Source organism: Oncorhynchus nerka, linkage group LG2, assembly GCF_034236695.1.
Source record: "Oncorhynchus nerka isolate Pitt River linkage group LG2, Oner_Uvic_2.0, whole genome shotgun sequence".
Classification (NCBI taxonomy): Eukaryota; Metazoa; Chordata; class Actinopteri; order Salmoniformes; family Salmonidae; genus Oncorhynchus; species Oncorhynchus nerka.
In genome coordinates, this window is record NC_088397.1 from 50,370,456 (window position 1) to 50,442,544 (window position 72,089).

Here is a 72,089-nt window from a genome sequence, read left to right on the forward strand (position 1 = left end):
AAAGAGCATGAACACGTACCACGCTGCGCATTGGTCCTCCGATCCCTACTACTCCTCCTCCTCGGAGGAGGAAGACAGCCATTCCACCATGGGTTACTGTGTCAGGGCTTGAACAAACATTTAACAGGATGATAAAGTATGTATTGATTGCTGGTTGGATGGTGCTCCGTCTGTCAATGCACTAATTTGCCAAATTGACAGTAGCTCTGCAGCGTTGTGTGTGACCAAACAGCTGGATTTAGTCTAAACACCATAAACACTATCCATACTTGGCTGCAACCTCTTCATAGGGCCACTGATTTATAATCCAGTGGATTGTGTGCATTTGTGGGAATTACTATATAAGAACATTGCAGAAAACCTTTCCAATCTCTCTCCCACTGCTTAGCCAGGGATGAGCTGACGCACATACAATGGAGATACATAGACAATATTTTAATGTTTTGACATTTGACTGTGGTTGACTATTCTGTCTAAAATATGTGTCCCTCTAGGCTCATGTCTCACATATTTGTAAGAATGCAATTGAATACTATAGTGAAAACTGGTTGGAATCTTTGTATTTTACACTGATGGTCAATTGCAGTTTGTGGGAGATATTACTTTAACTAAATAATGATGCAGTCTCAAATGATGTCTCAAATGATTTAATGGAATCAGATCGGGGATGTAACCTTGTCATAACTGTTATTACCGCTATGTTACCAATATGTGCCGTGACTCCTCATTACAAGTATTTCAATTGAATGTGTCACGTAAAATGCATGTTACTAATCTCAGTTTAAGATAATGAAGTAGATGTAATATTGAATCGCTCTGATATAAGGGAATTTGGGAAACACAAACTACACACAAATGAAATCACTATCTCATTCTTTATCATCAGGGAGGTAATTGACAAGTGATTTATCATTGTCTTATTCTTTATTCACAGTTGTGTTCCTGGGTTAACAAACCGGGAGATTGGGCCGTGCCTCTGCGCTGCACATTCTTAGCTTGCAGACCTGTTGTTCTTCTGCCTTTCGTGGAGTCTGCCCTGAATTCACTGAAACTCTCTACTGTTGAGTGTACTGAAGAAGCCTTTTTCTCACACACACACACACACACACACACACACACACTTAGTGTACACACACACTCGCAGATGCACAAAGACTGAACCGCTGCCAGCATGTCGTGGGATAATCTACCTTCCTGAAGGTTTGGCAAAGCCTCCCCTTGCTCCTCCTTATCGGCGTAGTGTAAGCAGCATGTGGTTTCCTGCCAACATCTTGGGCTGTGAGCTGCCTCTCCAAACAGGAACACGTATGGAGACATTCCTCTGCTGGAGAGGGAAACTGTCCTCAGCCACCACCCCCTAACCCCCTCCCTGGACACTTAAACACAACCCACACAATCCTCAACTCCTGAGGGTCCTGACCAGACTACAATTCCCCCACACCCACACAGTGAGGCCACTACCATTTAATGCTCAGTGCAGGAAGTGTGTGTGTGTGTGATGTAGGTTATCTATTCTACAGTATACCCTCTGCTCCATTTCCATTCCCATTTTGTGTGACAGCTACAGAGGTATTTTCTTGACAGTAATCAACACTGGAGTTAAACACACCATTGGGTGTAATCACAGGGTGGAAGGTGAAGTAGAGTAAATACCTACCAGTTGTCGAACAGTCAAAACAAAGAGGGTCTAATTGCCTGCATGGTAAACCTCAATTTTTATGACCAAATGCATCCTGTTTTGATGAGGATGAATAATTGTGTAATTAATTAGGCAAGTAAGATGAGGGACACGTACCATGATGGACTAATTGGGAGCAAGAGGATCTTGGGTGTATTGCAAGCAGTGGCAGAGAGGAAGTGTTGAGTTTCTTTCCTTCTTTTTTGTGAATCCTGGAATGTCACCAGGGAACTTTGTGAGAGACCTCGATTAATCATGAGCTTCTTTCCTCTCCTGTGTGATTTCAGTATCAGGAGTATGTGTCCTCGTCTGCTATCCTACCTGTCTCTTAACAGCCTATTTTCCCATGTCTGCTCCACGACCTCTCTTCTCCCTGGCTCATCCTTAACCTGCCCTTCTCTCTTCATCTCTTCCACTCCACTGTTTTTCAGTCCAATTAATGTTTTCCAAAAACAAGTGCGCAGGAAAGGAATTGTGTGAAGTGCAACACGTTTCCGCTACGCGATGCTGTCTTTTTCCATAAATAGATCAAAATAAACGGCTTTTTCCTTTAGATTACCATCTCTCTGGAACAAACAACCTGTCCACATGCTGAAACCTGATTTCACATTGTATTTAAAAAAATAAATTGGCCAATAATGATCTTAATTACCATATAAGACACAAAAGACACAGTTACTGAAGTGCTATATTCTCAGTTAATATAATTTAATATAAGTGAGTGCTTAAGGCAGAACACCTGCTTTATACAGTTGAAGTCGGAAGTTTACATACACTTGGAGTCATTAAAACTCATTTTTCAACCACTCCACAAGTTTCTTGTTAACAAACTATCATTTTGGCAAGTCGGTTAGGACATCTACCTTGTGCATGACACAAGTCATTTTTCCAACAATTGTTTACAGACAGATTATTTCACGTAGAATTCACTGTATCACAATTCTAGTGGGTCAGAAGTTTACATACATTAAGTTGACTGTGACAGCTTGGAACATTCCAGAAAATTATGTCATGGCTTTAGAAGCTTCTGATAGGCTAATTGACATAATTTGAGTCAATTGGAGGTGTACCTGTGGATGTATTTCAAGGCCTACCTTCAAGGCCTACCTTGATGTCAAGCATCTTTGCTTGACATCATGGGAAAATCAAAAGAAATCAGCCAAGACCTCAGAAAAAGAATTGTAGACCTCCACAAGTCTGGTTCATCCTTGGGAACAATTTTCAAACGCCTGAAGGTACCACGTTCATCTGTACAAACAATAGTACGCAAGTGGGACCATGGGACCACGCATCCGTCATACCGCTCAGGAAGGAGACGTGTTCTTTGGTGCGAAAAGTGCAAGTCAATCCCAGAACAACAGCAAAGGACCTTGTGACGATGCTGGAAGAAACAGGCACAAAAGTATCTATATCCATAGTAAATCGAGTCCTATATCAACATAACCTGAAAGGCCGCTCAGAAAGGAAGAAGCCACTGCTCCAAAACTGCCACAAAAATAGCCAGACTACGGTTTGCAACTGCACATGGGGACAAAGATCGTACTTTTTAAATGTAACAAAAATAGAACTGTTTGCCCATCATGACCATCATTATGTTTGGAGGAAAAAGGGGGATGCTTGCAAGCCGAAGAACACCATCCAAACCGTAAAGCACGGGGATGGCAGCATCATGTTGTGGGGGTGCTTTGCTGCAGGAGTGACTGATGCACTTCACAAAATAGATGGCATCATTATGAGGATATATTGAAGCAACATCTCAAGACATCAGCCAGGAAGTTAAAGCTTGGTCGCAAATGGGTCTTCCAAATGGACAATGACCCCAAGCATAGTTCCAAAGTTGTGGCAAAATGGCTTAAGGACAACAAAGTCAAGGTATTGGAGAGGCCATCACAATGCTCTGACTTCAATCCTATAGAAAATTTGTGGGCAGAACTGAAAAAGCATGTGCGAGCAAGGAGGCCTACAAACCTGACTCAGTTACACCTGCTCTGTGAGGAGGAATGGGCCAAAATTCACCCAACTTATTGTGGGAAGCTTGTGGAATGCTACCCGAAACATTTGACCCAAGTTAAACAATTTAAAGGCAATGCTACCAAATACTAATTGAGTGTATGTAAACTTCTGACCCACTGGGAATGTGATGAAATAAATAAAAGCTGAAATAAATAATTCTCTCTACTATTATTCTGACATTTCACATTCTTAAAATAAAGTGGTGATCCTAACTGACCTAAGAAAGGGAATTTTTACTAGGATTAAATGTCAGGAATTGTGAAAAACTGAGTTTAAATGTATTTGGCTAAGGTGTATGTAAACTTCAGGCTTCAACTGTATGTAATTGAGCCAACTGTAATCCCTACGTATAATCTCTCATCATACTACACTCAGAGTTAAACACATTTTACTGATCATACCAGAACTTCAGCACCATGTGTATTTTTCCAAAGAGATTCAGTCAGAGGAAATGTATGTCAGAGCTACCATGCACTTTTGGTTGTTGACATCTTGGCAACATGCCAATCACAGATTATTTTTCTGAGCAATAACAAGATTCAGTAAAGGAAGGAACTCTGATGTGGGTAGAGCTGTTTCAGTCACACTCTTGAATTGCCAAATGCATGGTATCATTTCTCGTCTCTGTCCCCTCCCCCAATTCTCTTTTCACTTGTTGCTTTTCTTATAATGTCTCCCTTATTACTGTAACATCAAAAAATGCCCAATTTTCCCTTGAATTAATTACAGAATGAGCCAGGCAATGCGTAATGCTGTTATGATTGAATTCAGTTTATTAATATCATGATGTGCAGATGAGCCTCTAGAGCAGCATGCTATGAGCTAAGCAGATACCTAGAACCTAAAATGGTTATTCGCCTGTACCCATATAGGACAACCTTTGAAGAACCTTTTTTGGTTCCAGGTAGAACCCTTTTTGAACCCTTTTTTCTAAGAGTGTATAATCACTGGGTAGAGCGCAGAGCCGGTGTGATAAGAATGACAGTGACACAGCAGAAGTGATCGTAACTTCTCCTCTCCACTTGGTGGATAGAAGAAGGGAGAGATTCACAATAATATATGCTATTTAGCAGACACTTTTATCCAAAGTGATTTAGTCATTCGTGCATACATATAGGACCAGGAGCCATGGCAAGTGGCTAATGAGGCTATACGATTCATGCTTCATCTCCTCCACAGAGAGTCTTGTCCTGTGCAGGAGGGAGGGAGGCCTTCATGGGGGTCCTCCAGGATGTCTGGAATTTTGGAAATGATGAGTAAGGTGAACATTTGTAATCTAAATACAAATGATCATTCAAGGTGAATGTTTAGTGTCTGAGGTAATCCTTTCTTTCTTCTACGTCTTATTTGAAACATAAGGCAATCCCCATTTCCTTGAGTCCTTTCAAATGTTAGGCAGTGTGGGCACACTACAACCACAGAAGATGAAACAACTGAAACATGTCCGTCTTAATGCAAAGACAGTAGGCTAATCTCACGGACAGGTATGATAGGGACAAAAGCCCTACAGGCTAAATTGACTGGAATGCTCTGATAGCACTCAACATGCATTTTTGCATTTGGTTTATTAGTAGTCCTAGACATTTTGACTCTTACACCTGTCAAGATTGAAAAGGGATGATGGGAAATAACTTTCTATGCACCTGTGTCCCAAGATGAACTCCACCAGCTACATCTTCAATGTGTGTAGGGATAAAATTCAATGACACCAGCTCATGCTGTGGTACTGCACAGTATGACACTCACGAAACCTGTGAATACATTGGGCTGGCACTCTTATTCCTAAATTCGACTATAAACCGCATCATCTCATTTCGATACAGAATATTTCGGGGAAATATATAGCGAGCTACCTATTTCTCTTATTTCCAACCAGACTTTTAAACTGAGGCATGCGGTGATTGGGCGTCTTGGAGTCACGCGGTGTGCAGTCGCCCTGCCGCTGAATGCGAGCTTAACTGCCAGCTTTAGCAGCGGTTCTATCTGGATCCTCCGCGCAGAACCTACAACAATTACTGATTATTACTGAAGACCTTTTCTTCTTTTGGAAGACAGTTCTTCACCATGGGCGACAAGAAAAGCCCTACCAGGTATTTAACCGTATACCCCAGTCGGTTTTGTGTCGATTTAGACTTGTTTTGCGATAATTCCATGGCGTTTGCGGTTGATATTCGGATGATTTCTCAAGGAGTGTTTCTCCCTTTTTTCAGTTTGTATGCCAGAGCTAGAATAGTGCACAGGCACTATGGCGGCTTCTCGCTCCCTACTCTCTACCAGTCACTCTCAGACAAAGGGAATTTTTCAGTGGATATGCCTGCCATTCTAGAAAATTATATTCAATGTCAACAGAAGTCGTTCGAAGATCAATGTCGAATGGACATTATTTGACATTCGTTTTGCTAGTTAACATGCTTAGCCCCAAACAGACATTAGGCTAAGCCGCGATACAATCGAATGTTGTAACGTTAGCTAGCTAGCTAACCGAAATTCGAGCTAGGTCGCTTGATTCTAGGGTTAGTGCTATCCATAATCCTTGGGTCATCCCTATCCTAATCTTAACTCCTACCCCAACCATAACAACCCTTACCATAACAATTTTAAACGTCAACTTCAATGGGATAGGGACGTCCCAAGGATCCAAGATAGCAAGGACCTTGATTTGAGCTAGTGACTGATCTAATCGAGAAACTCGCGCTGCGTAGGTTATTCGGGATTCGAATGGATAACCTGACAGCGATCTTTGTTTCTTCTGTATTGGTTTAAGTTAGCCGATTTTTAATTTAGGGGGTATTGCATGTCGTCAGCACCAACAACAGTCATTATCAAATTAATTATGTGTAATAAACTAACTTGACTTTACATTTTTATATTTCTAAGGCCAAAAAGACAAGCTAAACCAAGTGCTGACGACGGATATTGGGACTGTAGCGTCTGCACCTTCAAGAACAGTGCAGAGGCTTTTAAATGCAGCATATGCGATGTGAGGAAGGGCACATCCACAAGGTATGTCTGAACGGGTGTTGTTTTACTCCTGCAGTAAAACATCGCAATTGATTGAAATCAACATTAATCGTGTTCCAATTTCCGTAGTAATACTTTGATTTATTGATTGACGTAGGCATGTTGCATTGTGTGGCCATGCATTTCATTATTGTATGGATAGTGAGTGAATTGAGTCGTCTAGGTGTGCTGTTGGTAGCCAGAGAGGGGGATGGGGTGGGAGTGAGGGACCTTACTTCTTCATAATAGCTGTATGGAGCTGCTAGAATAAAGCAGCTCCCAAGTGAATCTCTGAATTTGACATTAGTATCACCAGATTGAAACAAGACATCTGTAGCTTGAAACATCTGTTAGAATATATCACTTAGGCTACCTGTAGGATTAAACCTCAGTAGTTGGCATAGCTGTGGGAAGTAGCTAGGCGTGCTGAGGTGCTGCAGCACCCCCTGAAAGAAAGAACATATATACAAATAAATGGGATTATTCCCCCTCCCCCACCAAATTAGTGCACTAGGCCTTTATTACTCCTGTATGAGTGGAGCATAAATACTTCTCAGCAGAGTGGGAGAAATGACCCCCCCACATTAGAAACCTATTTCTGGGCTGTCACTGCAATGGGAAACTAAGATGACATCATCACGATATGCATTCAGATTTTTTTTACGTGATTCCCTTTAAATTTCATGTTTATCACTCCAGCCTGAGTTCTTGGTACTGCTGATCAGTTGTCAGTGTGAGTTTACAGGCACTTATCATCAGCTGCCTGATGAAATCTAGAGATGGATAAAATCTAGAGATAGATGAGTCATTTGTGAGCCTGCAGAAGAGTCCCTCCATGCTCTAACCTTTCCAGCTGTGGTTTTAGAATGAGTGTTCTGCTGACACCTTTGGTCTGCCACTGGGAAAACACTGACCGGTTTACTGCTATTCGAAATGTGTGTTGTGTACTGGGCAATTCCACATTAACGGAATTATGTTTTGACTCAGATTTTTTGTTTTAAAATGTATGCCAAGCAAAAAACATTGATTTCAAAGTTTAACAAACCATACAACTCTAAGCACAAGACCTACTTTGATCAAGTTACACAGAGAATGTCATAACACATTTACTGGAAGAACTGTGTAGATGCAAAGTTTGGTAACATAATTACGGTAGAATCTCACTCAGATTTTATGACGTGATACCTTCAGTTTAAAAAAATATATTTTGGTTATTCAACTATAGGAGGTGAATTTACATCTGGTAACGAAATGACGGCAACGGAATTACATCATAGGTCCCTTATCTGTACTATACAGAAATGCATTATAATGAATATCATTCTCTTCATGGTGATGTATCCTGAATAGGTACAAATATGTAATATCCTTCTTTTGCGTATTTGGGTATTATTCTACACACTGGCTATTGTTGTAATGAGCTCCGCTCCCAAGGCACAGGAGGCTGCTGAGGGGAGAACCGCACATAATAATGACCGGAACAGAGCCAATAGAATGGCATCAAACACCTGGAAGCCATGTATTTGATACCATTCCGCTCCAGTCATTGTTTTCCCCAATTAAGGTGCCACCAACCTCCTGTGTCACAAAGACCACATTTGGTTGGTCCGTACCAGACCAAATCGGAACCAATCATGGACGTCCATGTTTCACAATTTTGGACATCACAGTGCAGCAAAGTAGATGGCCTATGTAGAATATAGTACATTATACTGTTCTCTACTGTGCTGTCCAAACTTGTGAAACATCTATGTCTGATTGGTTCAGATTTGGTCCGGCCCAGGCAAGTTAACAGATACTGGTACGTCACAGTGGGGGTTAGCATGCTTTATGTTAATGAGGGGATGTCATGACAAGTATGTCCAAGCCCCTTACCATGGAGCTTTTGGCAACAGCCCAATTGCCTCTATTTGGTAAATGGAATCGCATGACATCATTGAAGTGGGTTGTCACATTCCCATTTGATCTGAATTGTTAACTGTTGATGCAGTTGTTTGCTTGTTGAAAGCCTGGCTCTTATTGTAATGAGTACTAATTAGGCATATTTTCTCTCTGTTTGATGCAGTATGCTCTCAGCCAAATCATTCACACTTTAACAGTGTGTGTTTATGGTAGGGGTGGGCGATATGAACTAAAGTTTATTTCACAATATTTTCCACTTTCTGTACGATAACGATAGATCACGATATACTGTACTTTAATAAAACAAACATTTTATGAGCCCTTCAAAGTTAATACATGAGAAAATATTGCTTTTAACCCTATAGAAACAGAAAGCATTGTACTTTATTATTTTTTACTTCTATGGTAAACCTGTGCAAACACGAAACATATGCAAAGGTATGAGTTAAATACATATGCAGTACAATTAAAAATATATATATATTTAAAGTATTCAGGATGTAAAGAAAATTAACTTATTTTTTAAGCTTTTTCCTGCCAAATATAAGAAGTGCAGTCTGTTTTTTCAGCATAATACTGGACATTATGAATTCAAGTTTTAAACCTTTTCAAACTAACTTCTTCAAGCATTCACCAGACAGTCTATGTTTCTCAGTTCAACATGTAACAATTCACTGCCTCCCTCTTCAAGTTCTTTGCCAGGAACACCAGCCTATTGACAGTTTCTGGCTTCAAAGTTGCCTTGTGGCATGTGACCATATGAAGACAGCCATGCAATCTTCATAGACAAACATTGGCAGTAGATTGGCCTTACTGAAGAGCTCAGTGACTTTCAACGTGGCACCGTCATAGGATGCCACATATCCAACAAGCCAGTTCGTCAAATTTCTTCCCTACTAGAGATGCCCGTGTCAACTGTAATTGCTGTTATTGCTGTAAGTGGAAACGTTAAGGAGCAACAACAGCTCAGCTGCAAAGTGGTAGGCCACAAGCTCACAGAACGGGACCAGTGAGTGCTGTAGTGTGTAAAAATCGCCTGTACTTGGTTGAAACACTCAGTTCCAAACTGCCTCTGGAAGCAACGTCAGCACAATAACTGTTCTTAGGGAGCTTCATGAAATGGGTTTCCATGGCCGAGCAGCCGCGCACAAGCCTAAGATCACCATGCGCAAGGCCAAGCGTCGGCTGGAGTGGTGTGTAAAGCTCGCCACCTTTGGACTCTGGAGCGGTGAAAGCGTTCTCTGGAGTGATTAATCGCACTTCACTGTCTGGTGTATGAATCTGGGTTTGGTGGATATCAGGAGAACGCTACCTGACCCAATGCATTGTTCCAACTGTAAAGTTTGGTGGAGGAGGAATAATGATCTTGGGCTGTTTTTCATGGTTTGGCTAGGCACCTTATAGTTCCAGTGAAGGGAAATCTTAACGCTACAGCATACAATTACATTCTAGACAATTCTGTGTTTCCAACTTTGTGGCAACAGTTTGTTTCAGCATGACAATGCTCGCTGTGCACAAAGCGAGGTCCATAAAGAAATGGTTTGTTGAGATCGGTGTAGAAGAACCTGACTGGCCTGCACAGGGCCTTGACCTCAACCCCATCAAACACTTTTGGTATGAATTGGAACGTCAACTGCGAACCAGGCCTAATCTAAGTATGTGGCTGAATTAATAAGGTGACGGGGCATCATATTGTTTTAGCTTTCTGCCATGTTGGAGAAGTCAAAGCCTTTTGCATGAGTTATCTGTACAGCTGCCATTGCTATGTTGATTTCCTTCATTTTTTTCTCCTCTCTGTTCTCGGCCCACCTGCTCCGCCCCCCTCTTCTCCAAGCAGAGCAGACTCCACACAGACACAGTGTGTTGACACAGATGGGGTTAGTTATAAAATCTTTGGTGTAGACATGCTGCTCGCGAGCCAATACTGCATGCGTCTCAACTTTCTCTCATTCACATTCGCTTGTAAATGTCTAAACTCACCAAAAATGACATTATATCTCCTACCTATATATGTAAAACTTCGTGAGCTGGATTGCCTGTCTTTGCAATTTATCACATTTAGCTAGCAGGCTCCATGGAAATTTGCTATTACTTTTGCTAATTTTGTTAGCATTCTGGTAATAGACCCCCAATTGGGTTTTGGGCATTTTTAGGGCATTTTTATTTTGACTGTCACATTATTACCAGTTTAGTACACATGGGGTGAGAGAATGATGGATGGTATGACGATATGAAAACCAGGATACCACCCAACCCTACTCCTGACCAGGCCCTAATCTCTGTGATTTGAAAGAAGCAAGAGAGGCAGATGAGCTGGCATCCAGACGAGACTACTTTGATAAGACTACTATACCCTACGTTCTATTGCCAAACGTACAGCCACTAGAGAACAAACTGGACGAGCTCTGTTCGATAGTATTCTATCAACGGGACCTAAAGAAATGTAATATTCTATGTTTATCAGAGTCGTGGCTGAACAAGGACATGGCTAACAAATCTAGCTGTTTTTTCATTGCATCGTCAAGACCGCTCGGCAGCCTCGGGTAAGACGAAGAGAGGAGGGGTGTGTATCTTTAACAGCTGGTGCATGATCTCTGTTAAAGGGTAGGTAGCATAAACATAGCATATGTATTTGCATTAGTATACACCTCAAGTCTTAATGCAAAGTCGCACTTTACTTTTCTATTGTTTGAGTTATTACATAAAACTGATCAGAATGCCGAAGTCATGTCGGAAAATATTCTTCCGTAAGGTGATGTTATATGGAGGACCCGGCAAGCCGGCCTGTCTTCTATAATGTAAACTCCAACAGAAATAACTTAAAATTAAACCAAATCGTTTGCGGTCATGAATACTTGTTTCAGTGTAATTTTCAGGCAACTTACAAGCAATTACTACATTAATTTATTGTTACAAACCAACTTGCAAGGTTGATAGCCAACTAGCCTGCTAACGTTAGCCCTACTTGCCTGCTAATGTTATGTTAGCACTACACGAGTCAGCCAGTTGCTATCAACACCTAGCTTACAGCTACATTAAAGTAAACCAAAGTTTTGGAAATGCATAATTATTTTTGGATCTGAGTTAGCTACCAAAGCCAGGAGGAGGTGGGTGCTTCACTGGCTGATGGAGAGTCTCAGGGAAATCCCAAATGGATAAGATTCCAGATATCCGTCAGCTATCGCGCTAGCACTAAACCAAGGTGGAAAAGTTACACAACTCCTATAGCGTACTAAACAGGGAATATGCTGAAAAGTTGACAAAACAAAAAGGAGAACAGACGAGGTACTACAAAATTTGATTTTCTATATTGATTTGAGCCCACAGGAAGAAGGCACCAGGGCCTGCCATGCTAACGGGTTCCAAATAGATAACACAGCCACAAAGTCTGTGAAGAGCATGCTTCATGGCCACACGTGCCCCATCAACTTCTTGTTTGCATCACACTTCCTGCGTTTGGTGGATTGTAAGCTCACCGCCGCCAACACATGGTTTGGAATGTAATTACATGCTGTCATCGCTAGTGGCTAACGTTGGCCTGCTTGAGCTAGCTGCTCAGTAGCACAAAGCAGATCCTCCACTTGATGTTGAGAAATAGTGCATTGTCGGTAGTTTAGAAGATATCCAGAAATAAGTTAATAAATATTGAATATGTAACAACTTTTTGCACATATAGGTAACCAGATCATGACTACATCTAAGTTACTAAGTCTTTGACTACACTGTGTTGTGTGTTTTCTACCCTTTAAGGAAGTATGAAGTTTTTGCTTGCCTGATTTAGAATGCCTTATGACAAGCTGCAGACAAAACTATTTATCTATATTTTTTTGTAGCTGTATATTTACCGCCACAGACCGATGCTGGCACTGAGACCACACTCGACGAGCTGTGTAGGGCCATAAGCAAACAAGAAAATGTACATCCAGAACCGGCGCTTCTCATGTCCGGTGATGTTATTGCAGGGAAACTGATCTGTTTCACAACATTTTAACATTTGCATAATTTAGCAGACGCTCTTATCTGGAGCGACTTACAGTTGTGAGTGCATACATTTTCATACTTTTCTCGTACTGGTCCCCTGTGGGAATTGAACCCACAACCCTGGAGTTGCAAGCGCCATGCTCTACCAACTGAGGGACCAGCGTGAAAGGCTCGCCCTCCCTTTGGCAAATCTGACCATAACTCTATCCTCCTGATTATTGCTTACAAGCAAAAATTAAATGCCTTTTATGCTTGCTTTGCAGCAAGCAACACTGGATCATGCATGAGATCACCAGCTGTTGCGGATGACTGTGTGATCTCGCTCTCCCTAGTCAAGGTTAACATTCACAAGGTCGTGGGGACAGACGGATTACCAGGATGCGGGCTCAGAGAATGCGCTGACCAGCTGCCAAGTGTCTTCAGACATTTTCAACCTGTCCCTGACCCAGTCTGTCTCCCTGATACCTACATGTTTCAAGCAGACCACCATAGTCCCTGTGCCCAAGAATGCCCAGATAACCTGTCTAAATCACTACCACCCCTTATCACTCAGATCTGTAGCCATGAAATCGTTTGAAAGGTTGGTCATGGCTCACGTCAACACCATCATCCCAGACACCTTGGACCCACTCCCTTTTGCATACTGCCTCAACAGATACTCTGATGACACAATCTCTATTGCACTCCACACTTCCCTCTCCCACCTGGACAAGAGGAAAACCTATGTGAGAATACTGTTCATTGACTACAGCTCAGCGTTCAACCCCTTGGTGTCCTCCAAGCTCATCACTATGCTCAGGACCCTGGGACTGAACCCCTTCCTCTGAAACTGGGTCCTGGACTTCCCGACGGGCTGTCCCCCAGGAGGCGAGGGTAGGCAACATCTGCTACGCTTTATCGTCCTACACAGTTACATACAACTCCATTCAGAATATAAAGTAGCAGCTGACATTTTAATTCCATCTTCCTCCATTTATTAGATACAATGTATATACAAAAGTAGGTGGACACTCCTTCATATTAGTGGATTCGGCTATTTCAGCCACACCCATTGCTGACAGGTGTATAAAATCGAGCACCCAGCCATGCAATCTCCACAGACAAACATTGACAGTAGAATGATCTCACTGAGGAATTGAGTGACTTTCAACGTGGCACTGTCATAGGATGCCACCTTTCTAACAAGTCAGTTCGTAACATTTCTGCCCTGCTAAAGCTGCCTCGGTCACTGTAAGTGCTGTTATTGTGAAGTGGAAATGTCTAGGAGCAACAACTGCTAAGCCGCGAAGTTGTATGCCAACCAAGTTCACAGAACAGGACCGCCAAGTGCAGAAGCACGTAGCACGTAAAAATTCTCTGTACTCGGTTACAACACTCACTACGAGTTCCAAACTGCCTCTGGAAGCAATGTCAGCACAATAACTATTCGTCGGGTGCTTCATGAAATGGGTTTCCATGGCCGAGCAGCCGCGACAAGCCTAAGATCACAATGTGCAATGCCAAGTGTCGGCTGAAGTGGTGTAAAGCTAGCCGCCATTGGAATCTGGAGCAATGGAAACGTGTTCCCTGGTGTGATGAATCACGCTTCACCATCTGGCAGTCCGACGGACAAATCTGAGTTCGACCAATGCCAGGAGAACTCTAACTGCCTCAATGCATAGTGCCAACTGCAAAGTATGGAGGATCAGAATGCTACAGCATACAATTACATTCTAGACGATTCTGTACTTTCAACATTGGTAACAGTTTGAGGAGTGCCCATTCCTGTTTCAGCATGACAGTACCCTCACCACCACAAAGCGAGGTCCATACAGAAATGGGTTGTCGAGATCGGTGTGGAAGAACTTGACTGGTCTGCACAGAGCCCTGACCTCAACTCCATCAAATGGTATGAATTGGAACACCTATGAATTGGAACACCAGCTGCGAGCCAGGCCTAATTGCCAAATATCAGTGCCCGACCTCACTAATGCTCTTGTGGCTGAATGGAAGCAATGTTCCAACATCAAGTGGAAAGCCTTCCCAGAAGAGTGGAGACTGTTATAGCGGCAAAGGGAGACCAACTTCATATTAATGCCCATGATTTTGGAATGAGATGTTTGATGAGCAGGTTTCCACATACTTTTGGTCATGTAGTGTTTCTCCTAACTTTTGCCCCACGTGGAGGATCTTTGACTAGCCTAATGTTGCTTTGATGATTTGTGATTGACCAACAACAAGCTACACGCGGCATTCTCGTGAAAAGCAAAGAGCAGCAGCATGAATTATACAAATTCTCTCTCTACTGCAGCAGGCGCATTCGGCTCTGTATGGGTCCTTCTGGACAAGTCAGTTAAAATGACTCATACCCATGACAATTAAATCACGGTTTTGGATCTGGTCTCGGGTATTCGGGTACAGGTGAATCCGTGAAGACCTCTAGTGCTAACATGTGATAGAGAAGCAATATCAACATGCATGGGGAGGCCCAACTCTCACACAATGCCCAAGTAGGCTAAATCTGTGCACTGCCACTGCACTCACTTTGGTTCTCCAACAAGAAAGCACTGTGTGTATTGTGACCTGACCTCCTGAGTTCTGCTGTTAATACTTAGAGTATGTTTTTGAAGCATTCTTGTGCCTCTTCTGGTATATCTTTGCGTTAGCAGCATACGCCTGACAGCAGTGATCAGCTATCGTATTCGAAAGTAGCCAGCACATGAAACCAATCAGTGCTAGATTGTGACATCTTGCTGCTGGATCAGTACAGTTTTCCTGATGGCTGTGCTGTGTGTTGGTATGCTGCACCTTGAGCTGCTCCAGGTCCTGGCGGGGCCTTTTTGACTTGATTAATGGTCGGGATCAGGTGCTAATGCTCTTTGGTTGTTGTGACGCCTCAGGCTGTGGTTTTGGGGGACGTGACGTTCCTTGTTGATTGTTGCTTGCCATTTTGTTCCAGACATGTTTGTGCAGAGGTAGGATTTTTGGCTCACTGCTGTGCGTCGCGCTGGTGATTCTCATATTCCAAACCAAATTATTAGAATTGCGTTAACTCAGCTACTGTTTGGTATGCAGATTGTAACCTGTTGACGCTTAGCATCGACATTTTGATGTCCAGATTAGAGGTCGACCGATTAATCGGAATGGCCGATTTAGTTAGGTCCGATTTCAAGTTTTCATAACAATCGGAAAGTCTGTTAACCTCTTACCTCTACCTGGGACGCTTGCGTCCCAACTAGAGCTCTGGAAATGCAAATGTGCTACGCTAAATGCTAATAGTATTAGTTAAAACTCAAAAGTTCATTAAAATACACATGCAGGGTATCAAATTAAAGCTACACTCGTTGTGAATCCAGGCAACAAGTCAGATTTTTAAAATGCTTTTCGGCGACAGCATGAGAAGCTATTATCTGATAGCATGCACCAATACACTACAACAGAAAAGCACAGCAGGGGACGTAAACAAAATAATTAGCATTTCGGCGTTACACAATCCGCACAATAAAATAGAAAACAGTCATTACCTTTCACCATCTTCTTTGTTGGCACTCCTAGATGTCCCATAAACACTATTGGGTCTTTATTTCGATTAAATCGGGCCATATAAAGCCAAGATATCGTTATATGTAGACTGTGTGATAAACGAAAAAAACTGCGATTTCACAACGTAACGTCATTTTTAAAATTCAAAAAGTAGACGATAAACTTTCACAAAACACTTGAAATACGTTTGTAATGCTACTTTAGGTATTAGTAAACGTTAATAAGCGATAAAATTCATCCGTAGGCGATGTACATATCATTAGCTGTCGTCTTGGAAAAAATTTCAGGAGAGAGCTCTTCCGGAATGATCTGGGCGGAGACCGGAGGTACGTCGTGCCCCTCTTTCGGTTCAACCAAGAATCAAAGAGGATTAAATTCACAAGATACTCGACTACATGGGGATGCTGTGGGAGTTGAATGCTCGGTCTTATCTAATTCGGCTCACTGTTAACAATTGCTGGAAGTGGCGCAAGGATATTTATTTCCATTTTCTGTGATCAGGTTTTCCTGCGCTTTCCGATGTAACGCACGTTATGTAATAGCCACAGTCGTGATTTAACCAGTTTTAAAAACGTCCGAGGGTTTCCTATACACACATTCTAACCATATGAACGTACTATATTCCTGGCATGAGTAGCAGGGCGCTGAAATGTTGCGCGATTTTTAACAAAATGTTCAAAAAAGTAGAGGGTAGGAGCAAGAAGTTAAGAACACATTCTTATTTTCAATGACGGCCTAGGAATGGTGGGTTAACTGCCTCGTTCAGGGGCAGAAAGACAGATTTTCACCTTATCAGCTCGGGGGATCCAATCTTGCAACCTTACAGTTAACTAGTCAACACAATAACGACCTGCCTCTCTCTCGTTGCACTCAACAAGGAGACTGACTGCCTGTTACACAAATTCAGTAAGCCAAAGTAAGTTGCTAGCTAGCATTAAACTTATCGTATAAAAACAATCAATCATAATCACTAGTTAACTACACATGGTTGATGATATTACTAGATATTATCTAGCGTGTCCTGTGTTGCATATAATCTGACTGAGCATACAAGTATCTAAGTATCTGACTGAGCGGTGGTAGGCAGAAGCACGCTAATAGCGTTTCAAACTTCACTCGCTCTGACCCTTGGTGGTTGTTTCCCAGGGAGGAGCGAGGAGAGGGACGGAAGCTATACTGTTACACTGGCAATACTAAAGTGCCTATAAGAACATCCAATAGTCAAAGGTTAATGAAATACAAATGGTATAGAGGGAAATAGTCCTATAATTCCTATAATAAATACAACCTAAAACTTCTTACCTGGGAATATTGAAGACTCATGTTAAAAGGAACCACCAGCTTTCATTTGTTCTGAGCAAGGAACTGAAACGTTAGCTTTCTTACATAGCACATATTGCACTTTTACGTTCTTTTCCAACACTTTGTTTTTGTATTATTTAAACCAAATTGAACGTTTCATTATCTACTTGAGGCTAAATTTATTTTATTGATGTATTATATTAAGTTAAAATAAGTGTTGATTCAGTATTGTTGTAATTGTCATTATTACAAATATTTTTATATATAAATTAAATCGGCCGATTTAATCGGTATCGGCTTTTTTGGTCCTCCAATAATCAGTATCGGCATTTAAAAATCATAATCGGTCGACTAGTCCAGATGTTTGAGTGTTTGTCAGTTTAGTGTGATGCTGTTAAACTGAGGTTTGCAGTAGCACTGACTGAACTAGCACACTCACAAATGTTCTGCTCTGCAAGAATATGCTTCACCTAAGTGGAGGGAATGGGAGGCATGTATTGCTCTATTTTAGTGTAGCCTCACAATGGACAGGGACTTCAATGGTAATTGAATAATAAGTCTTCGGCCTATTTGAATATTTATATCCTCTTTTGACCGCTTTGATCCGGTCACACTGAAAGCAATAATAGCCTACAGTGTGCGTGCGTGTCTGTTAAAATTATGGAATAGTCATTTAGGGCGATATGGCCAAAATCTCATGTCCCGATAGGTCCCGATTTCATATCACGATATAGCACATTTTCTGTAAATTCAATGAATAAATAGGTTATATAAAATGACCTCATGTAAAGGCCTTTTTCTTATTACATGTTGAATTATACTCAACAAATAAAAGGTTCTTACTCTTGATTATTTCTCCTTTTATTTAGAACCTTTGTGCAAATTTTAAATTAATCGTGTAATAAAATATTAATCTAAAAAGGTAAATAGAAAACACTTAAATTATAGTTGCAAAAAACAGAAATATTGGCCTGTTTCATGTTATTTTGGCATTAATACGCGTCGCATATCAATTTGCTTTTGGTACCTTGGGTCGAGTGTTTGCACCAACTCACGAAACCCTCGTTTCTCCACCGTGTAAATTGGGGCCATGTCTTTGCAGATGTAAGTTGTAACAGCAGCTGTTACCTCCTTCAGTCTTCTGTGATTCTTTGCCATATGGTTTGCCGCGGGCAAAAGTATCTTGCAACGTTTTGAGCACTCGACTGTACTTTTTTGATTCTCATCCATAGACTTTCTCTGTACTGTTTCACATGATTCTTGCGTAGGTGTTTTGAGCCTTTTGTTTGGTCCGGCCTGCGGCATATTTTGCAGAGGATGGTTTTCTGGTCCATGTCAGACTTTTCATACCCAAACCACGTCCATGTGACCGAAGTAGCCACTCTTTCAGGTACGAGCTCCGTGTCACGTTCACTGTCCTCCATGTTTGTTTGTGTTGCAAATTTCCTTCCAATTGATGAAAAGTATTGCCGTAAAGAGTACGATTTGCGACATGAAATAAATGATATGACGATATATATCGTGTGATAGATATTTTTCTATCGCACGATATATATCGTCATATCGCCTAGCCATAGTCATTATAATCTGTGGATTTTACCGCTGTCACATTAACACGAATTGTCAAGACTAATGGAATTACTTAAGAAGGACATGCTTACACACTCCATTTGTAAAGGCTTATGCTTATCAGCATCTGCATTAATCCTTAAGCATGAGCAGGTAGGCCCTAATCTTAATGTGTTAATTGGCGGATTTCAGAGTATTTAATTACTTCATGAGATTTGAGAGAATGTGAGTGATTTTGAATAGCCCATTTGGCAGTCTGACAAATGGCGAAACGTTGATAGAACGAGCTGTTGACTTGAACTTGTCCTCAGACGGTGGAGTGAGGGACGGAGCAAGTGAGAGAACGAGACAGAGAGACGTGTAGAGTGACAATGGGGAGGCAAAGTAGCCGGAAGAAGAACCGAGAGCGGAGGGTACGGAGGGACAAGGGGATTCGGAGGGTACGGAGGGACAAGGGGATTCGGAGGGTACGGAGGGACAAGGGGATTCGGAGGGTACGGAGGGACAAGGGGATTCGGAGGGTACGGAGGGACAAGGGGATTCGGAGGGTACGGAGGGACAAGGGGGTACGGAGGGACAAGGGGGTACGGAGGGATCCCCTTGTCAGTGTGGGCTGGAGTGGCTGGGCCCGGTCGTGCTGTGACTGGGACGAGGGGGGGCTGCTGGGCGTGATGGACTGTGGAGGGGGGATGTGTTCACTCAGCCAAGAGTCTCCTGGGGGATGACAGAATGGAGCACATAATTACCCAGGGAGCTAAGGGAAGGTAAGAGCTGGGCTGGCCCTCACACACGCCTCTTTCCACCATGGCCATCCCTCTGGATCACAACTCCATCCGTGTCTGTCACAACACGAGACGGGGAAAGAAACAGCTCAGCGGTAGTGTCATCTGGGGAAGAATATATATATATATATGTGTGTGTGTGTGTATATATTTTTATTTAACTAGGCAAGTTAAAAATTGTATTTTTATTCAGGTAAGATTGTCACATGATTGTCTTTTGTGTATAGAATATTTTGTAATTGGGAGATTGACTGTGGTATTTCCATCAAAGCAAATTTGTGATGTCATCAATGTTACCTGTAATTTTTTGGGGCACTGAGCAGTGTAGGTCTTGTGAGCGGAAACTTGAATGTTGTGAGAATTTTGCAGTGAGGCTGTACCCTTAGTTTTAGACAGTATCACAATAGGTGATTGTGGCTATTTGAGCATAATGTAGGTCTACCAACAAAACCAATGGAGCAAATCACACAACATTTTTAACTTGGAAATAGCTTTTGATTTCTATGATATAGCCCACAGTAGCCTATATGTGGTGTTCAATGCAGGCCTACATTGCATACTTAAAAAAAAACATTTTTTCATTATGAAGGGCTTGACATTAATGATAAAAATAAAAAAACTTGTCTAATACCATGGGCCAAATGGGTGACTGTAAATTGCTTTGTACCTTGTTGTATGATGCAAGAAATCACTTAATTATTATTACCATATAGTGAATTAGACAATGTAGGCTTCCTCACTGCCTATTGGCTTATTTGCATATTCAATCCTGTCTTAAAAATACAACACTGCCTCTTTAATTAAGGCATAAGCTTTTTACCTGACTGGCTTTTCAAAGACCACTTGAAATGTAGCCTACATGTTTTGTGCTCTTGTTGGAAGCAGTAGCTTCCCATTACTGACCTATACTTACCTATAACTGGGCTAATAACTCTTTAACTATCAAATAATAACAAATGTTCACGTGTGGCTCTGATCTGAAGAACGCGTTCATTCACTCGCTGGTGATTGAAAGACCCCTAGAGTGCTACAGTGGTTCCTCCTTTAAAAGTTGCGAGCTTTGCACTGCGGGACTTGGAGGTACCCAGCGTCACGGCTTCAATGCTCCAGACCACCATAAGGGGGACTTGGCGCACTCGTTATGCATTTAGGCCTAAGGTTTTTATTATATGACCAATCATATCGAGTGGTTCCAATGATGAATTTTGTCGCGAGCCAGACTTGCCTTGTGGCGTTGTCAGCCATCTTTGTTGAACAAAACATTACGGTGGAACCAGATGTAAGTTATTATAACGTCAAGCAAAAAATGTACAATTGAGAGGAATATGCTAGTTAATGTAGAGACAAACGTTTGTGCATATTTTTTGGGGGTCATAAAGCTAATTCACAAATTGCTATTTAGCAAGTTATCTGACTAGCTAACATTAGCCAGCTAGCTAGTGTTAGGATAATTAATTTGTGTTTAATGTTTTAGAGACTCCTGAGAACCAGCAAACCAGGCTGTCGTCTTGTGAAACAGTGGCTGTAAAGAATCTAGCTAGCTAAAACATTTACTGCAAATTGAATGTACAATTGTATTGTTGTATCACTTTCAAGTTTGAATGGCATTAATGAAGCCTATGTTTGAAGTACAGATTGAACTTGTATTTATAAATATTACAATTATCATAAATGCATTATAATGATGTAATTATAACACCTGGATAATGAACTTCTTTCAGTAAAACAGCTGATATAACCTAGAGGATTTAGGGAGAAGGGGCAGATGGATGAAGTGAAGAGAGTATGTTATTGTGTGGTCTCACCTGGTGTCCACACTAAGTGGCTACAGAGTACTTTATGCTGAAAAACAGACACATGATGGCAAACAATAAAGATAATGTCAATAGAAGATACTGTATGTGACGCAGACACCTATCAGAGTGTACCTGAAACAATTAAATATAGAGGGCTATGTGTCTCACCACTTGGTTATTGCAAGGCTAACCCCCAGGAAAATCATGCAATAGATAGTCCGGTGAAAATGACTGTTTATGTGGTGTAAATCTGAAAATTAGCAGCTGACATCTTAAGGTAATTTTTTAAATCTATGTGAGACAGGTTCCATGTACAACAAGACGGGCAGAGATGGAGAAAAATAACAACAGTTTAACTACCTCTGGTTATGGACACTTGCCAGCCATAAAGCCTCCACGGCCTGTTCCTTGGACAGTGAACATCTGGCAATAACTACATTTTCGACCCCTTGGTCAGCTCGTTCTCTGAAAGTAAAGAAAACGGCTTGTTTTTTTATAGATATGTAAACAATAACTGAGATGACCGTTCAATCTAAAGCAGCAGATGCCATTTTTAGGATACATCAATACCATCGATGCCATCTTCGCAGGTGTCCGCTTTGACTGACTTTGTGTCGGAAAAAAGTTGCTTTCAGAACAATTATTTTTGATTGAAAATAAAGGTTTTGCTCTCTACAAAAAGACATCTACCTCCATGGCATATAACAATTTGCCTATGAATAACCACACCTTCATACAAACGTGCTACTATATGCAGAATTCTTGACACACAACCGAAGATGCTACCATATCCTGCCATCACTCCCACAAGCGAGCCACTCGGGAGCAGAATGATGACGCTATCTAACTACCCAACGTTTATTGACTTGATTATTCTCGTCATTTTTAGCTTAGCTAAATGGTATAGTCGTTGTGCTTTCTCAATGGATATTTGAGTGATTTCGTAAATTTGCTATCTTATAGGCTGGACAATAGAACGAGTCAAAATTCACCCAAGGCTGAAAAACGTCTTAAGAACGTTGGCTAAACTGGAACACTAGCGCGAGCCCATAGCAAATTAATTTAATTTAACGTTCGCAGAGCCTGCTTTGACAGTAGTGATGCTAAGAATTCTATAAAAAACGTTAAAAAATTCTGACTTTCTAGTCTAGCGATCGATGACAAACAAGCTCGCTGCCCAGATTTACGTAATTACAAAGAGGAGATTATCCTGATTTTAAAATAGTGCCAGTGTAACATTATAGCTCCAGTCCCTCTACTCGCTCAAACCAGGGACCCTCTGCACACACAGACAACAGCCACTCTTGAAGCATCGTTACCCATTGCTCCACAAAAGCCGCAGCCCTAGCAGAGCAAGGGGAACAACTACTTCAAGTTCTCAGAGCGAGTGACATCACCGATTGAAACGCTATTAGCGCGCACCCCGCTAACTAGCTAGCCATTTCACACCGGTTACACCCGACATGAAAAAAAAATATATATATATTGCCAACAATAGCGAAGCAGTCATTGTGACGTTGAACAATAAGCTGGGAGTGCCACGGTGCTCAAAATAACTAATAGGAGCTGGCAGGGTGAGAAATGCACTAAAATAAGGCCTGTTTTTTCGCGATTACTTCAAAACGACGGCAAGCAGCTGGGAAGGGGAAATATGGTCATATTATGGAACTGGGCTCCACGGCGGATGCAATGAACTAGTTTTTATCAGAAAAGAACGTTGTTAAAAATGTCATGTGTCCAGCCTACTATCTACACAGATTTCAGAACACTGAGTGTACCAGAGCGCAGAATAATAACTTTATGAGCACTCAACAGCCGTTGAATATGGCCGGTGTCAGGAAACGTCAGAAAAAAATGGTAATTAAATTGTTTCCAGCAGCACATTTAGTCACCAACACTCTGGTTAACACCAACTGCCTTTCCAGCTCTGCTAGGGTGAGTAAAATGTTCAAAGTGGTCTCATTTGTGTCTGGAAGAAGCTAGACAACGTTAGCTTGGGTGCTTGACTGCCATTGTAAGGCCAGAATGCTCAAATCAATCCCACTCCTCGCCCCGAATATCCAGTGTGCACTCCGAGAGCAAAATGGTCTGAATTCACAAACGGACAATTTTTCTATGAATGGAAACACCATAATATTAATCAAATTAATTAAGCCAAATTTCTTAATCAATCCCATATACTATGTTATTACAAAAAAGTTTTAAATTCTCTGGTAATGCCAATGCGTAATACTACCAAGTGCTTCTAAAAGATGTCCTCTGGTGGTCAAACTAGCAATAATGTGCAGTAACAGAAGACATGGCTGAGAATTAAATGACGTGCCACAGAATGTTGCAGCAGCATGCAGGGTGTGCCGCAATATGATACAACTTTTAAAGGAGGAACCACTACCCGCCAATAGAATTCTACTCTGTTGTGCCCTGCCTACAACAAAATCAGACTCAATCTTGCAAAGTTCATTTGGTTTTGTTTTGCATCGAAAAGGGGCTGATATAATGTTGATTCGATCACAGAAAAAAACGTATCTATATTGTGCAAACTAATAGCGTGAACTCAGTGAAATTCAATCTCTTGGGTCTTCTCTGTGCTGCTTGACATTTTCTTCTGTGCGGCAGTCCTAGAGGTGCGCTTAGAGTGAACATTGGAAGTCACCCAATTTATTGCAGTTCGTGTAGTGTTTGACTAGCATTATGCAGTGTCAGGATAGGTTTCTCTGATTGTATTTAGGCAATGTTTTTGTTCCCTTTTTGTATAGTTTACGGTGCATTCGGAAAGTATTCAGACCCCTTTCCCACTTTTTTTCCCTCATCAATCTACACACTATAATAACGATATTTTGCAAATATATTAAAATAAGTGTTAAGACCCTTTGCTATGAGACTTGAAATTGAGCATCTTGTTTCCATCCTTGATGTTTCTACAACTTGATTGGAGTCCACCGGTGGTAAATTCAATTGATTGGACATGATTTGGAACGGTACACACCTGTCTAATATAAGGGCCCACAGTTAATAGTGCATCTCAGAGCGAAAAACAAGTAATGAGGTCGAAGGAATTGTCCGTAGAGCTCCGAGACAGGATTGTGTCGCGGCACAGATCTGGGGATAGCTAACCAAAAATGTATTTAGCATTGAAGGAACACTGTGACCTCCATCATTCTTAAATGGAAGAAGTTTGGTATCTCAAAGACTCTTCCTAGAGCTGGCTGCCCGGCCAAAATGAGCAATCGGGGGAGAAGAGCCTTGGTCAGGGAGGTGTCCGAGAACCCGATTGTCACTATGACAGCTCCAGAAGGACAACCATCTCTGCAGCACTCCACCAGTCAGACCTTTATGGTAGAGTGGCCAGACTGAAGTCACTCTTCAGTAAAAAGCACATGACAGCCCGCTTGGAGTTTGCCAAAAGGCACCTAAAGGACTCTGACCATGAGAAACAAGATTCTCTGGTCTGATGAAACCAAGATTGAACTCTTTGGCCTGAATGCCAAGTGTCACATAAGGAGGAAACCTGGCACCATCCCGACGGTGAAGCATGGTGGTGGTGGCAGCAGCATCATGCTGTGGGGATGCTTTTCAGCGGCAGGGACTGTGAGACTAGTCAGGATTAGAGGTCGGCCGATTTCAAGTTTTCATAACAATCGGAAATCTGTATTTTTGGACACCGGTTTAATTTTTTAAAATATATATATATATATATATATAATATACTTTTTTACAACTTTATTTAACGAGGCAGGTCAGTTAAGAACACATTCTTACTTTCAATGACGGCCTAGGAACGGTGGGTTAACTGCCTTGTTCAGGGGCAGAATGACAGATTTTTACCTTGTCAGTTCAGGGGCAGAATGACAGATTTTTACCTTGTCAGCTCAGGGATTCAATCTTGCAACCTTACGGTTAACTAGTCCAACGCGCTAACCACCTGCCTCACGAGGAGCCTGCCTGTTACGCGAATGCAGTAAGAGCCAAGGGAAGTTGCTAGCTTGCATTAAACTTATCTTATAAAGAACAATCAATCAATCATAATCACTAGTTATAACTACACATGTTTGATGATATTACTAGTTTATCCAGCGTGTCCTGTGTTGCATATAATCGATGCGGTGCACATTCGTGAAAAAGGACTGTCGTTGCTCCAACGTGTACCTAACCATAAACAGGGAAGCCTTTCTTAAAATCAATACACAGGAGTATATATTTTTAAACCTGCATATTTAGCTAAAAGAAAGTTTAACAGGCAATATTAACTAGGTGAAATTGTGTCACTTCTCTTGTGTTCATTGCGCGCAGAGTCAGGGTATATGCAACAGTTTGGGCTACCTGGCTCATTGTGAACTAATTTGCCAGAGTTTTACGTAATTATGACATAACATTGAAGGTTGTGCAATGTAACAGCAATATTTAGACTTATGGATGCCACCCGTTAGATAAAATACGGAACGGTTCCGTATTTCACTGAAAGAATACATTTTTTGTTTTCGAAATAATAGTTTCCGGATTCGACCATATTAATGACCCGTTAATGGCTTGTATTTCTGTGTGTTATGTTATAATTAAGTCTATGATTTGATAGAGCAGTCTGACTGAGCGATGGTAGGTACCAGCAGACTCGTAAGTATTCATTCAAACAGCACTTTCGTGCGTTTTGCTAGCAGCTCTTCGTTGTGTGCCAAGCATTGCGCTGTTTGACTTCAAGCCTATCAACTCCCGAGATTAGGCTGGTGTAACCGATGTGTAATGGCTAGCTAGTTAGCGTGGTGCGCCCTAAATGCGTTTCAAACGTCACTCGCTCTGAGACTTGGAGTAGTTGTTCCCCTTGCTCTGCATGGGTAACGCTGCTTCGAGGGTGGCTGTTGTCGATGTGTTCCTGGTTCGAGCCCAGGTAGCTGCGAGGAGAGGGATGGAAGCTATATTGTTACACTGGCAATACTAAAGTGCCTATAAGAAGATCCAATAGTCAAAGGTTAATGAAATACAAATGGTTTCGAGAGAAATAGTCCTATAATTCCTATAATAACTACAACCTAAAACTTCTTACCTGGGAATATTGAAGCCTCATGTTAAAAGGAACCACCAGCTTTCATATGTTCTGAGCAAGGAACTTAAACATTAGCTTTCTTACATGGCACATATTGCACTTTTACTTTCTTCTCCAACACTTTAAATTTAAATCAAATTGAACATGTTTCATTATTTTTGAGGCTAAATTGATTTTTATTGATGTATTAAGTTAAAATAAGTGTTCATTCAGTATTGTTGTAATTGTCATTATTACAACAACAACAAATTTGTCCGATTTAATCGGTCCTCCAATAATCGGTATCGGTGTTGAAAAATCATAATCGGTCTACCTCTAGTCAGGATCAAGGGAAAGATGAGCGGAGCAAAGTACAGGGATCCTTAATGAAAACCTGCTCCAGAGCTTTCAGGACCTCCGACCGGGTCTAACGTTTACCTTCCAACAGGACAATGACCCTAAGGCACAAAGCCAAGACAATGCAGGAGTGGCTTCGGCACAAATCTCTCAATGTCCTTGAGTGGCCCAGCCAGAGCCCAGGCTTGAACCCGACCGAACATCTCTGGAGAGACCTGAAAATAGCTGTGCAGTGACTTTCCCCATCCAACCTGACAGAGCTTCAGAGGGTCTGCAGAGAGGAATGAGAGAAACCAAATACAGGTGTACCAAGCTTGTAGTTTCATACCCAAGAAGACTCTGCTGTAATCACTGCCAAAGGTGCTTCAACAAAGTACTGAGTAAAGGGTCTGAATACTTATGCAAATGTAATATTTCAGTTTTTCAAGGGTTCTGAATACTTTCCGAATGCACTGTACAACATGAAACGCCTGCTGTCAACCACTGTGTTCCCCTGAGCAGTATTGCTTGATGACTTGTTGAGCTAATTTGAAACGGGCCATGTTTACACAAGAGCAAGTATGACAACGCATGACTGCTGCAGGGTGACTGGTTCCAACAGACACTGGCAGGGAGGCAGACTGACACAGAGGAGATAGACTACAGCGAGAGAGAGGAGCTTGAGGTGAGAGCCACGGAATGAGAAATAATAAGAGAAGGAAGAGTGAAAAGAGAAGAGTGTAACTGACAGCACAGAAAAGGTATAGCAGGGAAGCAATGGCTACATATTTAGAATGGGGACTGGAGACAAAGTGGATGATACATTTGACTAGAGGTGAAGAGATAATGATTCAGCAGGGAAAGCGAGGGCGGAGAGAGCACAAGTGATACAAAGAGGACTGTGTCATGGAGCCTCTGATGGAGAGAGCTCATGCATGCTTAGTGCTGTCACAATGGCGGCTGTCAATCACCCTGATGGGAAGCAATTTGTAGCCTGGAGGTCAGACATTGGAGGGAATATCTCACAGTGGGAGGCCACACACACTCAGAAGCCCCACACTGGTTTAGGTTTTTTTTTAAGGATGAGGGACTTATTTCCTTCCCCATTTTGTTTTTAAAGATTTTCATTGATTTGACAAAAGAGAAACTGTCCCAAATAGTTGTCACTGTGCATCACCGTGGGAACGAAATGTCATGCTCAGCTGCCTTGTCGTGCTCTTTTCCTCTGAGGGAAGATGACGGAGGGCTGCGGAGGAGGAGTGCTCTGCTGGGGCCCACTGTGCTCACTGAGTACCCGGGGGCATGGGGAGGCATGCAGGGGCATCCCCCTTGGGGGTGCAGGATTTTGTGTCTGGAGGAATGTTTAATTCAATGTTTTTAATAATGCCCTTGGCTCTAGCCAGTAGTGAGTCATGCAGACAGTGCTGCAGCCTGGAGCTGCTTTCCACTCCAGGTAGGGCTGCACGATATCTAATAGCACAACATGTCTTTTTTTTGGGGGGGGGAAGCACAGATTGTGATTTTCAAACACTTGGGTGAAAACTTTAATATCATCAGACATGGTAAAACCGTGTCAGGGTAGAGAAAATAACTTGTCAAATGAGATCCTATAAATACATACTGTGCTAACTGAATACAAAACCAAATTAAACTAATAATATTTTTCAACATTGTTTATAGGCTACATACAGTACCAGTCAAAAGTTTGGACAAACCTACTCATTCAAGGGTTTTTCTTTATTTTTACCGTTTTCTACATTGTAGAATAATAGTAAAGACATCAAAACTATGAAATAACACATGGAATCATGTACTGTAGTAACCAAAAAAGTGTTAAACAAATCAAAACCTTATTTATATTTCAGATTCTTCAAAGTAGCCACCCTTTGCCTTGACAGCTTTGCACACTCTTGGCATTCTCTCAACCAGCTCATGAGGTAGTCACCTGGAATGCATTTCAATTAACATGTGTGCCTTGTTAAAAGTTAATTTGTGGAATTTCTTTCCTTAATGAGTTTGAGCCAATCAGTTGTTGTGACAAGGTAGGGGTGATATACAGAAGATATCCCTTTTTGGTAAAATATCAAGTTCATATTATGGCAAGAACTGCTCAAATAAGCAAAGACAAATGACAGTCCCATTACTTTAAGACATGGTCAGTCAATTCTGAAAATTTCAAGTACTTTGAAATTACCTAAGATAATTGTTTATTCAGGCAGCCATAGGCTGGTTATGGAATAGGAAACTTGTTAGTGTGTAAATTTATGTATAATTATGCCCTATAATTATTATAATTGAAATGATGAGTCAAAGTGCCATAACATGTAACACGTAGCCTACCAATTGCAAGGTGCAGCCTGTGTCCAAAAACTGTCTGGTCCAGTCATTCGACTCGACATGTTTCAACTTTTACCCTTCTTAATTTTGTTATACAGTGTATGTGCAAGATGGAATCTTGTATGTCCTGTCCAGCTTGTTTATATTCTTCTTGAAGCCGTCTTTGCTGACAGTGTAAATAGGAACCATGTCTTTGGATATGTGATGGCCTCTGATTTCTGTGTGTCTGCAGGAAGTTTTTCATAGGACGTTACACTTGAAAATACATGGACAATCGATGCCTGTTTAACATAGGTGGTTGATTGTGGTTTAGGGGCTTTGCTGCTGTCCAGGCACTTTATTTTTATTTTTTTAACCGTGCAATCATCTCAGTGGGGGTGGTTATTCTTCAAATGATTGAATACATTTGTTGTGTTGCCTCTTGTCACCACAGCTCGGGTTATTTTTGCCAAAATACTGCTGAAGATGAGCCCTTCTTTGGCACCAAATTGAAATTTTAATTAGCACTTGCAGCATTCATGTTTGACACACACTTTGAGGTAAAGCCACAGAGTTTCTGAACCTCATACTGTACTGTCTTTGGTGAAGCCCCTTCTCTCCTCACCAGCGCGGATGCTTGTGATTGGCCAGCATGTGCATGCCGTGCAGAGCGTGGGAGAGCCCACTTATGATTGGTCAGCATCCTCTGTGCATGTAGATGGTGAGTGAACGGACTCTAGCGCCTCTCATTGGAGGTGGTACCATAGTCTAGTTTTTTTTGTGTTAAGTGTCAAAGAAAGGAGAAAATTGCAACCACAAATATGGATATTTGCACATGTCAAAATCGCAATTTTGATCTGAATACGATTAATCATGTAGTCCTAACTCCAGGTGCACAGTATTTTTTTATTTTTTTTTAGATTCAGATGAAATCTTACTGTCTGACTACAGTTGACTGTCCCTGTTAGAGGGGACCTTTTTGTCTAGGCCTCTCTTTGAGCTGCCGCTGCTGCATGCTCTGGGTCTGTGGCTGGCTGGGAGTAATAGCCTGTCCTCCAATTATCACTCAAAATAAAGAGCCGTGTTAATGAGGGCTTTCCTGTGGTCGCATGGTCACCCCTCTCTCCGTGTCTGTCTCTACAGAAGTACTCAATATCTCAATTCTGTCACAACACTGCTTGGTTTTAAGTTCAACAGTGTGTTATTGGCATCTCTAGGTCTCCACTTGCTATGCTCTTCAGGTAGGAGGCTAATATTGACATGCATGAGTAGTTCCTTGGAAGTACTTCATATGATTGACAATATAGTGGGTGTGGCTGGCAGCATAACCATAGGTATCAGTCTGCCTGGGTTTAGTGTTTAGTGCTGATGACAGTCATTTCATAGCTGCCTGTGGGGTAAGAATCCACACCCCATATCAAGGGGAATTTAAGGGGCAGTCAGCAGAGACAATCATTATCTATGGGGGTGTGAAAAGGAGGAAAAGCCTAGACCGATTTATCTGGTGTTTCTCAGTGAGAAGTGGCTTGGAACAGATGCAGTGGCGCTGTTTTCCTGCCTACCAGGAAAGGTGAGCGTGGCCAGCCCAGTGCTGTGGATCCAGCCAGCCAGCCGTGTTAATGGGTCAGAGTGGTGGTGTTCAGAGCAGCAGTGACGTAGCTGGTAAGTGTAATAATACACTGTAGAGTAAGCGCACCACAGGGCAGGCCAACAGGGTGCAGCGCTCCGATCATGCTGGCAACAACTCCATGGCTGAGTTACAGCTGGCACTGAATCACAGCTTAACTACTGGGGCTGTTCCTGCTGCTTCCCTCTCTCTGGGCTGAGCTCTGCTGCGTCTGACACAAATCTCTGGGTCTGGGGTGATGGGCCAAGGAGGCGGTGAGCCAATCAATCAATCAATCAATCATGCTCACTTTCTACCTCCAGCACTTTGCTGACAGCTTAACCTGCCACGGGAAATTATTTCTGGGCCCGTCAGACACGGGCTGCGCTGAGAACCCGTTTACGAGTGTTTTGGTCTGCATGCGTCCTGCCAAATCCTGTGATTGATTGGCGACAATATTCACTGCCGTTGGAGACAAATAGTTTTGGTGTGTTTGAGTGCTTGTTGCAAAGTGACCTCGGGCGCCAGTACAAGTGAGGCTCCTCAAGGGTATTGAGAACTGCCATTGATATGAAGTTGCTCAAACCTTGTCAAGTCACTTAAGTTTTTTTTTTTGTCTCAGCATCCAGATGCTGCTGAACGTGAGCATATCAATCCCTCCTCTCCTGTGGAGTGTGACTGGCATTGATTCTGCAAGAGTGAGTGAGTAGGCTAGCTTTATGCAGCATCTCCAGAGCCATGCCAGCTGTGCTGGGTGGAGTCACTACAAGGTCATCAGCATTCACCACAGCCTGCCTATTGATTGGAGCGTGGCGCGAGCGCTACGACATGATGCCATATTATGAAGCGATTGATTGCCTTCTGATCGACTGGTCCCCCCTGAGGGAGATACGGTCGGTTCTCTATCTCCTGCAGAACAGGGATAGAGAGACAGGGAGAGGGCGGGAGAAAGTAAAAGGGTTGATATCTATGATGTGCTGTTTCTAAGGTAAATCACTCCAGCAGCCTTGTGAAAAACACTCTCCTCTCCACAAATAGACCTCATCAGCCATGCATCATAATCAATGTACCCATTGTAATCAGACAACCACATCTGAAATGAACCGTAAGTAAAGCCTGGGGGCCATGTTGTCTAAAATGTCTTGAGCAGCACGAGTCAGCACCTCATTGGTATTCTAGTCAACAGGTAGGCTACATTTTCTAGGAGCCAGACAGAGCTTGTTTATCAGTTCAGTCTGAGGCTCAGGCAGGTGGATCAGAAAGCATGAAAGTGCCCATCTGCCCTCAAACCCGCAGAGAGTTTCTTTAAACATGACACACTCTGAACAGCTAGACAATAAACAGGACCTCTTGGCAATGCAGTAGATGAGATGTGGAGGCTATGCCATAGTTGGATTGTGCGTCCTGAGTAGCTTTCAAACCATTCACCTCTCAGACGTGGTTGAGTGTATATGTGTGTGTGGTATATATACTCTGGTATTTTTCACTGATCTGGCCCAGTCCAGTGATGTGATTATCTGTGCTGGTGCGAGCCAAATCTAGGCTAACCTTGTGTCTGTGGCACTCTATTCTCTTGCTCTCTCTCGCTCTGCCTGCCCCTGAGACCCCCCACTGCTGCCAGCTGTTGTCCATTAGGGAGGCAGGCGGGACACGCAGCACTCACTCTTCACATCTTAGACTTCGAACTGTGTGTGTGTGTGGTGCGACACTTGGGGTTGATATTGGGACTTAAAATCTGTTATAAAACGGGTTGTATGGATGCTGATTGGTTGCTAGCAGGAAGTTTTTCACCACAAGCCCCGGGTAATGCCTGTTAACAGTTCCACTGTCCCACAGCCCAGCCAGGCAAATCATAAACTTAATCTCCCCTGGAAAAATGTGTCTAGACATTATTTCCCTATGCGTCTAGGTTAGCATATGCATTTCAACAGTTGGGATTAGTCTAAACTAGAGGTCGACCGATTGTGGTTTTTCAACACCGATACCGATTATTGGAGGACCAAAATCGGGCAATTTGTATTTATTTATATGTAATAATGACAATTACAAGAATACAGAATGAACAATGAACACTTGTATATTTTAACTTAATATAATACATAAATAAAATATGTAGTCTCAAATAAATAATGAAACATGTTTAAATAATGCAAAAACAAAGTGTTGGAGAAGAAAGTAAAAGTGCAATGTGCCATGTAAAAATGCTAACGTTTAAGTTTCTTGCTCAGAACATGATAACATTTATGAAAGCGGTGGTTCCTTTTTAACATGAGTCTTCAATATTCCCAGTTAAGAAGTTTTAGGTCCTAACCGGCTTGCCAAAACGACAGTTTGTTAACAATAAATTTGTGCAGTTGCCCAGAACAACCGCAAAGGACCTTGTGAAGATGCTGGTGGAAACAGGCACAAAAGTATCTATATACAGTGGGGCAAAAAAGTGTTTAGTCAGCCACCAATTGTGCAAGTTCTCCCACTTGAAAAGATGAGAGGCCTGTAATTTTCATCATAGGTACACTTCAACTATGACCGACAAAATGAGAGAAAAAAATCCAGAAAATCACAGTACGATTAAAAAAAAAATAATTCAAATTATGGTGGAAAAAAACTTTTGTTATTGACCAAATACTTAATCTCAATACTTTGTTATATACCCTTTGTTGGCAATGATAAGAGGTCAAACATTTTCTGTAAGTCTTCACAAGGTTTTCACACACTGTTGCTGGTATTTTGGCCCATTTCTCCATGCAGATCTCCTCTAGAGCAGTGATGTTTTGGGGCTGTTGCTGGGCAACACGGACTTTCAACTCCCTCCAAAGATTTTCTATGGGGTTGAGATCTGAAGACTGGCTAGGCCACTTCAGGACATTAAAGTGCTTCTTACGAAGCCACTCCTTCGTTGCCCGGGCGGTGTGTTTGGGATCATTGTCATGCTGAAAGACTCAGCCATGTTTCATCTTCAATGCCCTTGCTCATGGAAGGAGATTTTCACTCAAAATCTCACAATACATGGCCCCATTCATTCTTTCCTTTACACGGATCAGTCGTCCTGGTCCCTTTGCAGAAAAACAGTTCCAAAGCATGATGTTTCCACCCCCAATTCTTCACAGTAGGTATGGTGTTCTTTGGATGCAACTCAGCATTCTTTGTCCTCCAAACACGACGAGTTGAGTTTTTACCAAAAAGTTATATTTTGGTTTTATCTGATCATATGACATTCTCCCAATCTTCTTCTGGATCATTCAAATGCTCTCTAGCAAACTTCAGACGGGCCTGGACATGTACTGGCTTAAGCAGGGGGACACGTCTGGCACTGCAGGATTTGAGTCCCTGGCGGCGTAGTGTGTTACTGATGGTAGGCTTTGTTACTTTGGTCCCAGCTCTCTGCAGGTCATTCACTAGGTTCCCCCCCGTGGGGTTCTGGGATTTTTGCTCACTGTTCTTGTGATCATTTTTTGACCCCACGGGGCGTGGAGCCCCAGATCGAGGGAGATTATCAGTGGTCTTATATGTCTTCCATTTCCTAATAATTGCTCCCACAGTTGATTTCTTCAAACCAAGCTGCTTACCTATTGCGGATTCAGTCTTCCCAGCCTGGTGCAGGTCTACAATTTTGTTTCTGGTGTCCTATGACAGCTCTTTGGTCTTGGCCATAGTGGAGTTTGGAGTGTGACTGTTTGAGGTTGTGGACAGGTGTCTTTTATACTGATAACAAGTTCAAACAGGTGCTATTAATACAGGTAACGAGTGGAGGACAGAGGAACCTCATAAAGAAGAAGTTACAGGTCTGTGAGAGCCAAAAATCTTGCTTGTTTGTAGGTGACCAAATACTTATTTTCCACCATAAATTGCAAATAATTTCATTAAAAATCCTACAATGTGATTTTCTGGATTTTTTTTCTCTCATTTTGTCTGTCATAGTTGAAGTGTACCTATGATGAAAATTACAGGCCTCTCATCTTTTTAAGTGGGAGAACTTGCACAATTGGTGGCTGACTAAATACTTTTTTGCCCCACTGTACACAGTAAAACGAGTCCTATATCGACATATCCTGAAAAGCCGCTAAGCAAAGAAGCCACTGCTCCAAAACCGCCATAAAAAGCTTTGCTGCAGGAGGGACTGGTGCACTTAACAAAATAGATGGCAGGAAAATGATGTGGATATATTGAAGCAACTTCTCAAGACATCAGTCAGAAAGTTAAAGCTTGGTCGCAAATGGGTCTTCCAAATGCACAATGACCCCAAGCACACTTCCAAAGTTGTGTCCAAATGGCTTATGGACAACAGTCATGGTATTGGAGTGGCCATCACAAAGCCCTGACCTCAATCCCATAGAAAATTTGTGGGCAGAACTGAAAAAGCATGTGCGAGCAAGGAGGCCTACAAACCTGACATGGTTACACCAGCTCTGTCAGAAGGAATGGGCCAAAATTCACCCAACTTATTGTGGGAACTTGTGGAAGGCTACTTGAAATGTTTGACCCAAGTTAAACAATGTAAAGGCAATGCTACCAAATACTAATTGAGTGTATGTAAACTTCTGACCCACTGGGAATGTGATGAAATACATAAAAGCTGAAATAAATCATTCTGTCTACTATTATTCTGACATTTCACATTCTTAAAATAACGTGGTGATCCTAACTGACCTAAGACGGGGAATTTTTACCAGGAGTAAATGTCAGGAATTGTGAAACTGAGTTTGAATGAATTTGGCTAAGGGGTATGTAAACTTCTGACTTCATCTGTATGTAAGTGTTAATGCTAGCCTATTACTTAACTTGGGTCCTTGCATTCACAATGTCCTTTTGATGCTGCACTTGCGTAACAGGTGGTCAGCCTTCCACGCAGTCTCCTCGTGGATTGCAATATAATCGGCGACCAAAAAGGCTGATTAACCGATTTGTTAAATATTTGAATGAAAACATGTCATCTTTAGACAAATATGTTAGTAACTGTTTTATAAAAGCAATAACCCGGGAATTATTGTTAATATCACCCTCCAAAGGGCTGTTTCCCTGGCCCTCTGCTTCATGTCGGACTAAGAACAGCCCCTAGTCGGGAGTTATTCACACGATAATCCTCGCATTCTCATTCAGTTGCCTAAGTGTTTGGTTTTTTCCCCTCCATGAAGTACCTCTTCTAACCTCTCAGGATGAAGAGTGATGAGCTCCCAATGAGCCCTTTATCCTAGATCTTTTTATTCATCCACCAAGGCACTCATTTGTGTCCACCTCTCACTCACAACGCATTTGCCTGCTGAACGAGAATGGTTTGGCTCAAAGAGAATAGGCTAGGTGTGCCTGTGTGTGAGTGACGACAGAGAGCCACAGTGACTTCTTTCTGCTCTGGTGGGCTAGCCAGCTAGTAAGTGAGCGGCTGCACGTCTCTGTGTATCCCAGTCTGTGACAAATGGGGCCAACGCTGCAGTAATCAGATTAGAGGACGTAAATGACATGCTGCAACTGTCCCACCTTGTGATCCCCACATTCATTTTATTATAGCACTGAGCTAGTGAGATTACTCTTCAAACAGACCAGCCCGACCAAGAGCTGTCACTTGCATCCAGTCAGCCAGCCGTGTGTGTACATTAACCCTTTCACTCCAGAGGCACTGTGACTCAATCCAGCAAACTCCTTATAAGATGATGCAGAGAGGGTGTGTGTGTTGCTATGTGGTCAGGCAGGGGCTGCTCATGGTCATCATGTCCAGAGAAAGCTGAGCCTGGAGTCTCTGCTGCCTGCTAATCCCTATTTGTGCCCTGGCCTCTACAGGAAACCCAGGATCAACTCCCAGCTGGTGGCCCAGCAGGTGGCTCAACAGTACGCAATGCCTCCCCCGCCCAAGAAGGAGAGGAAGGAGAGGCCTGAGAGGGAGCATGGCCCGGACGGGGAGCTCTTGGACGGGGAGGGGGAGCACCCCGAGGGAGAGCTTCTGGAGAGAGTGAAGCCAGAAGTAGAAGGAGAACCTCCCCTGGATAAAGACGAGAGCAATAAGGAGAAGCCGGAAAACGACCAAGCAGAAAAGCCAGAGCAAGAGGAGGAGAAAGAAAAAGGGAAAGAGATCAGCCTAGCCAGGCTCATCGCCAAGAAACCCAGCATCAAAGAGATCAGCCTAGCCGGGCCTATAGCCAAGAAACCCAGCATCAAAGAGAGCAGCCTAGCCGGGCCCATCGCCAAGAAACCCAGCATTAAAGAGAGCAGCCCAGCCGGCCCCATTGCCAAGAAACCCAGCATAAAAGAGAGCAGCCCAGCCGGCCCCATTGCCAAGAAACCCAGCATAAAAGAGAGCAGCCCAGCCGGGCCCATCGCCAAGAAACCCAGCATCAAAGAGAGCAGCCCAGCCAGCCCCATCGCCAAGAAACCCAGCATCAAAGAGAGCAGCCCAGCCAGGCCTATCGCCAAGAAACCCAGCATCAAAGAGAGCAGCCCAGCCAGGCCCATTGCCAAGAAACCCAGCATCAAAGAGAGCAGCCCAGCCAGGCCCGTTGCCAAGAAACCCAGCATCAAAAAGATCAGGTCAGTGTGTGTTTATAAAGGAGTAAGATGTCTGTTCATTGTCTGTGTAAGCATCTTTCCTCTCCAGACATGAACTTTACTAATATACTCCTCTGTGGTCAGACCATCAAATAAGCTGAAGGAGACATTACATTACTCTTACTGAATTTCCACGTGGGTGAGGATATTGGAAATTTAATCCAAGCCTATTGGATGATAACTTGTTTTTAACTAGGACAGAGGAATTTATAACATAGGTACAGCAAATCCGCTTATTGTATGGGCCACTTTTAAATGTCTTTAGAGCCCATGCAATTCAGTACTCCTTTCTAAAACAAAAGCAATTTAGGTCAAAGGCATCCATACTAACAAAGGAAATTGAAGGTCTAACAGAACAGATAGATGGCAATGAAAACTGTACCATAGAGGCTCAGAATAAGTTGGAGGAAAAAGAAATGGAGGAACTTATTCAACAAAGATCAAGTGTAATATATTAATAATAATAATAATAATAAAGCAAACTGAATGGAATATGGGGGAAAATGCACCAAATTATTTTTTAATCTTCAACATAGAAATGCTCCCAAAAATAATTTACTGAAACTTGTTACAAATGACGGAGTCACCAATGATTCACAAAATGATATTTTGGAAGAGGAAGCAAAGTACTTTAAAGCATGTGTTTTCATTTGTCTCCTTCAGCGCCTTTTAACCGAAGCTAATTGTATGGACATTTTTTCTATTAATAACTTTAAATGAACAGCCATACAGAAAGACTCATGTGAAGGTGAAATTATAGAGAAGGAACTTCTTGATGCAATTAAAGCCTTTAACTGGGATAACTCCAGGGCTGGATGGCATATACCATTTTTGATATACTCAGAGGACCGTTATTAGCATGTTTTAACCACTCCTATGTAAATGGTAGATTATCAGACACTCAACAAGGTCTGATTTCATTATTACTGAAACAGGATACAAGTGGGAAATATAAAAATCCAGTCCTTTAAAAAAAAAAAAAAAAATTGGAGGCATCTTACACTTTATTGATTTATTGTCAGACATTATTTATTCTAATCAGACAGGTTTTTTAATGTATTTTTTACATTGGAGATAATATAAGGCAAGTACTGGAAACACTATGAAAAATCTGGGAAACCAGGCCTGCTATTCATAGCTGACTTTGAAAAGGCTTTTGATAAAGTATGACTGGAGTTTTTAGAGAAATGCCTGGAACATTTCCATTTTGGAGAATCTCTTATAAAATGGGTTAAAATCGTGTATAGTAACCCTAGGTGTAAAATAGTAAATGATGGCTACTTAGAAAGTTTTAAACTGTCAATAGGAGTAAAACAAGGTTGTCCACTATCAGCATATCTATTTATTATGGCCATCGAAATGTTAGCTATTAAAATCAGATCCAACAATAATATCAAGTGAATAGAAATACAGGGCTGAAAAACAAAGGTGTCATTGTACGCTGATGATTCATGTTTTTTTAAGATCCACAACTTGGATCACTCTGACGTTTTCAAAGCTGCAAAGATATTATCTTTGAGTGCCCCAGAACTGATCTTACAGGCGAAACCAAGATGCAACTTCAACCAGGAAATGAGCAGGATTTGAGGCTCTGTTTTCCATTGTCTCCTTATATGGCTGTGAATATGCTGTGAACGAGCGTATGCGCTCTGCCGTTCCTCCAAGATGTCTGCAGCATTGTGACGTATTTGTAGGCATATCATTGGAAGATTGGCCATAAGAGACTACATTTGCCAGGGGCCCGTCCGGTGTCCTTTGTCTACGTTGGTGCGTAACTCTCAGTGGCAAAAAATTTACCATGCGATATAGACAGCGAAGTATCGTTCCTGGAAGTGTGCATCATTGAAGAGATATGTGAAAAACACCTTGAGGATTGGTTCTAAACAACGTTTGCCATGTTTCAGTCGATATTATGGAGTTAATTTGGAAAAGAGTTTGGCGTTTGGATAACTGAATTTTCGTTTTTTTTGGTAGCCAAAATTGACGCACCAAACGGACCGATTTCTCCTGCACAAAAAAATCTTTCAGGAAAAACTGAACATTGCTATCTGAGTCTCCTCATTGAAAACATCCGAAGTTCTTCAAAGGTAAAAGATTTATTTGAATGTTTTTGCTGGTTTTTGTGAAAATGTTTCCTGCTGATGCTAATGCTAAATGCTACGCTAGTTATCAGTACTGTTACACAAATGCTAGTTTGCTATGCTTGAGAAGCATATTTTTGAAAATATGAGATGACAGTGTTGTTAACAAAAGGCTAAGCTTGAGAGTTAGCATATTAATTTCATTTCATTTGCGATTTTCATGAATAGTTAACGTTGCGTTATGGTATTGAGCTTGAGGCTATGATTACGCTACCGGATCCGGCATGGCTCCACGTAAGAAGTTAAGGGGGCTGAATAATTTTGCACGCCCAATTTTTCAGTTTTTGATTTGTTAAAAAAGTTTGAAATATCCAATAAATGTCGTTCCACTTCATGATTGTGTCCCACTTGTTGTTGATTCTTCACAAAAAAATACAGTTTTATATCTTTATGTTTGAAGCCTGAAATGTGGCAAAAGGTCGCAAAGTTCAAGGGGGCCGAATACTTTCGCAAGGCACTGTATATGTGCGATACAACCTTCCCAGCTCTGCAGATTTTACTGCGAAGAGGCAGAATCATTAGATCATTTGTTTTGGTACTATCCATATGTAGCTTGTTTTTGGTCACAGGTCCAGCAATAGCTGAAGATTTGCAACATTTACCTGAAACTAACCCTGCAGATAACACTACTGGGCGATCTGAAAAGTTAATAGTCAATCGATCAATAATATAATAATAATTTTTGCAAAAATGTTTATTTACAATTTACAATCTGTAGAAACAATGAAAATAGAAAGGGTCAGAACTTTTGAAACAGCACAGTTGAAAAATATATGGCAAATAGAATCCAATATGGATGGTGTTAAGAGATAAATTGGAGGGGTTGAATGGAGCTGAAGGTTGGGACTAATAACAAGATAACTAATGTAAAACATACTGTGCCCATAACATGTACAGTGGGGCAAAAAAGTATTTAGTCAGCCACCAATTGTGCAAGTTCTCCCACTTAAAGATGAGAGAGGCCTGTAATTTTCATCATAGGCGCACTTCAACTATGACAGACAAAATTAGAAGAAAAAAAAATCCATTAAAATCACATTGTAGGATTTTTAATGAATTTCTTTGCAAATTATGGTGGAAAATAAGTATTTGGTCACCTACAAACAAGCAAGATTTCTAGCTCTCACAGACCGGTAACTTCTTCTTTAAGAGGCTCCTGGGGAAATTATGTCCCAGATGTGCTCAATTGGATTCAGGTCTGGGGAACGGGCGGGCCAGTCCATAGCATCAATGCCTTCCTCTTGCAGGAACTGCTGACACACTCCAGCCACATGAGGTCTAGTATTGTCTTGCATTAGGAGGAACCCAGGGCCAACCGCACCAGCATATGGTCTCACAAGGGGTCTGAGGATCTCATCTCGGTACCTAATGGCAGTCAGGCTACCTCTGGCGAGCACATGGAGGCCCCCCCAAAGAAATGACACCCCACACCATGACTGACCCACCGCCAAACCGGTCATGCTGGAGGATGTTGCAGGCAGCAGAACGTTCTCCACGGCGTCTCCAGACTCTGTCACGTCTGTCACATGTGCTCAGTGTGAACCTGCTTTCATCTGTGAAGAGGGCACAGGGCGCCAGTGGCGAATTTGCCCATCTTGGTGTTCTCTGGCAAATGCCAAACGTCCTGCACGGTGTTGAGCTGTAAGCACAACCCCTACCTGTGGACGTCGGGCCCTCATACCACCTTCATGGAGTCACTTTCTGACCGTTTGAGCAGACACATGCACATTTGTGGCCTGCTGGAGGTAATTTTGCAGGGCTCTGGCAGTGCTCCTCCTTGCACAAAGGCGGAGGTAGCGGTCCTGCTGCTGGGTTGTTGGCCTCCTCCACGTCTCCTGATGTACTGGCCTCTCTCCTGGTAGCGCCTCCATGCTCTAGACACTACGCTGACAGCCACAGCTCGCATTGATGTGCCATCCTGGATGAGCTGCACTACCTGAGCCACTTGTGTGGTGGGTTGTAGACTCCGTATCATGCTACCACTAGAGTGAAAGCATCGCCAGCATTCAAAAGTGACCAAAACATCAGCCAGGAAGCTGTTACCACCTGCAGAACCACTCCTTTATTGGGGGTGTCTTGCTAATTGCCTATAATTTCCACCTGTTGTCTATTCCATTTGCACAACAGCATGTGAAATTTATTGTCAATCAGTGTTGCTTCCTAAGTGGACAGTTTGATTTCACAGAAGTGTGATTGACTTGGAGTTACATTGTGTTGTTTAAGTGTTCCCTTTATTGTTTTGAGCAGTGTATATAATATACTCCTGTGTTTTCTGTTTCTTTGCAGACCCAAGACAGACGTTCATCAGAGCTTACCCAGCATACAGTCTGGGGAGTCAACAACCAAGATCAACAACTCTCACATCTCCAGGTGGGTGATTCTCCTCTTACAGATGTCTTCCACTACTAGTACTGACCTTATCTTCCAGTTGGACATTGTGAGAACCTGTCATGGCACTTTTTTAATTGGAACTCGTACAAGATATTCTAGAAGGGGCCATCAGCAGTTGCTACATGTTCCCATGGATGCTTGAAGAATATAACCTATAAATGTCTCAAACTTGTTTTACTCCAATGTTTGTAAACAAAGTAAATGTGAACAAAAACTATAGTCTCAATACATGGTTAAAACTCATTAAAAAAATATCATGGATCCATAGCTTTGTATATGAGTTTGTGCTTACATTTCTCCAACCCCATCTCTCAGCTTTTTCCCGAAATGGAGGTGGGGAGAACACTGTTATTGTTTCAACTGCTGATTGCCGCTTTAAAGGGACACTTCGGAATTTTGCCAATTACCTACTTTATCTACTTCCCCAGAGTCAGATGAACTCATGGATACCATTTGTTTTGTCTATGCATCCAGTATGAAGGAAGTTAGAGGTAGTGGGCCAATGCTAACTGGCGTTAGCGCAATGACTGGAAGTCTAGGGGAGCATGCTAGCTGTTACCATATACTTCCAGGCATTGCACTAATGCTAGTAAGCAATTGTGCTAACACTAGTTAGCTACTTTCTTCGCACTGCACACTGAGACACAAAAATGGTATCCACTAATTCATTTGACTCTGGGTATGTAGAAAAGGACTTCATTGTCAAAATCCCAAAATCAAACTCAAGTGATTCATAAATGCTATTTCATGTTCTACTCTCTCTTTCTCCCTCTTACTCAAGTTGGACTTGTAGTATACATTGAAATGAGCGGTTGGGTCTAACCACCCACACTGTACTACACACCTTAATGTGGTTGTATCTTAGTAAGGCAGTTTTATCAATGTAATCCTAACCCTGTGTTTCCCTCCTGCTGACCAGGCCCAAACTGAAGAACATTGACCGGAGCACCGCTCAGCAGCTAGCCATAACGGTGGGGAACGTGACGGTCATCATAACGGACTTTAAGGAGAAGACCCGCTCCTCGTCCACATCCTCGTCCACCGTGACGTCCAGCTCGGGCTCCGAGCAGCGGCACCAGAGCTCTGGCTCCGAGAGCATGGACAAGAGCTCGTCTCGCGCCTCCACCCCCAAAGGAGAGCTCTCTGTGGGGCACGACGAGTCCTTCTGAGCCCTCCAGTCCAGGTGCTCCGTGATGACTCTGTGGATGGGATCCCTTAGGGGGAGATATTTCACCTTCCTTCCTCCTGCCTCCGCCTTCCTTCCATCACCGTCCCAGGATGCTGAGAGAGCTAGTTGATTGGAGCAGTCTGCCTTCTGATTGGAGCAGCCCATGGCATACGCCTAATGGAGAAACGTCCAATCATGGGTACACGTTGAGCATGGCCCAGGCGGGAGAGTGGGGCTGATGGGAATAGCGCCCCCACTGGTGGCATCCTGACACTTGTATGTATTGTTTGATATTTGTACGTGGATGTGCGGCCGACATTTTGTTTTTGTGTAAAGAAATGATCTGCTGTACACAATAACCACCACCATTTTAGCAACTCTGAAACATGACCCTTATTTATTACTTGTTGCACCCTTATACTTTGAGAGACTTTTCTTTTGTTGAGGCTTTGCTGTGTAGTTGTACCCCATCTCTCACTTTGACACTTGTTTTGATGGTTGAACTGGTAGGATGGGACAAGACACTTGAGACCACAACACACTGGTGCTACATCGATACACTGTGAAACAGTTTCCAACGTGGGACTGTCATTCACACGATCCAACAAAAGTTTTAATAACCCAGAAATTCTCTCTTGCTCTCTTTCTCTCTGCCTCTTTCGCATACTCTCTCTCACTCTCTTACACTCGTGTCTGATTTTAGTTTGAACCTCCATGTGGTCTTTCAGGTTGATGTGTAGAGGTGAATGTGCAGCATATAAAGGTCACCTGCTTTGTTTTGATTTGAAGGGCCTACAATGTCAACTCAACACACACCCAAACCTTTGTCTATCATTTAGTCTGATAGATGCTATATATCTTATACAGTCTGTGTCTCCTGTCCTTAACTCTATAGTGTAGGCTATTGTGAAAAACACTAAAGTTGTTGATGTTTTTGCATTCCGTCGCTTTAATATTGGGTAGCCAGTTGAGGAAAGGTGTGGTACCTTTTTTTTTTTTTTTTCTGTAATGACTGAAGGAAAGGTCAAGTTCAGATCCACCTGTCAAGACCACAGTTTGAACTGTAATATAGTGATGCCATATACCGTTTATGATATCCAACTGATGCTAAGGGACTTCAGGTTTTTAGAAGTCTTAGCGAACGTTTACTAATGTATTTTTTTTTAATGCTCTGGTTTACAAAGTTGTGATTTTTCCGGTTTATTTAGTGCAAAGGCCTGGACAGTTCGTGACAATTTGAGAATTGATTTGAGTGACTTTTTCTGCTAAGATATATTTAAGACTCCAATATGTAGGTTAATTGAAGGCAGACACATTGCAAGTAGATGATATAGCTAATAGAATAATATTGCATTTTTGTTTTGCATTTTCAAAGCAGTAAACACTTACCTAAATAACCAATTAAATGGTTCTAATTCTCATTCTCCTTAGATGAAAATAGACCATTTCCTCTAACTGTATTAAATTGTATAAAGAATAAATGTGTATATCTTAGTTTTATTTATTGAAGGACCAAAGGAATTTCATAATGACATGATACATAGACAAATGAATAACAATTTGAGATGCAATTATAAAATGTGTGAAATGAAATACATTTTAAATAAAGACTAATATAATCCATTTAAATGGTGTAATTCTTGTCCATTTTATAAGGAACTTACTTAGATAAACCTGAGAATAAGCAGAACAGAAAATAACCACACTTTAACATTCAATTACAAGTCAGTTTCTCTACTTGGAGAACAATGAAAGGCAATGAAAAGCATTCAATGGGCAGTAAGCTGCAGGGAACTCTGCAGTGTTCAGAAGCTCTTGGAGCCATTTAAAGCCCTGTGCTTTGAGCCTCTGCTCCACTGTCCGCTGAACAGTATCTCCCCCTGCAGAGAACCAGTTGGCCGGAGCAGGCCAGTTCAATCTATCCCTATAGACTTCTCTAAAGCAGGTCAGGCAAGGTAGGCATACCCTTTTAACTTACCGTGACCATGATTCCACTGGGCAAGTGTTGTAGTAAAGGCTTTACGATCTATTTAGTGTAGATACGATAATCATATTTGTGTGTTGTGAATAAGCAATGTTCGTTGTCCAATAAGGCCATACAAAGTTGATTTACTGTTTTAACGGATGCCTGCTTCACATTTCTCGACCATATATTATTTTTTTGAACGATTCATTTGATTTATATGTATCAATTCTTTAAAATGATTTGTTGATGAAATTAAAGATCCACTTCACTATTGTTGGGATCTGGTTCAATTGCTGTGAATCAAAATAAGAATTTGAGAATTGTGAGCAGTATTTTTGGGGCTAAAGATGAGTTATAGCCTTCCCTTTTGGATTATGTGGCTACAAAACGTGTTTTGTCGATCAAGTAGAGTTGGGCATTCAATTTATGGAACATTACGACTCAATAGATGCTAGTCAACCTGCAAAGTAAACATTTCTAAGGAAAGATAAATATGGCAACTAGAAAAGGCACATTTCCTGAAAAAAATGTGTACTTGCTTCAGCTGTCTAAAAATCCAATTTGTATGTTAGTGGGAGATGTGAAGAATGTAGAATTCAAGCTAAATAGAAGCTGAAGCTGATCATAATAGGGAGAGTAGGTCCGATTTCTTTAGGAGACTGCTATTTATTTCAGATGGCACATCACTTATTAGTAATGGCTCAACTATGCCTCTGAAAAAATGTACTGTGCCTAAAACTGAATGAACTGTGCCAGGACAGGTTTTCTAGGGTGCTGTCCAGCTTCTGACATGGGGTGGGTGGGTGGGGGCCTGTGACTCATTCCAAAAACCGTTTTACCAAAAGGCTGAAATCTGTTGGTAATGTTGCTAGGTGTTACCAAGGTTGCTTTTTTTCACTCACTCGCCTCAGTTTACTAAAAAATGAAATCCGTTGAAAGTTAAATCAACTTTGTATGGCCTAAGCATCAGTTGTAACTTTTCTGACTCCTCCCTGAGTTTCGTTTTGCTGTTCAGCTGTATGATTATGATATGTAATAATTATCTATTTAAACTCTATATTTTGTGCAAAGATATGGAGTCTCTAGGCTACATTGAATGAGGAAGAAGATCAGATTTACTCAAAGAAAATGCAATGTGAACAGAATTAATGAGGTGTCTGGCTGAGATATGAAGAAAAATATGCTATCGGTCACATTTTTACTGAGAATGTTAACTCTTTGCTTTGTAATGCAATCCAGAAGAAATTGGCTTCAAAAGCCATATTTTCACATGCCTTACCCGCAACCATATTCACATGACTGACTTCTGTGACATTATTATAGAATTGATTCATTGTATGTTAAATTATTGAAAATGGCCATTTGCTGGGTATATAAAACTTTGCTTGTATGTATAATCTGAAATGGTGCAAGAGCAAACTTTATTAGAATGGCATTGTTTTATTTGATATATTTTTCCTTTGTTTCTTTTACGCGCAAGCAGTTCTGTTCTTGTGCGACCAGTAACCTTAATTTACTGTGTAAAGATGGTTACATTTTTTAGCTTTGTTTGTCAGACACCTAAATATAGACTGCTTATTTATTGACTGAGTAACATTAATCTCTTGAATTTCCAATTTAAATGTATTATACAAGGGCAATTCCACCGTAAAAGAGTGATGCTGAGACTCACTTTTTTCACTTTAAAATGTATGTCAAACAAAAACCAGTGATTGCAAAGTTAAACAAACCATATAACTCTATCCATAAGGACTACTTTGAACAATTTCCACTGGAATTTTACAGAACACATTTACATGAAGAACAGTGCCGATCCAAAGTTTGCTAACCGTCATTGTTCTCCCAGACTTTCCCACTGGGCAAAAACTGGTTGAATCAACGTTGTTTCCACATAATTTCAACAAAAACATTCAATGTGATGACGTTGAATCAACGGGGAAACTGGATTTGCAAAAAGTCCAACATAAGGGATTTGTTTTTCATTTTTTCACCCAACTTTATTGACATGGTGAATATTTTATTTCGATTTCACGTTAAATTGATCTTAAGTTGACAACTCAACCAAATGTAAATCAAGACTAGATGTTGAAATGACATCTGCCCAGTGTGTTGCATCTGCACTGCTCTTCAAGTAAATGTGTTTTAAAAATGGTAGGAAATTATTCACAAAGTTGTATGGTTTGTTTAACTTTGCTTTCATTGGTTTTTGTTTGACATACTTTTTAAAGTGTGTCGGCATCACTTATTTATTGTGGAATTGTCAACAAGCTCTTTTCATTTTCCCGTATTACCATGTCTTGTACAATGCTTTTAAAGTTAATGCTCAGTAAAAGTATGTATGGTCAGTATATTAATCCATTTTTTGGTTTAATCTCGTTTGCGTTCTGTTTTCTTTCTTACTACTTGCTCATGTGTCATTGGTCACCCTGTGAGATGGTCACATTACTTCACTAGTGTGGAAATGTATGGAGCGAATTTCAAAGGATCACCGCTTCTTGTCTACTAGCTTATACAATGTTGAATAATACATGTTTCCTGGCATGTGCACGGCTTAACGCTTATAGGCTACCTTATCATTTCCTCCGCTTCAAATAGAAATGTATATTTATGAATTTTGCTTGTAGTTTTTCACAAATAAAATTGTTAAAGTTATCTATTCCTTGGGAATTTAGTTCTCTTTATTTCCCCCTCTGACGGAGCAGTGTCCTGAGCTGTGGCTTCCATGTCTTATCCGTTATCTCTGGCTGCCGTCACAGATCAGCCGTCACGCCAGCCTGGTCGTCTCCCGCACTATCACTCAGACCTGATTGAGATGTCTGAGTGTATGAAGAGGGAGGGAGGTGAGGGGGATTTCCTTCTACACAGTGCAGTGACACGAGACACGGAGGGTCCTTACAGGTAGACACCCCCCAGTCATCTCTGCTGGGGAAATACTTCCTACCCAGTGGCTGGTTAACAGAGCAGCAGGGCAGCAGAGCTCTCTGACAGTAGGATGAGGCGGGGCTCGGGGGCAGAAGCAGCAGCCCTCTGCTGTCTGTCACAACCTGGATGACTGGACACCACAGATGAGTCAAAGACACATGATGATTAGAAGAAGCATTTTGATGCACCTGCTATGACATCTGCTAAACTGTGTACCTGACTAATACACTTTGATTTGAACGCGTTATACTGAAAGGTAACTTGAATTGCTATCCAGTTGCTTGCTATGTCGTCATCTGCTTGCACTATGTTGCAAAACCGGACTCTCAACCGCTCCTCGACAAAATATAATGACCAAGGAAGTATAATTTGACACCTTGTAGAATCATAACACCTTGTTCCTATTCCACCTCTGTTGTTGTGGCTCTAGTCTCAGATTGTGCAGTAGTTCTTGTCGCTCTAGTCTCAGATTGTGCAGTAGTTCTTGTCGCTCTAGTCTCAGATTGTGCAGTAGTTTTTTTGGCTCAGTACAGTCCTTGTAATGTCTTTGGGCTATCCAGTGACAGGGTTTGGCCTTCCCTGCTGCTTAGTCCACTTCCGGACTCTCCCCTAGAGAGAGACGCTCTTCAGAATGACTTCTGCTCCACTCAGGTTCTAACAGATGGCTCTCTTCCACTGGAGACCCCCTCTTCTCCTCCAGCCAAAACTTAACCGCACTGCACTGTGAATGAGTCCATATGGTGAGGAACGATTGTACATTGCGGATAAGAGAGCAGCTTTGATAAAAAAGAGAGAAAAAAGACACCTAATATTGAACAATGTGTTTTAACAGAAGGAGAATGTGTCTTGTTTCTGCAATCTCCCAATATTTTTGTAGTGCCTAATTTATCATTTAGAAGTTATGCCAGATATATTTACTCATTTCACCACAGAGAGTGTCGTCTGCATGATTAGCTTCACATTTCTTAGCTAGCGTGTCAGCTAAACGGAATCCAGAGCACGTGGCAAGGTCAAGCATCATGGTCAAAACATCATTCGAGCAACAGTTTGATTGATTGGGCATGACTACAAACTATTGTCTATGATTTCAATAATCTACCAAATGTTGTTTTGACAGCACACAGCACTTAACTGCTTCCAAACAGAGTCCGTGGTAGGCTAGTCTAAAAGCAAGACCATCCTCTTTGTCTCTATGCAGACCTCACTTCCAAGTTTGTATTTGTCTCCCACCAATTAGTCTAGTGAAAATGTGCAGCTATTTTCTCTATCGTTTCCCAGATTGCCCCATGATCCTAGCATTCTCAACCAGCAAAGTAGATGTTAACATTTTGCAGAATGCATGTGTTATGTGTATGTATTGCAGGTTGGAAATATGGGTATCAGTGTGTATTGAGCAGATAATACAGCAGGAGAGGTAGTAGGTTCCTGGGAGGTGGCCACCACAGGGACCGGACAGCCACCTGCATCTCCTCAGACTGCCAGGCCCTGTATAGAGCTGGAGCTCTCAACCCACTCCATCCTCAGCAGTCAGACCTCTCTCAGAGCCTCTCCACATACTGCACCTTCCAAGAGCTGAAATTAAAGCACTGTGCTTGTTTGAGCACAACTGTTTCTTCATGCCCTGGAATCGCATGAGTGATATCTGCTGCATTTTCTTTCTGTTCCCGGTGGATTCTTCTTTATTTTTACTACAGAATGTTAACGCCTTCACAACTGCAGTGGCTTGGAGCGCAAGTAAAGGTTGTCACTGGACTCCACCCAGATCTACAAGCCCCACATGTCCTTCGAACTCTTAACTGTAACACCTGACAGAACAGATCCCGTGGTCCATTTGATACCTGATGTTGTTTGTTGTCCAGATGCACGCGCAGACAATTCACTTAAGAACATGGAATTGAACTGGTGCTTTATAGAAAGTCTGTTGGGTCCACTGCTTCTTTGAACATGATTAGGTTCTCTGTCTCCAACAAGGGACTCCAGCAAATAGGATACGTTTTGAGGATACGTGCTGAGATATTCCACTGAAAAGTTTTGTGTTGCTTATCATGAATACAAGTCACACCACACTCACGTCTCATTTCTCCACTGCAATCAATGGGGGAAACCAATTTAGTTCGATAGGTAAGAGTCAATACTTCATTGATCTCCGGTCTGTGTGAGTATGCTGTTCATTGACTTACAGCTCAGTGTTCAACACCATAGTGCCTTTCAAGCTCATCACTAAGCTCAGGACCCTGGGACTGAACACCTCCCTCTGCAACCGGATCCTGGACTTCCTGACGGGATGCTTCCTGGTGGTGCGGGTGGGCAACAACACCTCACATGTGCGCGTCCACTCCCCACCTGTACTCCCTGTTCCTGAGGGGGAAGAGGCATTGTCGTGCCGAACGCAAGTCGCTATAGAGGGTAGTACGTGCATCACTGGGGTCGAGCTCCCTTCCATCCAGAACCTCTATACCAGGCCGGCAGTGTCAGAGGAAGTCCCTAAAAATGGTCAAAGATTCCAGCCACCCAAATCTTAAATTGTTCTCTCTGCTTCCGCACAGCAAGCGGTACCGATGCACCAAGTCTGGAACCAAAAGGATCCTGAACAGCTTCTACCCCCAAACTATAAGACTACTAAATAGTTAACCAAATAGCTACCCGGACGATCTGAATTGACAGTTTTTGCACAAACTCTTTTGACTCATCACATGTATTATCTATCCTAATGTTTATTATCTATCCTGTTGCCTAGTCACTTTACCCCTAATTATACCCTTACTTATATGTACATATTTACCTCAATTACCTCGTACCCCTGCACTAGCCTCGGTACTGATACCCTGTATATATCCAAGTTATTGTTACTCATTGTGTATTTATTCCTCGTGCTATTATTTTTCTATATTATTCTCTGCATTGTTGGGAAGGGCCCGTAAGTAAGCAGTTCACTGTTAGTCTACACCTGTTATTTTTCCAGCAGCAACAGCTGAACTGGTGAGAATACCGGATTGCCACCCACTCCTCATGAGTTGACAAAAACACAAATAGCACATTAGGAGCAGACATGATTTGTAATAGACACATAACTACTAACTATATTTCAATTATTGACAATTATTATAGTGCCCGTCTATATGGATAGCACCACATCTTGGTTCAGTCAGAATGATTTTAACACAATCCCCATCTGTCTGCTGAGAAGAAATAATCTCCCAATAAAAGCCCAATGATAAAGGATTTATTGAGCAGCAGCCCCCAGTGCTCATAAACTGGAACTGTAAATCTCTGTTCAAGAACTTGGCTCCTTTTCCCCACCATGTCTGTGGGAGGACACATTTGCTTTTATAGCTGCCACGCATTGTCTTCATATTTGTGCCAGGAACTGACATGAAATGGAGTTTCATTTAGACTTTCCATACTTTCTAGGAAATTGGACAGTCTTGAATCCTCTTTCTTATGCTGACCATATTGTATGATCTTTGCCTGCCATTATTGTGTGCAAAATTACACCTCATGATGACATGAGATAATGAGGATCATTTCATAAAATTTCATATCATTTCATAACATTCACACCTTCTGTGCGTGTGTGTGTGCGTGTGTGTGCGTGTGCGTGCGCCACAAGAGGCTGCTGAGGGGAGAACGGCTCATAATAATATCTGTAACGGAACAAACGGAATGGCATCGAACACGTTTGATGTATTTGATACCATTCCACTCATACTGCTCCAGTCATTACCATTAGCCCGTCCTCCCCAATTAAGGTGCCACAGAACCTCATGTGGTGTCCGTCCGTGCTCATGCGTACGTTCGTGTGTGTGTTTCTTATACATAACGACTGCGCTTAAGGATAGTGTTAACACGAGCAGCCGCGCGGTAAATTATTGATGAACTCTGGCGCCTTGAGAGGCTTGTAAAGCAGACATGCCTGGAGGTCAGAAACCCAGCCTCTGATAGCTATCATGTTTCTATCTGTCCTGTCTGCACCTCAGGGCCTGGCTTCAGCTTCACCTGCTCGCTGGGACCATTTACACGGCCTGACGACCCGATACCCGGCTCTGTCTCTGTCTAAGCTGTTTTACACCACGCTAGCTTAAAACCTTTACCATTGTCTCTTTATACTGAATACTTCCTTGATTGATGTCACGCTGAAATGAATGAGTTAAGAACAAAACCGGGACTAACGATTTCCCCGTGCAATTATCTTACAGCGGCAGTTGTTTCACCCGTTATCAGAGGGTGAAAAAGATTGTGTTGTCTTCATAGGAATTGGCCGACCATTATTGTCAATTATCGTCTTAATTTCCCAGTGTTAAAGGGATTGAACATGTCCTATCCTCTCTCGCTTAATGCAGTGCATTGCTCTATCATTGGGGCTAATTACTACTGAACAAATGGCTGCTCACCGCCTGTCTGATGCAGTGTGTAATCATTCTTGACCTACTCACTGAACTCCAATTATTAAGTATGTGAACTGTATAATGCTCGACATCGCCGGCTTAATAATTAATAGGACTAAATTGCAGTGGATGCACCATCCATTTAAGACTGAGGCCTTAGTCACTGTGGTCACACAGAGGTTGGTTGGTTGCGTTCTCCAACCTGCCTTGTTACTGGATGGACTAGGTCATGTTTTCATGTGTGCACAGGGTGTTTTTCAATGTTGCTGCATTTTGTGCCGTTATTGTACGATCGTGTGGATATAGGGAGAGGTGATGATGCATTGGTCCTGTCTGTTTAAAAGCATGGTGCTCGAAAGTTGTGCTTTTGTCTTAGAGTCAGAAATTCTTCTGCAAACTCATCGCTAGGATAATGTGAAACTCTCCCTGAATTAATTCAGGACTCTCTCAGTTGGAGGATTCTGACTTCCCTGTACTGCGTGATTGGCCTCTCTCTCCGACGAGCGGCAATTCTTCACACTGCAAATCATGCAAGAAGCTGACAACCTGGCACCCCTCCAAAAGTGCGTTTCCATTTGGCAGCCATCCAAACAAAACCCCGAGTGCTCGGCAAGGCAATCCTAATGAGAGATCCAGGGATGAGGGGGGTTGGGGAGGCGGAGTAGGGGGAGCCAAACGTGAATTCATTCACTCAATTGACCAAAGGCTTAAGAGAATATCCATTGGAATCAACACATCACAGCAGAGAAAAGTCCTTTATTGAATTGAGATTTTTTGATTTGTCCATGTTTAGTTACACAGGAGGATGCATGGCTAGTGTACACATGCAACTTCATCTGTGTTGCTGTTCTTTTTGCTTTTCAAAGGATCCTCTCATCCCCTCTGTGGACTAGCAAATGTATATTTTTTTGCCTCTCAATAGCGGACAATACAGTATCAGTGTTTTCCTCCTCTGATTAACTAGTCTACTCTACACGCTGACAAATGTTTGGTGACGAGCCACTGATGTGATTCATTCCTACTCTAGACCTCTTATTCATTCACCAAGACTGAATTAGGAAAGAGACCGTACACATTATCTCTCAGGAGAGTAGAGTTTCTATTTCATCAGCATGCCAACTGGCACAATGATGAGAGAGAGAGGTGAAAGAGGAGAGAGAAGCAGAGAGAGAGAGAGAAGCAGAGAGAGAGAGGGAAAAAAACGAATTTCTTTCCACAGGGCATTGGGGTGAGACAGGGATGCAGCCCCACCCTCTTCAACGTATATATATCAACGAATTGGTGAGGGCACTAGAACAGTCTGCAGCACCCGGCCTCACCCTACTAGAATCTGAAGTCAAATGTCTACTGTTTGCTAATGATCTGGTGCCTCTCTCCACATCCACGGAGGGCCTACAGCAGCCATTAGATCTTCTGCACAGATTCTGTCAGACCTGGGCCCTGACAGTAAATCTCAGTAAGACAAAAATAATGGTGTTCCAAAAAAGCTCCAGTTGCCAGGACCACAAATATAAATTAATTTAGACACCATTACCCTAGAGCACACAAAAAACCTCGGCCTAAACATCAGCGCCACAGGTAACTTCCACAAAGCTGTGAACGATCTGAGACAAGGCTAGAAGGGACTTCTATGCCATCAAAAGATACATAAAATCGACATACCAATTAGGATCTGGCTAAAAATACTTGAATCAGTTATAGAACCCATTTATGTCCTTTATGTTTGTGAGGTCTGGGGTCCGCGCACCAACCAAGAATTCACAAAATGGGACAAAAACTGCATGCAGAATTCTGCAAAAATATCGTCAGTGTACAATGTAAAACACCAAATAATACATGCAGAGCAGAATTAGGCCGACACCCGCGAATGATCCAAATCCAGAAAAGAGCCGTTAAATTCTACAACCACCTAAAAGGAAGCGATTCCCAAACCTTCCATAACAAAGCCAACCCCTACAGAGAAATGAGCCTGGAGAAGAGTCCCCTAAGTTAGCTGGTCCTGGAGCTAGCTGGTAGAATTAACAAAAAAAACTGAGAATACTAGAATGCTATTTGTTCCTAAACAGAGAGTGCAGTGGCAGAATACCTGACCCAAAGTTAGGAATGCTTTGACTATGTACAGCCTCAGTAAGCATAGCCTTGCTATTGAGAAAGGCTGCCGTAGGCAGACGTGGCTCTCAAGAGAAGACAGGCTATGTGCACACTGCCCACAAAATAAGAAACAAACTGAGCTGCACTTTCTAACCTCCTGCCCAATGTATGACCATATTAGAGACACATATTTCCCTCAGATTACACAGACCCACAAAGAATTTAAAAACAAACCCAATTTTGATGAACTCCCATATCTATTGGGTGAAATACCACAGTGTGCCATCACAGAAGCAAGATTTGTGACCTGTTGCCACACAAAAAGGGCAACCAGTGAAGATCAAACACCATTTGTGTTCCCTTTTGTACTTTAACTACTTGCACATAATATGACATTTTAAATGTCTTTATTCTTTTGGATCTTTTGTGATTGTAATGTTAACTGGGAATATTTTTATAGTTTATTTCACTTTTGTTTATGATCTATTTCACTTGCTTTGGCAATGTAAACATATGTTTCCCATGCCAACAAATCCCCTTAAATTGAAAGTGAAATTACATTGAAATTGAATTGAGAGAGGGAGAGGTGGAGAGGGAGAGGCAGAAAGATAGAGGAGAGAGAGAGAGGCAGAGAGAGAGAGGGGTGAGAGAGAGGCAGAGAGAGAAAAAGGCAGAGAGAGAGAAAAGCAGGGAGAGGGGCAGAGAGAGAGATAGTAGAGAGAGAGAGAGAAAGATAGAGGTAGAGAGAGTAGAGAGATAGAAGCATGGAGATAGGCAGAGAGAGAGGAGAGAGGCAGAGAGTGAGAGGCAGACAGAGAGAGAGAGAGCTCAGTGATTGTGATGAGCCATCTACTCTGCCATATGGCAACACTGCTGCTGAAGTGTTATTTTATCAACTCATCGATAAGGACTCCTCTTTTTCCTTAGGGATTTCTGAGTGTTTGTTTGTCTGCCTGCCTGGGAGATTGTTTATAGAAGCTTTCAAATCAATATGACACCCTGAGTAGTATGATTATGTATCCGTATTTGTGTGTGTGTGTGTGTGTGTGATTGGTTTTCGTGGTGTTCGTGATGGATGTTGACAATCATGTAGACAGTTGCATTCGCTGCTGCTGTTGATCATGACAATGATGTTAATTATAATGAGAGTGGTGAGGATGTCAAAAGCTCAGTAATGTTCAAATAAGGACAAGCTTCCTTTTACCTTTATCTTTACTCTAATTGCCATTTTGGTACATAAGTGTTGACTTATGAATGTAGTGAGGTGATGGGCTTCAGACCTGAATGTTTTGCATCGCTCCATGCATGTCACGCTTATATTTTCCCAAGGCCATTCTGACCCAGTCAGTCCGACAGGCCCACACGCTTCATTCCAGTGGGAACTGGGAACTTCGATGCAGAGTTGTTATGTACAGTATGGATGAGCTCCAGTCTTATTGCAGGCTCCGCTGTGGATCGCATCACTCCCATTGAATGGATTTTATGTCAGCCAGAAGCCGGGGGAAGGACAGGTTATGATCCTGTCTGATGTGTCATACCTACAAGAGGTGTGATGGGTGCCAAACTGCCCCTCCACTCTGCCAGCTGGCATGTCTCTGACTCTGTCTCTGCATACTGAGTGTCTCCACTAGAGAGCAGCCAGAGAGCACTGCAGGCACCCACAGTCAGCAGTGGGCTGGTGAATCATTCATAGAGTCATCTAGCAAGCCCTGTGTGATATAGTCTCTACATGTACGGGATGTTAAACAAGATAGACCAAATGAACTGAACAAATTTCATTAATACACTGGGCTGAGCTTAGACCTTTGGTCTTTTGGATAGGCGATATACAGTTTGAAGTTGTAAAACCTCTAAATTAGCATTCTCCTTTTGCATAACTAGTCAGATATTTGATATCAAGTTAATGATTCCATTGATGGAAGCTTATATGTGTTCACTCTGTTCCTGTGTCTAGATGTCATATGGACACTAGAGGTGGATTGTGAAAAAACATCCCACCCACCTTGGCCAGATTGCTGTTTTCTCAGTCTGATTGAGATGCAGGAATTCACAGCCGGGGAAAAAAATGATCACCCACCCTCCACATACCCCAACCAGCCCCTGCCAGCCAAAACAGAATGAACTGAAGGTGTCTGTTGCCTTAAAGATTGCTTTTGCTCCTCCTCGCACATAAGTATTTCATCAGTGTGGAACTTATCTCGGGTTCTTGGAAATTAATGGGCAGGATTTCTATGAATGCGAAAGCAGGTTGCTTTTGCTGCCTTGGAAACAGGGATGGAAGCAGCGACTGCAGATAGATCAACGTACTGTAGACAGGAGCCTCTGGAATGAGTTGTGTTGCTCTTACTCTGGTGCCGTGGCTTGGTGCTCATTTGTGATCTTCCTATGGAATGCTCACACAAGATTTCAATAATAGTGTTGAATTATAACAAAGAGATAAGACGATATGAACTGTTGTTCATTTGGAGGCTTGTAAGACATTTAGAGTAATACATTGTCTCATCAGCCAAGCAATTTATGAACTTGATCTCCACTATAAAAAGCATCTAGACATTATCTCACATTTCTTTTAGACAAACATTTCGTTTTTAACAGCGGAGATTTGTATAAACTTTGCTGTCTGTCTCTCCAACATTTGCAAAATTGTTTCAATATTCAAATTCGATCTCCAGCTGTCCCATAGTAATGAACGTGTTGAAAGTCGGGACGAGACAGACAGACAGACAGACAGACAGACAGACAGACAGACAGACAGACAGACAGACAGGCAATCGAAGTCATGAATCAGCTGGCATCATTTGTATGGATGTATACAAATAAATGTCAGTTGAAAAAAGGTCAAACAAACCGAAGGGTATTTTTGGCTAGCTCCTCTGAACCACAGTGTCCTAACGAGAGAGCACATTTTCTATGCCAGGCGAAATCATACCTCATTAGCTCATTGCTATGGATGTGTCCAAATAAATGTCACTAGAAAACAGCTTAAACAAATGCAAAGGCAGCTACTTTCCTGTTATTCTGGCGGCACTTTTTGATGTGACTGTCAGTTAGCCGTAGTTGGCTAGCTAGAAAGCAAGGTATAAGAACATTGCCAGCCAGTATGGCAATGGAGCATTTAGATAGAATGAATTTGTGTGTTGGAGGATATATTGGCACGGTTTTGTCTTGGGCCTAACAACAACCGTGCAAATATATCTTCCAAACACCGACTTCTCGGGCATTATCACTTAAATGTACGTGTGCTGTGATTATGTAATTTTTGTATTTTATTAGGATCCCCATTAGCTGTTGCAAAACCAGCGGCTACTCTTCCTGGGTTCCACACAAAACATGAAACATAAAGCCTCAAGGGTTCTGATGATGACCTTAGTTATATCACTTTACATCACAAGCCCAAAGAAGTGTCAAAGAAGAGGGCAGACATATGCTGAATGTAAACATCCATGGACACGTTGAATTTCCTGGCCCAGGGGGAAATGTCTCGGAAGTCCGGTAGGAGTTTAAAAAGAATACAAGCCCATGTTTCCCTCCCCTGCTATTGTGTTTGGGTCCCTCTGTCATGTGACCCCTGTGAACCTGGACAGGGAGAGGTCAGAGGGCTCGGCGAGCGATTCCACTCTTTTCTAAATATGGATGTAGTCTGCATTCCTGACCGTGTTGCCTGAGAAAACGTGCATCATGCACTGTACAGTACAATACAGAACTCCCACACGGATGGCAATATTGATTAGTGTTTACACTCAAATCATACCAAGTAGATGGCCCTTCTATGATGACATTGAATGTTAATTAATTTCTCCCTCCTCAATTTGTGTTAATATAATGAATTACATGAATTAAGTGGTGAGACAGAAAACCAAGTTTGAAACATGAACTCCTGTCAACGGATGATATATTAAGTTGCTTGACTTTTTGTGGTCTAACTGTGCCATCTTGTGGTCAAACAAAAGTCCTTGGCTCCATCACCGTCCTCCCGAGGTTGTCCCTGAACGATAACTGGTTAATCATAAATCACAAGCTGGTTGGTTCTCGAGTCCTGAGTGTTTAATACTGGTGTTACAGTGGCCATGGTCCCGGTCAATTACATCATTGATTTAGTTGTCAGAGGGAGGCTGTGATGTGATTGGTGCTGACACCCAGTGGTTATTTAAGTGCCACTTGTGGTGCTCACAGCTCAATCCAGCTCATTTGGCTTCTTATCTCTCTTCACTTAATCAGATATGACAAGCTCCACGGGCACCTCTTCAGAAAACAATCAAACTCCACTCCCCTGCCCATCACTATGAAGCCCATCGCCCTGTTGATCGCTGCCCATTAAGGGATGATGTGTGTTTCTTTGCTCATTTGATCACTTTACTTCAATTGTAAACAATTTATCCTCACTACAGCGCTGGAGATAGAACAGATGTCTAATTGGTGTGTTAATTATTATTAATCATCACTTATGAGTCAGTGACCACGCTGGAACTAAGCTGGCACTAAGCTGGCACTGCTGTCAGACGGCACTTATTTGTCCTGCTTCAGAGACTCCCCAAAATTGCCAACATATTATAAAAGATCCATGAAACATAAGCAAATACGGAACATAACATAGTCGTTCAATTTTGGCAACTTAAAAAAAAACTTCAATTTCAGAAAAACTTAGTTTCAGCTTGTGATTTTATAAAATGTTATGTTATGTAACGTTATGTTCCTTCAGTTAATGAAACCTGGAGTGTACAATGCTTAGGGGATGTAGTTTTACCTGTGAGCGTGTACTATACATATGAATACAGGTATAAACCTTAAACCAGCAGTGCATGCCTGGAGTGTGTCTGTAGGAGGCTGGACTCCTGCCATAGTGTCTTTCTACTGCTTTACCAGCAGAGGAACTAGTCCTCATTTTGCCTCCACGTTGTCATTCACTCATTCAGCTTATTTTCTAAAAGAGAATATATTATATTGAACATACAGTTGAAGTCGGAAGTTTACATATATTTAGGTTGGAGTTATTAAAACTCGTTTTTCAACCTCTCCACACATTTCTGGTTAACAAACTATAGTTTTGGCAAGTCGGTTAGGACATCTACTTTGTGCATGACACAAGTAACATTTCCAACAATTGTTTACAGACAGATTATTTCACTTATAATTCACTGTATCACAATTTCAGCAGGTGAGAAGTTTACATACATTAAGTTGACTGTACCTTTAAACAGCTTGGAATATTCCAGAAAATTATGTAATGGCTTTAGAAGCTTCTGGTAGGCTAATTGACATAAATTCAGTCAATTGGAGGTGTAATGTATTTCAAGGCCTACCTTCAAACTCTGTGCCTCTTTGCTTGACATCATGGGAAAATGAAAGGAAAATCAGCTCAGAAAATAATTGTGGACCCCCACAAGTCTGGTTCATCCTTGGGAGCAATTTCCAAACGCCTGAAGGTACCACGTTCATCTGTACAAACAATAGTATGCAAGTATAAACACCATGGGACCACGCAGCAATCATACCGCTCAGGAAGGAGACGTGTTCTGTCTCATAGAAATGAACGTACTTTGGTGCGAAAAGTGCAAATCAATCCCAGAACAACAGCAAAGGACCTTATGAAGATGCTGGAGGAAACAGGTGCAAAGTATCTATATCCACAGTAAAACGTGTCCTATATCGACATAATCTAAAAGGCCGCTCAGCAAGGAAGAAGCCACTACTCCAAAACCGCCATAAATAAGCCAGACTAGTTTGCAACTTCACATGGGGACAAAGATTGTACTTTTTGGAAAAATGTCCTCTGGTCTGATGAAACAAAAATAGAACTGTTTTGCCATAATGACCATCATTATGTTTGGAGGAAAAAAGGGGAGGCTTGCAAGCCGAAGAACACCTTCCCAACTGTGAAGCACCGGGGTGGCAGCATCATGTTGTGGGGGTGCTTTGCTGCAGGAAGGACTGGTGCACTTCAGAAAATAGATGGCATCATGAGGTAGGAAAATTATGTGGATATATTGAAGCAACATCTCAAGACATCAGCCAGGAAGTTAAAACTTGGTCGCAAATGGGTCTTCCAAATGGACAATGACCCCAAGCACACTTCCAAAGTTGTGGCAAAATGGCTTAAGGACAACAATGTCAAGGTATTGGAGTGGCCATCGCAAAGCCCTGACCTCAATCCTATAGACAATTTGTGGGCAGAACTGAAAAAACGTTTGTGAGCAAGAAGGCCTACAAACCTGACTCAGTTACACCAGCTCTGTCAGGAGGAATGGGCCAAAATTCACCCAACTTATTGTGGGAAGCTTGTGGGAGGCTACCAGAAACGTTTGACCCACGTTAAGCAATTTAAAGGCAATGCTACCAAATACTAATTGAGTGTATGTAAACTTCTGACCCACTGGGAATGTGATGAAAGAATTAAAAGCTGAAATAAATTAAATAAATTCAAATTATTCTGACATTTCACATTATTAAAATAAAGTGGTGATCCTAACTGACCTAAGACAGGGAATTTTTACTTGGATTAAATGTCATGAATTGTGAATTGTTTTGGGTTTTTGGGTGAAGCTTTCATATATTTTTTTGCTCAAATAAAAAACGTAAGAAAGTATACATTAAAGTGTCTGTAATATAAACAAATGTGTCAAAAACAAATGTATACATTAATTCATGTATTTCTATAACTTCCAAAATATATTTTACAACATGGGGGAGTAGCAAGATGGAGGCGCGGTGGCTTCAAAACAGTGCCCCCTGTTAGCCATCTAGTGTATGTATAAATCATTAGCAGTAGCGTTGTGGGGTATCTCCTCAGTCCTCACTCCTTTTAACAGAGTTATATTTATAGGAGATCCATCTGAATAATTTATCTGAAAGTTGAAGTAGCCAGCACCTGCGTCATAAAGCCACAAAGCCTGATAACTGTGTAAATGGAGTTATTGGAGCAGAAGCTTTTGACAAAGAAGAACACAGTGCAGGGCTCTTCACTATTCACTCAGAAGTTAAGAGCTATTTGGAGCTTGTCCTTGACTTCCTTCACCCGCCATTACTCTCCCTAAATGATAAGATTTAGATCATATCTGCTGTGCTGGAGCAAATTTGCACTTAAAAACAACATTTTACAAACATTTTAACACAGCTTTTTTTGTCCAGCGTTATGTTCCCTTTTAATTTAAACATTTGGAAAGTGGAAGTCTCAAGGAAACTAAGGGGTTTAGACTGAATTGTGGGTTAGAGTCAAACATGCAGGTCATTCAGTGCAGAAAAACAAATATATTTCCCTATGATAGCAGAGGGACATTTCCTGGGCTACGGTGACCTTTGTTACTCATAGGGCAATTGAGTTCACCATCTAAATCTGCGTCCAAATCTCTCTCTCTCTCCCTCTCTCTCTCATACTAAAAGAAATTGAAGCAGTGAGAAATATTTATTGACAATGATGCACATAATGACGGTGATGCAGGTATGATGCACGTATGTAGCCCACACATATTCATTTTGCATTGCCCCATGAATTCCAGTGGACTGTGACTTATACGTTCTTTTGAATCCAGTGTAGTTCTATGTATAATAAGCCAAAATACAAAATCAGTCTGTTTACATTTTTCTTTTTCCTTTTTAAATGGCTTATTCACAGCTGTGCCCTTACATCTTCATCACCACCCCACCACATCATTAGAATTATGCGGATATGTTAATTGACAATCTGTTGCCTGGAGTCAGATGTGTATGTTTACTTTTTTTGTTGACAGCTCTGTGCATGTCCCTAGTTTCTCTGTGAATGGCCTGTCTCTGGACCTGGAGGAGGGCTGTAAAGAGGGCTGTGTAATGCACTCTCCGAGCATACGCCACAGAAAGAGATGAAAGTGCAGCCCGATAGAAACACCTCAGATGTGATTCCTGTAGAGCCTGCTGTGCTGCTGGGGCTGCAACAGGGGACATACGGATTTGGTGTGAATCTCCATCAGCTGAAACGGCTCTTATTATCATGTCAACATATAGAGCAGTGAGACAAACTGTGAAAATTATATACAATTAAGCAAAACGGATCTCAAGGAAATACATCTCTGGGGGGAAAAAAAATGCTATTACTGTACAATTATTGTACCAAACCGTGGATCTTAAAAAAAACATATTTCTGCATGATGTGTATAGCCTAGATGCTTGACACCTTTGCTGAGTTCAGGAGGGTTTGTCAGGTGAGATTTCATTATGAAAGTGATGCTAGTCGAGAGCCACTTTGTGATAAATGTGCATCTTAGGCTTCCCTCCCTTTCTTCACCTCTCTGAGAATCCGCTCCATGAGTGAGAGGAGGAGAGGAGGGATAGGGGAATGGTAGGCAGGACACATCTTCTCACAGGAACCAAGGTGATTGTCAGGAATGGTTAAAAAACACGAGCTAATGGGCGCGTTCCCCTGCATATGATTTACATTTACATTTAAGTAATTTAGCAGACGCTCTTATCCAGAGCGACTTACAAATTGGTGCTTTCACCTTATGACATCCAATGACATTATGACATATGATGTGGTTAGCTGATACGTAAAATACCGATCAAGGCATTGTAAGATCTAGCATGTGTCAGCAATGGCTGGGCACAGGACACGCCAAGTCTCTATGTCACACAGGGGGAAGAAGTGCTGATCCAAAAGATTGTTTGTTAAACCATATTTGACATAGTGAGAAAGGAAAACCTGCTGTGGATTTTAGTGAGGATTTTGGTGATTGCTGAGTGTTCAGGGCAAGAGCCACCTCTGAAGCCTTCTGCTGCTAGGTGTCAATGGTAGAGCTGGGCTCATGTGGGTTTGTGATGTAAAGGTCCCTCATTAGCACTCTCTGAGGAGACATCTGCTGCTCAATTACCCCTGGTGGTGCCTTGCTAACGCTTCATGGAAAAGCCAGACAGGCAGGCAGGCATCCAGGCAGATAGGTAGGCAGCATGGGAGCTGGGGGCCCTTTATGACTCATTGCTACGCCTCACTGCCCACACGGTGGTGTGAGGAATAGCAATGGGAGACCCAGGCCCACTCATAAGTACGAGAGAGTCCTTGAGAAATGCTGTCGCATTCTTTCGCTCTGCACTCCTGTGATGTCAAGGATTTCATTTATGTCCCAAATGTTTTCTGAGAGGTCGATTCGTCAAGGTCGTCACCCATTTCAATTACTTTTTTGTTTAGATAGACCCAGCGAGTGCAGATATGATTCACAAACAAAAAGGTGAGGTAGTTCAAAGAATGTAGATTTCGAATCTTAAATATTATTGGCCGTATATTGCATAAGCAATCTGAGCATAATTTAACAATTGTATTGAGGGGGTTTGACATAAAGCTTTAAAATGTGTTTAGCCTAGTCTGGCCTTGCAACATCCTGAGGAACATCTCAGCTGCCTGTTGTTCTCTCTCCTGAAACAGACGTCACCATGCGACTGATATAAAGTCAGATAGATGCTGGCAAAGCTACCGAGAGACACGGAATTCTGTACGTGGGAAGCTCTAATGCCCTGTAGTCAAATCCTCCAAGCATCTGCTCTGCAGCATCTGCTCTGCAGCATCATCAGAGAGGATCAGGGAGATGGACTGGTCATCGGCTCCATGTTGACCCCCAAGGCATTTGCCCAGTGTGGCCAGTCCATATCTGGTGAAGGCAGCCCTCACGTTGCCTGAAATAAGCAGGCTACACAGATTGGGCCGATGTGCAGTCTATTTAATACGAATTTATTAAGTTATTTATTGATTACAATTGAATTAAATGCATGAATTGCGTAATTTAAGCATTTAAGGTATTTAGGGAACATAATACATTGTATCAGAAAGACAACCAAGTTGTTACTATCCTACATATATTTTTAAAAGAGAAACTGTTAAGTTTCTCATATGTCACATACACTTATTTAAGCATTTAAGACGTCATCATTATACAATATAAAGAGAAATTGGGCGTCACACAACAGAACATGAACTGCAACAACTCAGTAATGTGCACAAAAAGAACCACGCCTCAAATATTCTAATGAGCAACCTTGTCTCGCTGGGCTATGTGTGGACTGTTCTTTGTTGGGCTGGTGTGAGCTACCCCGTGCCCCTACATGGGGTTAATAGAGTCATGCCTGCTGGGTTCCATCCACTACACATGGTTTCCATGTTCTCTGAGGAGAAGATATTAATATTAATGTTGCAAGAACATTCCTGTGTATCAGTTCCTTATTTTTTTATATTTTTTTTGTTGAATTTTACCCATTTTTCTCCCCAATTTCGTGGTATCCAATTGTTGTAGTAGCTACTATCTTGTCTCATCGCTACAACTCCCGTACGGGCTCGGGAGAGACGAAGGTTGAAAGTCATGCGTCCTCGGATACACAACCCAGCCAGCAGTACTGCTTCTTAACACAGCGCGCATCCAACCCGGATGCATCCAACCCGCACCAATGTGTCGGAGGTTAGAAACTTTGGTTAGCGCGCACTGCGCGATGAGACAAGGACATCCCTACCGACCAAGCCCTCCCTAACCCGGACGACGCTAGGCCAATTGTGCGTCGCCCCACGGACCTCCCGGACGCGCGAACCCAGGGACTCTGATGGCACAGCTGGCGCTGCAGTACAGCGCCCTTAACCACTGCGCCACCCGGGAGGCCATGTGTATCAGTTCCTTGAATAAAACACGCACATCCTCTTCTTGAAGGATGACAATTCATTTCAGTAGACGCGGAGAAATCAGGTAATAGTATACGCATTTAGGCCCTGAAACTAAAGAAACCCCCACGAAGGCTAGCCCTGGGCCAAGCTGGTATGACTCCCACCAGTACTGTGCCTGATTCTTTTGAAAACACTTTCATTAATCTTTGAATTTCTAATGTGTGCTTATGTAACCGGTGTGAAATGGCTAGCTAGTTAGCGGGGTGCGCACTATAAGGTGAATGCACCAATTTGTAAGTCGCTCTGGATAAGAGCGTCTGCTAAATGACTTAAATGTAAATGTAAATGTAATAGCGGTTCAATCGGTGACGTCACTCGCTCTGAGGCCTTGAAGTAGTTGTTTCCCTTGCTCTGCAAGGGCCACGGCTTTTGTGGAGCGATGGCTAATGATGCTTTGTGGGTGTCAGTTGTTGATGTGTGCAGAGGGTCCCTGATTGGAGCCCATGTTGGGGCGAGGAGAGGGACGGGAACTATTACATTGATGCTGTTGACCAGGATCACTGGTTGCTGCTGAAAAGGAGGAGATCAAAGGGGGGTGAGTGTGTTGGTCAATTTCTTCAACAAATGATCAGGTCTATATAATTATCAAACATACATTAGTAATGGAAAGGAAACACAGGCTCTTTGTTTAAGTATTAAAATACTCCTTTTAGTAATACAATTGTAGGCAGAAGTTGATACAGAGTACAGTATAACAGTATATGATAGTTCTCCCCAAGTTCTGCAAAATGTCTAAGACATCCTGTAACTCATATAGCCTCCCCAATCCCCCTTACCTAACTTCCCCTAGCAACAATATTTTAATACATCTAACCTCCCCCTGACAGCAGGAACCATCTTATCAGCAAGTAAAAACTCAGAAGTGGGTTTGACCGAAACTTGACCTTTCCTCACAATATATACAGTATAGAGTCATGACAAGGTGAACGAGTGTAAGCATCTTCTGACAGGGGGCTGGTTTCCTCAGGTCTGTGGCAGCCTTGTGTTCTCAGAAAACCAGATAACCACGGTGGGATCCAGACTGGAGGAGTCTGACTGTAGAAGCCTTCTGATAGGTCAGTGATCAGGTCACAACACTCAAAACAGGTTTTAACACACACACACACACACACACACACACACACACACACAAAGGTAACATAACATTATTAACCCTTTAAAAAGGTATAAGGCCTTTGTTTAATATAGGCCTCAACAAAAGCAAAGCAATTTAAGCATAGTAATTATGTAATCCTCAAGTAATCCTCAGGAGATTGAGGATAGAAATAAGGGTCTGGGGGATGAGGAACATGAAGCATAAACATGCCTGGCAGAGCCTTATTTACATTTACATTTAAGTCATTTAGCAGACGCTCTTATCCAGAGCGACTTACAAATTGGTGCTTTCACCTTATGACATCCAGTGGAACAGCCACTTTACAATAGTGCATCTAGGTCTTTTAAGGGGGGAGGGGGAGAAGGATTACTTTATCCTATCCTAGGTATTCCTTAAAGAGGTGGGGTTTCAGGTGTCTCCGGAAGGTGGTGATTGACTCCGCTGTCCTGGCGTCGTGAGGGAGTTTGTTCCACCATTGGGGGGCCAGAGCAGCGAACAGTTTTGACTGGGCTGAGCGGGAACTGTACTTCCTCAGTGGTAGGGAGGCGAGCAGGCCAGAGGTGGATGAACGCAGTGCCCTTGTTTGGGTGTAGGGCCTGATCAGAGCCTGGAGGTAGTGAGGTGCCGTTCCCCTCACAGCTCCGTAGGCAAGCACCATGGTCTTGTAGCGGATGCGAGCTTCAACTGGAAGCCAGTGGAGAGAGCGGAGGAGCGGGGTGACGTGAGAGAACTTGGGAAGGTTGAACACCAGACGGGCTGCGGCGTTCTGGATGAGTTGTAGGGGTTTAATGGCACAGGCAGGGAGCCCAGCCAACAGCGAGTTGCAGTAATCCAGACGGGAGATGACAAGTGCCTGGATTAGGACCTGCGCCGCTTCCTGTGTGAGGCAGGGTCGTACTCTGCGGATGTTGTAGAGCATGAACCTACAGGAACGGGCCACCGCCTTGATGTTATTTGAGAACGACAGGGTGTTGTCCAGGATCACGCCAAGGTTCTTAGCGCTCTGGGACGAGGACACAATGGAGTTGTCAACCGTGATGGCGAGATCATGGAACGGGCAGTCCTTCCCCGGGAGGAAGAGCAGCTCCGTCTTGCCGAGGTTCAGCTTGAGGTGATGATCCGTCATCCACACTGATATGTCTGCCAGACATGCAGAGATGCGATTCGCCACCTGGTCGTCAGAAGGGGGAAAGGAGAAGATTAATTGTGTGTCGTCTGCATAGCAATGATAGGAGAGACCATGTGAGGTTATGACAGAGCCAAGTGACTTGGTGTATAGCGAGAATAGGAGAGGGCCTAGAACAGAGCCCTGGGGGACACCAGTGGTGAGAGCACGTGGTGAGGAGACGGATTCTCGCCACGCCACCTGGTAGGAGCGACCTGTCAGGTAGGACGCAATCAAGCGTGGGCCGCGCCGGAGATGCCCAACTCGGAGAGGGTGGAGAGGAGGATCTGATGGTTCACAGTATCGAAGGCAGCCGATAGGTCTAGAAGGATGAGAGCAGAGGAGAGAGAGTTAGCTTTAGCAGTGCGGAGCGCCTCCGTGATACAGAGAAGAGCAGTCTCAGTTGAATGACTAGTCTTGAAACCTGACTGATTTGGATCAAGAAGGTCATTCTGAGAGAGATAGCGGGAGAGCTGGCCAAGGACGGCACGTTCAAGAGTTTTGGAGAGAAAAGAAAGAAGGGATACTGGTCTGTAGTTGTTGACATCGGAGGGATCGAGTGTAGGTTTTTTCAGAAGGGGTGCAACTCTCGCTCTCTTGAAGACGGGAGGGACGTAGCCAGCGGTCAGGGATGAGTTGATGAGCGAGGTGAGGTAAGGGAGAAGGTCACCGGAGATGGTCTGGAGAAGAGAGGAGGGGATAGGGTCAAGCGGGCAGGTTGTTGGGCGGCCGGCCGTCACAAGACGCGAGATGTCATCTGGAGAGAGAGGGGAGAAAGAGGTCAGAGCACAGGGTAGGGCAGTGTGAGCAGAACCAGCGGTGTCGTTTGACTTAGCAAACGAGGATCGGATGTCGTCGACCTTCTTTTCAAAATGGTTGACGAAGTCATCTGCAGAGAGGGAGGAGGGGGGGGAGGGGGAGGAGGATTCAAGAGGGAGGAGAAGGTGGCAAAGAGCTTCCTAGGGTTAGAGGCAGATGCTTGGAATTTAGAGTGGTAGAAAGTGGCTTTAGCAGCAGAGACAGAGGAGGAAAATGTAGAGAGGAGGGAGTGAAAGGATGCCAGGTCTGCAGGGAGGCGAGTTTTCCTCCATTTCCGCTCGGCTGCCCGGAGCCCTGTTCTGTGAGCTCGCAATGAGTCGTCGAGCCACGGAGCGGGAGGGGAGGACCGAGCCAGCCTGGAGGATAGGGGAAATAGAGAGTCAAAGGATGCAGAAAGGGAGGAGAGGAGGGTTGAGGAGGCAGAATCAGGAGATAGGTTGGAGAAGGTTTGAGCAGAGGGAAGAGATGATAGGATGGAAGAGGAGAGAGTAGCGGGGGAGAGAGAGCGAAGGTTGGGACGGCGCGATACCATCCGAGTAGGGGCAGTGTGGGAAGTGTTGGATGAGAGCGAGAGGGAAAAGGATACAAGGTAGTGGTCGGAGACTTGGAGGGGAGTTGCAATGAGGTTAGTGGAGGAACAGCATCTAGTAAAGATGAGGTTGAGCGTATTGCCTGCCTTGTGAGTAGGGGGGAAGGTGAGAGGGTGAGGTCAAAAGAGGAGAGGAGTGGAAAGAAGGAGGCAGAGAGGAATGAGTCAAAGGTAGACGTGGGGAGGTTAAAGTCGCCCAGAACTGTGAGAGGTGAGCCGTCCTCAGGAAAGGAGCTTATCAAGGCATCAAGCTCATTGATGAACTCTCCGAGGGAACCTGGAGGGCGATAAATGATAAGGATGTTAAGCTTGAAAGGGCTGGTAACTGTGACAGCATGGAATTCAAAGGAGGCGATAGACAGATGGGTAAGGGGAGAAAGAGAGAATGACCACTTGGGAGAGATGAGGATCCCGGTGCCACCACCCCGCTGACCAGAAGCTCTCGGGGTGTGCGAGAGCACGTGGGCGGACGAAGAGAGAGCAGTAGGAGTAGCGGTGTTGTCTGTGGTGATCCATGTTTCCGTCAGAGCCAAGAAGTCGAGGGACTGGAGGGAGACATAGGCTGAGATGAACTCTGCCTTGTTGGCCGCAGATCGGCAGTTCCAGAGGCTACCGGAGACCTGGAACTCCACGTGGGTCGTGCGCGCTGGGACCACCAGATTAGGGTGGCTGCGGCCATGCGGTGTGGAGCGTGTGAAGTACACATTTGCCAGCTGCACAGAATGCACAAATGCAAATCAGCAGAACAAGCACGAGGGCCAATAATGGGACTCAAATGGAAAACAACTTAAATCCAAAATGTCCTAGTTTATCTTTCAACCACCCAAACGGGAACCGGGAGTCTTCTCCTGTGGGGGTGTAGGTGTCAGCCAACTGTGTTCATTCTTTCAAAATCTCTGTCATATTATCAGAGGAATCAGGGAGAGGCATAACATAACAGTTGGGGAAATATAATTTAGTGCCCTGCAATATACCCCCTTCTTAGCTAGGATATAGTCTAATGCCAGCCTATGCCTAGCTGTAACAGCTTTAAGATTCTGAACATCAGTAGAAGAAGGGAAAAAACAGCAATAGTCAAATTCATATGGGCCTGTATGGAGTAGGTGATGTTGTTAATCCAATCCCATAACACTTTAATTCCAAACAACTCACTCTGACGGTTTTTCAAAACAACTACATACTAACCACTAGGCGTGGCTCATCTCTTCAGATTTTAGACCATGTCTACCCATCGATTATTGGTTTTCAACAGAGGCTGCTGGTAGATGATAAGAAGTATCAAAAACATGTACCTCAAAGGTTTTGTCGTGGCAGAATCAGAATTCTTTAGGTAACATTTATAAATTAGATGTTTTATTAATTTTATAGCATGCTTATGTGGGTAAAGTTACTTGGGCCCAGAGAGGGGAGAGGTCTGGTTAGTCTTATCTGTGAATATGTCATGTGTAAACGTATCTTTTAAACCATGTGAAGGAATGATTGAGGGGGAACCAATTATCTCTTGGCTCCACAATGTCTGCGTGCCAGTCACTGTCTCTCTGTGATCTTGTCCAGGAGGGGGTGTATTTGATATATGCCATTGTGTGCGGTAATGGTGTTGGTTCTGAGTGGTACCAAGAGCGAGATAAGAACATAGTTTAGGAGACCAAAGCTGAACGATAATTTATAGCCAATGCTGTCTGGCTATGTGTGTCTTTGCTATAAAGGATCTCAGTTGCAATGTGTAAGCACTCTCAGAGAATTCATTTATAGACACTGAATTGATCTGAGAGTCACAGGGTTGTGATGGAGCTCATATAATTAAAGATGATAACTCTGACTTGTGTGTGGTTTGCTCTCTCAAGATTTGGTAATACAGTGGTCATGTGTAACAACATCTGAGTCTGGGTTTGCACTCTTATCTGTTATGACGGTTGGGACGTCTTCTGGCAGTGTGATAGGTGGTGCCACCCCTGGCGCTCCTGGACCTTCACTGCTGTGGGTGTTGCTGCTCTGGAACTTCCTGGGCTTTCCTGTATTGGGAATACAAGGGCCTAACAGCATGTGTTAGTTCCTTCATATAAACTCAGCAAAAAAAGAAACCAGGACCCTGTCTTTCAAAGATCATTTGTAAAAATCCAAATAAGTTCACAGATCTTCACTGTAAAGGTATAAACACTGTTTCCCATGCTTGTTCAATGAACAATAAACAACTCATGAACATGCACCTGTAGAACGGTCGTTAAGACACTAACAGCTTACAGACGGTAGGCAATTAAGGTCACAGTTATGAAAACTTAGGACACGAAAGAGGCCTTTCTACTGACTCTGAAAAACACCAAAAGAAAATGCCCAGGGTCCCTTCTCATCTGCGTGAACATGCCTTGGGCATGCTGCAAGGAGGCATGAGGACTGCAGATGTGGTCAGGGCAATAAATTGCAATGTCCGTACTGTGAGACGCCTATGGCAGCGCTACAGGGAGACAGGACAGACAGCTGATCGTCCTCGCAGTGTAACAGCACCTGCACAGGATCAGTACATCCCAACATCCCACCTGCGGGACAGGTAGTGGATGGCAACAACTGCCCGAGTTACACCAAGAACGCACAATCCCTCCATCAGTGCTCAGACTGTCCGCAATAGGCTGAGAGAGGCTGGACTGAGGGCTTCTAGGCCTGTTGTATGGCAGGTCCTCACCAGACATCACCAGCAACAACATCACCTATGGGCACAAACCCACCATCGCTGGACCAGACAGGACTGGCAAAAAGTGCTCTTCACTGATGAGTCACGGTTTTGTCTCACCAGGGGGGATGGTCGGATTTGCGTTTATCGTCGAAGGAATGAACATTACACCGAGGCCTGTACTCTGGAGTGGGATTGATTTGGAGGTGGATAGTCCGTAATGGTCTGGGGCGGTGTGTCACAGCATCATCGGCGCTGAGCTTGTTGTCATTGCAGGCAATCTCAATGCTGTGCGTTACAGGGAAGACATCCTCCTCCCTCATGTGGTATCCATCCGGCAGGCTCATCCTGACATGACCCTCCAGCATGACAATGGCACCAGCCATACTGCTCATTCTGTGTGTGATTTCCTGCAAGACAGGAATGTCAGTCTTCTGCCATGGCCAGCGAAGAGCCCAGATCTCAATCCCATTGAGCACGTCTGGGACCTGTTGGATCGGAGGGTGAGGGCTAGGGCCATTCCCTAAGGAATGTCCAGGAACTTGCAGGTGCCTTGGTGGAAGAGTGGGGTAACATCTCACAGCAAGAACTGGCAAATCTGGTGCAGTCCATGAGGAGGAGATGCACTGCATTACTTAATGCAGCTGGTGGCCACACCAGATACTGACTGT

General features: G+C 42.8%; 1 protein-coding gene across 1 annotated transcript; it reads left to right on the forward strand.

The window, feature by feature from the left end:
• Window positions 1–5,612: 5,612 nt before the first annotated feature.
• Window positions 5,613–44,677, forward strand: LOC115137069 (RING1 and YY1-binding protein B-like). Its single transcript, XM_029673101.2, has 5 exons — window positions 5,613–5,781; window positions 6,569–6,694; window positions 36,593–37,336; window positions 41,782–41,865; window positions 42,806–44,677. The coding sequence occupies exons 1-5, from the start codon at window positions 5,756–5,758 to the stop codon at window positions 43,053–43,055; spliced, it is 1,230 nt and encodes a 409-aa protein (XP_029528961.1). The 5' UTR covers window positions 5,613–5,755; the 3' UTR covers window positions 43,056–44,677.
• The last annotated feature ends 27,412 nt before the right edge of the window (window positions 44,678–72,089 follow it).

Bases quoted from the DNA above. Each gene is read 5' to 3' on its own strand.
- LOC115137069 (XM_029673101.2), top strand. From the start codon at position 5,756: ATGGGCGACAAGAAAAGCCCTACCAG. The intron at 37,337-41,781 runs GTCAGTGTGTGT...GTTTCTTTGCAG, and splicing joins CCCAGCATCAAAAAGATCAG to ACCCAAGACAGACGTTCATC. The intron at 41,866-42,805 runs GTGGGTGATTCT...CCTGCTGACCAG, and splicing joins AACAACTCTCACATCTCCAG to GCCCAAACTGAAGAACATTG.